The 72,089-nt window shown below is 40.8% G+C and overlaps 1 long non-coding RNA gene across 1 annotated transcript; it reads left to right on the forward strand.

Moving 5' to 3' along the window:
- Positions 1-18,530: 18,530 nt before the first annotated feature.
- On the forward strand, positions 18,531-27,059 carry LOC127536160 (uncharacterized). Its single transcript, XR_007945150.1, has 2 exons — positions 18,531-18,810; positions 26,755-27,059. It is a non-coding gene; the product is annotated as an uncharacterized LOC127536160 (long non-coding RNA).
- Positions 27,060-72,089: the final 45,030 nt, after the last annotated feature.

A 72,089-nucleotide genomic window follows, 5' to 3' on the forward strand; every position in this document is an offset into this window, starting at 1 on the left:
TGATTAGAAATAAAAGCGATTCCTGGGAGCTGACAAATTGACAGATCGACAGTGAGCCCTAAAATTAGGTTTTAAGTGATGGGAGTGAGTAAATCCAGCCGGGCACCTTCGAATCTTTATAGGACAACTTCAAAACAAAACGGGGGCGAGTGCATAGGCGACACACACACACACACACACACACACACACACACACACACACACACACACACACACACACACACACACACACACACACACACACACACACACACACAAAGTTCTACTCTGAAAATCAGCATTCTGAGCAGATTCTTAATAATTGATGTTTGTCAAGGCGAGCACACAGCTACATCCCTCCAGTCCCCCTTCCCCATCCCTCAAGACAATCCAAAAAAAAAACCCAAATGAAAGCCAAAGCCCTCCATCTCCTCTAGACTCTGCAAACAGATGCATCGTCATTCAGCAGAGCACACACTCAGCATCTGCTCTCTTGTATACACACACACATGTGCTGAAACACACGTGCAGGAACAAACATTCAAACAAGCAAACAGACGCGCATGCAGATGTGTGCAGCCAGTCTATTGTATTTACACAGCTAGGTGTGCACACACTCCAGCACAAAGTACCCACTCACTTCTCACAAATGAAGCCGATGTCTGTTCCCTGCCTCTGTCTCTGCTGCACACACACACCCAAACTCACAGCTGTATGAGGGTAGGACCAACATGTCCATTACTGTCTCTCTCTTGACCATTTTATGAGTCACACTGGCATATTTATAATAGAGCCTGGATTCAGTTTTTCGGGGAGGATTTCAGCTTGCTGGATGCACAATAACACCAGCCTGAGGAGAGGACTGCTCAGATCATTCCCTGTGAAGTTCTCCTATTGAACAGGTTTCAAGGATTTTCTTGGATTTCGAGAAAGTGTCAAACAGTTTTTTAAATTAGATCCAACCAAAATAAGCCTTCGGAAATCGGGCGAAATGAACACAGCGTCTTCAAATGCAGAATGCTCTGTGATGTTTGTACTTAATATTGAAAGAAATATTTTTTCCTGAATGAAGGCATAATCAACCATAAGCCCCCAGACTCCGTTGACAAAAGCAGTCATTTTACCTCACAGACAGCAGGAGTTTCTCATCTACAGCTGTGTGATTTTGTGTTTTAGCGCATTATGTAGGGTCCAGACAATAACGCAATTAAACCGACCGAGGCAGCGGTAGATCGTCAATTCTAGTGTTCTAGTGAGGTAATAATACCGGTTTGTCAATGGAGCCAGGTGGCTTTACATAAAATATCCAGTTCCCTTGAAGGAAGGGCTTCTGATAGAAGAGCAAACCAGTGTAGATGTTTGTAATATAGCATACCTACATTGATTTTAATTTTTTTTTTAGTGGCTAAAATCTAAAATTTATTGTTGCCCTAGTTCACAGTAGTTCATTGTTTAGCTTCCATGTTAGTAATCCTAACAGCTTCTCCAAACTGCCTCTAATGCACTGACTATTAACAAGCACCTCATTCAAACCCATGCAAAGAAACTACAGGGTTCCTGTAGGCAATGTGGTGCTGTATGCCTTTGTCCACTGGCTGGTGTCCCTGAAGTCAGGACACATAAGAAATCTCATTAACTAGACTTTTTTGTGCCTCCACACATTAAATATGGCATTGTCATCAGAAGAAAGAGTTGAACTGGTACTTCTCAGTGGACGTGAAGGATGGACATGTCGAAAGATAGCAGATGAATTTAATGCCCGTCATCCAAGGAGAATTCCACTTGGTTTTTCCACCTTGGGGAAGGTGGATAAAAAGTTTAAAGAAAAAAGAAACGGGCAGCGTCATGGACAAACCCCATTCTGGATGACCAAATGTATCAGCCCAAATTAAAGAACTGGCCATGACTAAAGTTCATAGTAGCCCCAAAGAATCACTTCACAAATCATTCATAAAGCCGGGCGTTCCCAAAACAACCATCAGTCGTACCTTCAAACAGCAAAAGTTTCATCCGTACAAGTTACAAATCTTGCATCACTTAATAGAGGATGACCCTGATAAAATTCAGCTGTGAATGGTTTTCCAATAAATTGGATAAAAACATCAGTTTCACCGAAGACTCTGTGCTGTTCTGTGATGAAGCTTTGTTTTGTGTGAATGGTGAAGTTAACAGGCGGAACGTTCGATACTGGTCACAAAGCAATCCCCGTTTTGTGGATTATTCGAAACAGCAAGGAACGCTAAAAAGGATGGTATGGTGTGGTTTGTGTTGAGGCCATTCTTCTCCAATGAACATTTAACTGGTGAGACTTAACTAGCCATGCTGAGAGGTCAGTTAATAGCAATATTCTATAGTGCTGTGATTTCTGCCACAAAGTTTTTCAAGTTGTCAGAAATGATAGAACGACTGAGCAGCCATGGCGGAGTACTGTGCTCTCTGAGTGCTTTTCTTGTTTATGATGTATTTCATTAGTTAGTCTTAGAGGATACATAACCAAGCTGGTTTATGTTTAATCCAGCACCTTTGAGTCTGCTAATATCCTGTAGTTTTCCCTACTTAGTATGCATACATGTAATTTAAAGGTAGTACATGAACATGGGATTTCAAAAAAAGGAAGCAAAAAAATCAATTAGTGACTTTTATGCTAATTTGTCATTATATTTTCTTCTTTCTAACAATGCTGATGTGACTTAATATGTCCATGTGACTGTATGTTCTCTAGATGTGTGCACATGCTCAGCATTGATTTGTGTTCGTGATTCCCCCCCAGTTCATTCACAAGACAAATAATGCCAAACCAGGTTGTCAGCATCCACAGATACGATCTTATATGTAGATACCTGATGTTTGTCATTACAAGACATTTGTTCACAGTGAAAATGATCACAGCTCACTGTATTTGTGACTAATTGCGGTTTGGTTTGTTACAAATGCCTGATATGTATTAATGATATAGAATACTTGAGTAAATTAAAACTCACTGTTTTCATGCAAAAATGATGTCTTTTGTAGACAGAAACAGTAAGATTTACATAATATTTCATTCTAATTTCTTAGGTAATTAGCTTCTAATTATATTTTATTCTCTCTGCATTTTAAAATTGCTTCCATTTCATTATTTATTCATAATTTTGGAGATAACTGAACACTTAATTAGAAAAACAGACCATTACAACACACGCTAAAGTTCCGAGATTACATACATTTTTTGGCAAGCATCATAATGCATTTTTTAATTACATTTCCAGTGAAATGTTTTGCCAATTTACATTTCAGCTCACATTATTCTCTAAAATTATTTATACTGTGAATAACCAGAAACAGAACTCGGGGCTGCATATTTCTACAAGAGAGAGAAACAATACAAATGTTGCTCTAATCTCAAAGGAATGCAATAAAAATCTTTTTTTTCTTTTTTTTTTTGCTGGAGCAGCATCAGGGAGGTGATTGTGTACTGGTTGTTTTTCTGTCATACAGACTCAAGCCTGCAGACAACCAACATCTGCAAACTCATTCCGAGAGATGTTCTCTAATAACTACATAGATTTACATGTTACATTTAGAACTAATTAACACAAGCATTCAAATACAGTAGCTGGTTAATGCATACCATTTTAATGGTAGAAGATATTGCTTTTATATTATAGTTAGCTAAGCCTGCTTTTGTTGGTTGGGTTGATTAATTTTGTGCATGACGGAGAACTGCTTTTTCAAATACTCTCAGCAATCTGTTACCAGCACCTGGACAATCTTTACAATCCAAATGCTGATTTGTAAACATATGAAAAATGTCAAATTTAGTTCTGAAACCTTTTCTGGTGAAAATCAGCTATGCCATTCTGACTATTAGTTTAAAAAAGAAACTGATCTCCAGCAGAAACACCATGCTTGCCTCATCCTTAATATGTCTTCTGTACATTCATGCACAACCAATAATATTTAAAAACAAACTGCTGACCCATAGACTTGCAAGGTGAGGGAATAATTGTCGTGTGTGGATAGATGGAGGACTAATGATTACACCACGCAAATTATATAATTGTGTAGATGTCTCACCCCGTAGTCTGTGGGCCAGTATTGATAATTGCATAATCGGCTCTTCATCCATGGCTTATGTCAATTTCCTAATTATCCTCAGTCCCTGAGGTGAAGCAGCACAAATGTGCAAAATGCTGTAAGGGTCACAACTGTATATAAAGCCAATGAGAAAATACAATTAGCTAAGAATTCTCCTTAGGAAAAGTGAAGCAAACATAAAAATTAAACACAAGTTAAAAATATTTCTGCTTGGTCGAAAAATTCTGCCATTTGTTGGAGCATAAACCCACGCAGTAGTCATAGAGACGGAAACTGAAAAAGAGACAGGAAGAAAATGACAGAAATAACAGAGTTCAGTCAGGGGCAAACACAGATGCACACTACTTTAGAAAGAATCAGTGCTTCCATTGCCACCTAGCTATGTAGTGAATTGGCTTTACAGATTACAGACAAGGTTTTGACTTTTATTCATGTCAGAGGATTGTGCTGACATCTTTCTGGACCTCTGATGTTATGTAACATTCATCCGTTGACTTTTTATATGAAGTTCCACTGCTTTTTATACTGGTAGAATTTAGCCTGAACAAACTGTTTGAAGACATTTGACCTGACCTCTTGTACAAGAACATCAAGTACTCTGTGTGCACAGTATATAATCACCATGTCAGTGGCTATTCCTGCTTTTATGCACCACATTCATCTTCCTTATTTGTAATATTTTTTCTGCATTAATTTGACTTTGCATGTGGGCATAACGGAGGTGCACTGGGAGCCTTTTTCAGATAAACATGATATAGAGAAACAGAAGGAAGGCCTAGACAGATACAGAAATAGAGAAGCAGCTCTGGAACTGATAAAGCAGCCATTTTGGAGGGTGTCCAAGGCTCTCAGCTTCCTCTTTTATATGCAGATAAAGATCTCAAAAGGCATCTGTCTCCTTTTTTTCGTGCAGGCAATAAAAATATAATCTGTCGTCACCTCTGTTGAAACTCGCTCTAACCGGACACCGTCCATCATATCTATGGCCGCCATAATGTCAAACAAATATCTTCAGAAGCATGTTAACGCCTGCCTGAGAGGATGCCGGAGCTTTCTCAAACCGCTCAGAGTCATCTCCTCCAAGGCTCTCTATTGTGCGCGAGGCAAGAAGTGGGTTATGGCTTGCGGATTTAGCATCTCTCATTTTCCACAGCAAAGAAGCCATTCATGTTTGCTCGGCCAAAATCTTCCCTGCAATGGTGAGGGATAAGCTGCTGGTGAAGACTAGTAATAGGCTTTTCACGGCACAATGTTAATAGGGTGCGTGAGGAAGGGGTGGGGGGCTGCTGTTTGCCCCCGCCTCTAACTCTCGCCAAAGATATGCATTCAGTCGGTGCACACGGAGGGCGTTGAATGAATAATCTCTGGGTAATTAACATGCCTGAGCTTTTGCAATTTCAGCCTTGATCAAGGGCATCAGAAGCTCTAGTGAACAGAGGGATATCATATTTAAAGACGCTTGTGATTTAGGATGAATGACATGAGGACCTTCCTCCCCCATGACTCCCAAATCTTTCATTCCCGAGCTTCCCGGCGACTTCTCTCCCCACCTGAATCCCTTTCCGTTTGTGTAATCGCATCTCTTCCACCTTCACCCAGCTGTCATCAGTCGTATCTGCCGCCTCCCTCCCCACCCCTCCACCTCCCCTCGCCTCCCGCCCGCCTGCCACCATCCCTCAACCCTCACCCTCTCCTTTCCCCGCTTCCACTTTCCCTCCTTTTGATTACATTGCAAAATCTAACTCAGAAACCCACAATCTTCCTCTCCCCCGCCTACCTTCTCCTGCACTCCTTAATTTTTTCTTATACCTCAATCAAATACACCCCCCCACCCCCTCCTTGACCTCACTCTCCACATACAAACACCTCACCTCTTCCAATATCCCCCTTCCCTGCTGCTAGCCTGGCCCCATTTTAGTTTTGAAAGCTCACAAAAAAAACTACCATCTCCTCTGTCATCCCAGTGCACCGTAATGAAATTGCTCCTCCAGTGTCATTCCACTCTGACATCCCCCCTGTTGCCGACAACAACCCTTATCCCCCCTTTTCCCTTCATTTTTCCACCATGCCGCAGTCCACATGCCTCCCACAGACTGCTTCTCCTCTTCTCCCATCGTCCCTCTTCATCCATCCACCACACCTCCACCCTCATTTCCTCCCGACTGCCCCCTCCACTCTGCACCTCGGCTCCCATCACTTTAACTATTTCTCCATCCCAATTACCAGGTGACCCCCCGCTGCGATCAGGCCCTTACATTCCTGCCTTGCTCCCTCCCTGACCTGAAAACGCCGCAGCCCCTTCTTCCCTCTCCATCCATCCTTTTTATTAAGCAGAGCCTCATGCCAGCTGAGGGTGCCTGATGTTTGATAGCTTGTTAACTCCCATCTAAAGGAGACTCTGATTAATTCTGGCATTTCAGAGGGAATTATTTTGTATTTGCCTCCATGTCCAGCCCCTGCAACCACCACCGGCTCCTTCTCCTTTGGGCAACACGCAAGGGGGAAAAAAAGTCCTTGATTTTAATATGGGAAAGAGGAGGTTAGCGAGGTTTATATACCAACCTGGGCAATTGGAACGGACAGCCAGAACTTCGGACTAGCAGTTTAGTCGAAGATCAGACAGACTCAAGGATGTCTCTTCTCCTGAGAGGCTGCGGCATTTGAATATTCGAGATAACAAGGCTGGACAAGCGTAGGGAATTAGTGCCGTTTCTGTTGGTGAATGAAGATGGAGGAAAGGCAAAGAGAGGTTCTGGCTTCTGGGATCCGTGTTCAAGTTTTCATTAAAAAGGTAGCTATCCATCTTTTTAAAAATTTTTGCAACCTTCAGTGGCCTTTTGTTAAAACCGATGAAGTATTTTCAGCAGGCTCCTCTTTAACTGTGTGATGCTGAAAAATATGGTTGTTAACACATTATGATTAAGAACAAAAACTGAAATCAAATTGATGTCTTCAATGGAAACAGGCAAAAAAAAATCATATCCAATATTAATAAGCAGTATAACTCATTCTAGTGTCCCTGTTTTCATCACGCTTCTGCTTCTATCTCCAACATCCACCAAGGTTTATTCATCATTGTTTCATCTTTGGTCGACTCCCCGGTTGGTGGGCAGCAGAGGTTCACAGGCCTCGTGGGTAATGTGTGTGCTAAGCTAATTAGCTGCGGCCATGCTGTGAGGAAACACAGGGGCTTTTCAACCACTGATAAAAAGACAAGACATCTCACAAAACTCTTTGGCAAAGCTGCCCTTCTTAAATGGGAGTGAGGAGAGGCGACTGGGCGATCCTTTAAAATCTTGATCTAAGCAGCGCTTGAACTGCTGAAAAGCTCCTCGCTGTTAACTCCACTCTTCTCTCTCAGGCCTCCAACCACCACTTTAAAACGAAAAAAGGAAAAGCAAACTGCCGTATTCTCTGTCATCCTGGCTGGATCCTGGGAACACATCATAAGAGAAGGCTCCAAACTTTTAATGACTGTTGTACCCGTCGGGACTGTCTTTTTTTTTCTACTTTGCTTGTTATGCCTCTGATTATGTACTATTAATGAAACTGTAGATATGATTAAACTGATATAGCTTGGATTCGGACTGGAGGTGTTCTGAGTCTGCCAACTGATAAATGATATATATACTTGGACAGCATAAAGTCCTATTAGTTGGCAGCAGCAGCTCTCTTGCACTCAAAATACCATTATCCCATATGTATGCCTTACTGGGAGAGCTACCATAATCTATTACTCATGACTAAGAAAATATGTAACTTAACAAATTACTCAACAACAGAAATAAGTAGTTACATCACTCCTTCCAACGTTCTCCATTAATCAGCTGAGCTCTGTCACAGGCACTAGCCTGCAACTCCTCACCAACACATAGCATTATTTGTATGTGTAGAAACAGAGGACAAGCTTTCGAGAGCAATATATTGTGGTTTGAGGTATCAGAATACGTTTACTGTGGTACTCCACTCTCAGTTTAATGCCATTGAGTACCTGTACTCCACTATGCAGCATAGTTACTTTGCAGCTCTACATCTTACATGAAAAACTTCATCAGTTCATAAAATTTGATGAATGTTACAAATAACCTATCCTCAATAGTAGCTTCACCAATATATACATCCAATATAACTATGTTCTATCATCCTTTGGTTCCTGTGGATAGCTTAGTGAGGCCTACATGAAACTGTCTTGCTCTGGCACATCCCACAGATTATTGATTGGCTTGGTATCCAGAGAATTTGGAGATTGGGTCAGATCTTGGGCTCTTTGTTGTGTTCCTTGAGCCTTTCCTTTTCTGTCCTGCTGGGGGAGCCTGCTGCCATCAAGAGTTAGCCTTAGGGTGCAACAGTGGACAAAGTGTCAAAGTAAAAAGGTGTCCCAGCAGCACATTGCACCGTAATGACGTCATCAGTGTTATATGCTTCATCTGTCAGTGGTTTTTAATGTTGTAGCTGAGTGGTGTACTTACTTGCAGACTGAGATCTTGCATTAATAAGTGTGGTCAGTTTGGGGTTTTTTGTTGGCACAGGATTGACTTTAGAGGGGTTACAATGCATGACACTAAGGCTGATCTGTACACATAATATAAAGTGCATATAAAGTACAGTGAGTGGGCTCATCTCTTTAAAAGAAATGTGTGTATTTTTCTGATATTTCGAATGATTTGATATACAAAAATGTCTACTATCTTTAAGTAAATGTAAGGAACAAAACTGGTTAAGAAAACTTGAACTGCTATTTTTATTCTCAATTCTTAATTAGCAAAAAAAAATCGTCACTGTGGAAAGCCCTGCATGGTTACAAGATCAGCTTACTCCCAATATTTAAAGTAGGTAACAGTAGCTCAACTTTCAGCAACTTCAACATGAAAAGGCAACATTTATGGCAGCAGTGACAGAGCGTTATAGGCATCAGTAACCGTAATATAATTGCTAAATTTGCTATTGCAATCCTTTTTGCTAATCATCACTGAAAGATGGAATCACATTACAGTAACATGGTGTTAAGCGTTGCATTACACCGCAACTCCGACTGTATCAAATCTTGTCGAGATCTACTGGAAGATTGTCAGTGCTTATCCCCTCAGCATTTCTGCTCTGCTCTGGTATGAGCAGGGATAGAGCATTTACCTCCATTATACAGCAGCAGGTACATTATCTAGCTCTCTCTGAGGCCTCTTGCGTTGCCCTCATTAGTGGCATTAATAAGTAATTCAGCTCTCTAACTTCTATCTCCCCTTTCTCCTTGTTCGAACACTGTACACGCCCTGCCTTTGAATCTGCAGCCTTTTCCGGCCCGCTAATTGCTTTCCTTCCTGCATAATTCCCCGCAGCTCCCAATATTGCCGGACACATTGTCACTGGTGGATATGTTTGACACGCGGCTTGTGAGAAGTTAAATGGGGAGGCTAAATGATGCTTCGTGGCCTGGGTGATGATTCGGATGATAATGACCGCAATGATAAAGGACGCTTCTCCGGTCTAATAGCGTTTGATTTCCCCGTTGGCCGGCGAGAAGAGAGATAGGAGGTATCAGGGTTGCTCATCCAGTGAGAATGACCTTTAATTTCACAACAAGGCCCCGCAGATAGCAAGCGCATCTCTCTCTACAAACCCTCATTAGATCGCAGGGCTGGGAGCAGGAGTGAAACTTTACTTGGCTGCGAGCTGGAGAAGTTTACAAGGTCAACTGCCGTCACTGGGTGTATGAATTTCAGATGATCTCTTTCTCTCTTGAAAACATTATCTCTCTGGAATAGCTGAGTAGAAGTGTATATACTGAGTGAGGACGTGGTCTGAAATCAATATAGGGCCTATATGCCAGTCTGCGGGGAACTGAATCTGAACTAAAATAATCTATAAAATTCGGAACCAAAAACACCCACTTGGTTTTCCTCAGTTTCTTGTCTGCCTTGTGAAATAATCCAACTCATGCTTCATCAAAGGCTTGCACACAGCTCCCTGCCTCAGAGAAGAGGTATAAGGTTACTATTTTCCCTCTGAAATCGTTTCTGGTGTGACTTTAACTGGCAATGACAAGGTATGTCAGCGAACACTAGGAAAATATAATTTCTCCACAGTTTATTCAATTACAGAGCACCTCGGCACAAAAATAAATCTTCTTCCCCAATGTTTTACCCAAAGAAAATGTCTGTTATCATTTCAGAGAGCTGCTCGGAGAATCTGAATCCTGTGAGGTGCCAGCGGAAGCTATATGTGGGTTTACTCTGCTCCACTGCACTGAAGCAGAGAATGAGGGCATAAAGCTTGTCCACATCCTCCATTCGTTCCTCGCCTGTCTTGACAAAACCCAATAACCGCCCAGTGTTCCAACAATAGGCTTCAGATAGGGGGAAAAGAAGAGAGAATAATAACGCTCAAGGGCTATGGAGGGAATCTGTTTTTATCAACCCAGCACTCCAGACGACGGCCTCAACAACATTCCGTGTGTCGATGGGTGTGTGCGCCAACTCAATGGCAATGAAAAATACAATTTTTTATCTGCTTTCCACAGCTGCCCCTCGTGACCCTCACCGCAGCTGAGAAACACCAAAAATACTCACCGATAAGAGAGGCCTACAAGGGGAGAGAGAATTTTAATCACTTACGAACATGTGTTGTGGTGATACTGTCATGTTCCCTAGGCAGAGGTAGTTAGTATAACAGCACAATAGTGGAAGGACTCTGCGGGGATGCCTATATAAATATGGCAGTGTTGTTTATGCATGAGCTCCTCTTGGCAGGGAAGTGAATATCCGACGCTCCTGTTTCAACAACACAGGGAGCTTTTCCAGATATATTTGGACACATGATTTTGGTCTAGGATATGCTGTCAATTATCCAGCTGTATTATTTTCTTGCTTGTCAGCACTGTTTCGTTCACAATGGATGTCTGCACTTGAGCCGTCTCATGCAAAGTCACACCACATTTGAGTAGACAACACAAAAGGTTTTGGGAGATGCTGTCAGAACTCACTGTCATTCTGATTCACCACAGCTTTCTTATTTTTACTTAATTAACCAACAGAAGGCTACCCCTCCAGTTTATCCTCTGCCTCCGTGTATCTGGAATATGCAAATGAAACCATTCAGAAGTGTAGAATGTCTCAATTACGTTAGTGTTCTCAAGAAGTCATCTGCTTCTGTTCATTTGAGGCGGTCAGATCGGGGCCTGAATGCTGACTGAGGAATCGGCGCTCTGTAACACTGACATGATGCTCAGCTCCTCCAAATGCCCTATCACTCACCCCAGAGACAGGGAGCAGATAGAAACGGGAAGAAGACGAAAGTGGAAGACAAATGACAGACAAGCTAGTTGGGTAATCTGACACTGTCTGATTGGACTGTTCTCTCTTCCTGATGCTCATGTCCTGATGGTAGATTCAGCCGCATCAGCTGAGATTCAGTCTACTTGCTTGGCTACCTGTACGTGAAGGCAGTGCTTATTGCTTAATAATGCTGTAATTATTATCTCATATGAATCTATTTGTCCCTCCATTAGGGGGAACTCTCTGAAGACACGGTAAGAAAACAGAAACTGGATAATGAGAGCAGAGACCATTTAAAAAGCTTGAGGCTCCTAACATGATAAATTATACAGAGCATGCAAGACATACTTAAATTCCGCTTGCTGCCTGCTCATCCCCGCCAGTACACTTAGGCTTGTAATGCATGGTTAATGGGGGGATTGGGAGTATCTTGAGAGACAAGAAGTCATTTGAAAGTAGGCACTTCAAAACACGTGTGGCTGGAAATATACGCTTTCAGCGCAGAGAGGTCAGCGCCTGAGGGGTCATTTATCATGTGAAATACATGTCAATTACGCAGCTTTTCTCACTCGCAGAGGAATCAGTGGATGGTTTGGTCAATGTGAGGCTCATATTGTTCAAAGAGTAAGAAACAAATGAAGAAAAATGAGGCTCCGGTGTCAAATATTATCAGGTGCTTTATTGCTGGACAAGGGTTTTAGGAGAAACCCACCAATTGTGGACGGTACAGTATTGGCTGCACCTCAGTGTATCTGAGTCCAATTCAATATCTCATTACTTTTGGTGTGAATAGGTTGAACGGAGACGATGGTCGGTGTGTCTTGACGATACGCCAGGGTACATACAGCAAAAGGCCAGCGCTTCTTTCTGATATTAAGTATTGATTTGGAAAGATTGATCTAAACTGTGGCCGTATTAAAAGAGCACTGAGAGAGAACCAGTCAAGCAGATAGTGTAAAAGAAAAAAGAAAAAAAAAACACCAGCGGAGATATAAAAAAGAAAGAAAAAAATAGGCAAAGCGGTAGATACCTGTGTATGTGTGAGTGCGCCTGGGGCTAAAAGGATGAGAATTAAAGGGGCAGAACAAAGAGAGAAATGGAAGGAGAGCGTGAGCCTTGTAGAGGAATGCTCCAGACTCGAGGAGGTGACACTAATTGGGGTGTTGGCGGTGTAAGCTGGAGATGGATTCTCATCTTTTTTGCTGAGCTGGATTGAGGAAGTGTTCACACGGTTGTGGCAGATGTCAGGAGTGTTTGTTTTAGTGTCAAATCTTCACCGTTCTCATCTAAGAGGGCTGCTCTCGGTGTTAACAAGAACAGCAGAATGGAAGAAATAGGGATGGTAAGGAGAAAAAGCCAGAGGTAGGAGGGTATTTTGTCAATACCACTGTTGTCTCTTGAAGTGTGACTTACCTCTGTGAGCCTTTTGCTGTTTAAATCTCAACATTCACAGTCATTCACACATACATCTACTTATGCTAATAAGTGGAAAAGAAACTTTTATTTATCTGCTAATTTCTTCCTTTTGTTTTGTTTCAAAATTTGTACTAGTCATGGTATACTACAGTCTGGGTCAGTGTTATCATCCTCTGCAGCACCAGTGGTCAATCTAAAACACCAACAAGTGACACCAAAGGCCACAGTTCAAGTCACATCTCCTGCAATCAATGGCAGCTTAAAGATAAAGGCAATCCTTTCCTTATCTTGAAGCTGCACTAATCAATATTTTTATACAGCAGTGGATTGACTTACTGCACCTATTGTGGAAGAGATAATTTGTAGTGACAAAAAATTATCACCCAACTTAACCTCCTGTAGCTCAATATTTTGGTTTTTACAGCCACATGCTTTGCTGTTTCTGTTCACACGCACTTCCTGCTGTTGCCTGCTCTAACACACCCATTGCATGATATCTATCTGGCAAAACATGAAAGACTAACAAGCTAAAAATGGACATATTAGAGCATTTAGCTGCTAAAGAGCTAAATATTTCCATTTGGAGTTGGTGGAGACCAAATTAGGGCTACAATGAGAGTAAATACTGACCTATTGTTCATGAAATTGCTAAACATGAATCCAGCTAAATGCTATTGCTGCGCCTTGTCTTCTGGATATTTAAATGGGAAATTGTTTGCTAATTTGGGCCATTTGTTACTCAGCCAAAGAACGCAATGGAGTTATGTGACCACCGGCGTACGTTTGTCTTTCTGTGCGCAACATTACTCAAAAATGGAAAAACAGGTTTGGAGGAAATTTACAGGAAAGGTCAAAAATGACACAGGGATTAAGTGCTTAGATTTTGGCAGTGATGCAGCTTATAGTCACAGATTTATTAAGGATTTCCATACCATTGCGAGATCAAGGCACAGTGTCACTCTAACTGTGACAACAAGTGAACACTACGTCAGCTGCCTGCTGACGATCACATGATTGCGATCCAATTACAAATCCACCACTGTGGACTTATCAGGACTTATCCATCAGAAATTATACAATGACTGAGTAGCCTTGGCAGAGTACTGAGTGCTTTTCTTGTTTACAACATGTTATGCTGGTAGTCATGAAAGAACAGTTATTGCTACTTTAATCAAGTTTCTGTTGACTAAACCTGAGGCTAATCGTAAAATTAACGTTTTCAAACAGACAAATCTACCAGTTTGGAAGACCAAGACACTTTTTTGTTAGTTATGATGCATAATGCATGATGCTAAGAATCCAAACCACAAAAATGCAGTTGCCTAACCAGCCAATAGGAATGGCTGTTGTGACGACAAAGACCTGATCCCTCACCACCTTCCCATCCACAGGAACTACCAGCACTACAACTTGAACTGCTGCAAAAGTGTTTTGTCATCTGGGCCCCCCAGGTGCGGCTTGATGGTGACTGCTGAGAAGAACATCACTTATTTTTACCTCCCACGTTGTCAGCCAGTCTGCAAACCCAAACCAACAGCTGTCCCGTTGTTCCTATCTGATAGCCAACATAAATAATAGAAAGAGAAAGAAAAGAGAATTACTGAAGACAAGCTGCAATATTTATCGAAAGAGGAATTTGAATTATTGTGAATTGCAAAAACATGCATCCACTTGTGCTTGTTTGTGCGACGTAACATTGTTTTAGCAAACCTTAGTTCCATATAAGCAAGTGGAGTTCATATGTGCACACATACCTAAGGGAATGTATGATATATGATGGAGCTTTTTAGCAGTTTGGTAGTTTCTATCTGTGCTTATGGATGATCCATGGAAGCACTTTGTATGTGTGTGTGAGCAGAGAGGGTGCGTACATGCCGTCCTTGGGGAGTAGACCTAGCTATGCGGGTCAGGGTGGCTGTGATCTGAATGGAGAGCATTAATATTTAAACACAGGCTCCTGAGGGAAAGAGACTGTAAATGATTCATGATTTATACCGTGGGCTCTCAGCAGCAAAGGCTGGAGCTCCGTAAAGATTCACTGATTCCTCCTTGCTTATGCGCCCTGGTCTGTCCTCCTGTTCCTATATGGGATGCCTTTTATCTCGCATTCAGTCTCCAAGGGTAATGTCTTCTTCACTTGCTTTTCTTGATTATTTTATTATTTTTGTCTCACTAACTTCCCACCATGCTTTGTTTGCTGACAACTTTCTGAGCACTTTTGCCCTAAACAAAAAAAAAGAGAAACTAAGCGCTAAGTCGACCAAAGCTACAGGAAAAGAACTTCTGCGATATCGATTTCAACCCTGTAGGCAGTGAAGAGTCATCCATGATGGTTGGTGCAATAAATTAGGCCGAAAAAATGGGCAGTGTTGCATAATAAATGCTACTGATGGCTCATAATAGAGAAAATCTCCTTAAGTGCACTTTAAAATACAAGTCAACTGAAATTTGAATCCTTCTCACTTTTTGTATTGGGAAATAAAAACTATATGACGCTGCAGATATTGTGCACCTTTATTTCATTTCTCAAGAAGGATCAAATCATTTTAAAACATTTTAAGGAATAATCTTTCAAAGCTCCACACTTCTTTGGCAGAGGGTGACTGAAATTTAAAGGCCAGAGTTGCTAAATGTAGATAAGTACCACAAGTACATAAGAGCCCTGTATATAAGATTTCTTTCTTCCAAGCCCACGTATCACTGGTAATGTACTGTTCTAGGTCACCTGTCCCTGTATAACATTGAACATAGGACTGATCTTGCTGTAAAGCTTGTATATCACTTATAAAGTGTAATATTTATTTAGCTAAGCTTGCAAGTATTGTTACTGATTCATGTCACTCATATTTTTGATTTTTGTTGTTTCAATAATGGTTCTGTTTTTGGTAGCTCTTGTATTCTTAGTGTTGTATTTTATTTATTTTTTAACATTTTAAATTGTGTTCTAGTGTGCTCCATATGTTTTTTCATCACTTAGGAGTCCATACTATGCATATTTTCAGTTCTACTAGAATATACTTTATTGTTAACAAAAAACTAAAAACATAACGAATACCCCTCTGTTTGAAAGACTTTTTTCCAGCTCCTTTCTCTTTAAGGCCTTCCTCCAGAAAGCCCCACATGCTGTGATTGGTCAGCTGACCTGACAAAAGTAAGGTTGTGGTTACCACAGATCTGAGTACAGAAATGTGTCACATGGTGACATAAATAAAAGGCTGGAGATGATTGAGGCAAATGAGCAGCAATGTTTTCAGAGGAGAAAAACTCCCTTTGAATTTTGGGCCTTGCAAATCTGCAGATCTTTTACATGAACCCAAAGGCTATAAAACACCAGAGAAAAGAGAAAAATCCCAAAAAGCATAATGTAGGCTATTTAAACACACAACAGAGTGCCAAAGAGAGGCCTAAAATTGACGACTGGAACAAGCAATGGCCAATAACACTGTTGTGGTTGTTAAAATATCAGAAAGCAATAAGCATATTTTCATAATTACTGTGTATCAAATGACAATGTAAGTGTTAAAAGGAGTTGCTCGCGGTGATGAAACTAGAACGAAACAGCAGCTTCGCTCAACAGCACAAAGCGAGTTTCTGTTTCAAATGTCACTGTTTCAGCTGACTGTGATGGCTCTCGTCGTGTGTAAGCAGGGCTATAAGCATAAACGGTTGCAGTAAAATGCCGTGAATGGTGCATGTGTGAATCATGAATAGCCACCAAATAGCCTGAATTGGCTATTACAGCCATTCTACTTATGGACTCAGAGATCAACAACAAATTGAACAAGAAACGAGGCTGTCGAGAGAGCAGACTGCTAAATACTGATTTCATGTTCCTGGCACTTTGTTTAATTTTGTGCTATATGTTTGTTATTGTGATTTATGTGAACTGCTCTAACAGCACTGTAATTTCCCATACCCAGCTCTACTACATTATGAAGGCAGGCATAGGTTGTTATTTTTATTTAAATCCAGTCTTCCTCCAGTTTTCTTTAGCTGAGATCAGCAGTGAACTTGATCCACTCATAGCACATGTCCCCTGACAGATGACAGACCACATATGTCCTACGCTCAGTCATGCAGAACTCACATTAAGCAGCAACTGACATTCTGGCACAATTAGCTACCAGAAGTTATTGGAGCATTTAGAGCCAGATATTTCTTGCACGAGCTGGTAGAGACCAAAAACAGAGCGACAGGAGAATGAAAATGGGAGTAGTATTCTATCAGGAGCCATAAACCTTCAACTAATTTTCTGTACTTGCTGGTATATCAAAAAGAAACATCATGATACAGTACTTGGTTTTTCCCACGTAGATATATTGTATTAATGACTAAATCAAGCTTTGAACAAAATACGAATTGAAGTCATAAAAGATGATATCAAACACTGATTTCACATTCCCAAAAAAAGACTTGTTTTGTTAACAAACTTTTTTCTCTCACAGTGACACATGGGGGAAAAAAGCAAACAATATATCAGCAAGGGGCAGTTCTTGCCTCCCGCTTACAATAAATCAGATATGCGGTTATTTTAATCTCCCTGACATTCAACAGTACTGTCTCCCGCCTCTTTTATTGATAGGTGGCGAGCAAAATGTTTTAATGGTGCTAACTCCAACACCACAGCTCCAACCCCTGCTGGTGTCAGTGTAGTGGCGCCTGCCTGTTTGCCAGGAGAAAGATGGATTGGGAAAGACAGAGGGAACTGTGTGCTGGAAAGAGAGGGGGAGAATAAGAAAGAGATGCATGGACAGACAGGTCTGAAGTGGCAGCAGTCGGCCCTGATGGAGACTGATGGGAGGATGAGGAGATAAAAGCGGAGAAGGTGGAGGAGAGGCTGCATTCGCATTGCCGAAAAGCTGGCAAGATAGATGGAGAGCGGGGATACAGGAAAGTGAATCAGGGCTCGACAGAAATGATGAGCACCGAGCATGCCTCAGTTACAAAATGGAGGCGAGGAAGGAGAAGAGCAGTGGGGGGGAAGAATGTGGCAAAGGGAGATTTATGGAAAGAGGAAATTAGAGAAAGAAAGGAGGGGCGGTGGGGTGAATATGTAATGAAGGAGAGGAGGACGTTCAGTGACTGTGCTGCATTTGTGGAGCGAGGAGAAAGAAACAGGAGATGGGTTAGGTTCCCCTGTGCTTCCACAAGCACTTTACTGATCCACCACAGCCACTTAAGTCTATAGGAGCTTAGAGCCACTCAGTGCTCCGCCGTCCGTTTCATCGTGTCCACAACAATTATCATCCAGCCTTCGCTTACTGCAACAATAATATAGACAGTGCAAAGCCTGGAAGAACAAATGAGAGCAGTGGCACAGAGAGAATAAACAGCACTGCTGCACAGACTCAATTAATTGAAACCTTACTTCTTATCATGATGACAATACTAGTCTCATCCCAGTTCTGTTATATAAATCAGGATGTAGTGAGTGAGCATGACAGAATGACACAGTTTGATGACAGTTGGATGTCTTGAAATATCAGCGCATGACAACCTTAGATATGTCATACCGCTGTCACTCCCACACTGAAGTCACAGGGTTTCATTTTCAGTTAGTAGATTAGCATTGTGAGTCATTGAATATCATTATTTTTGTCTTCAAACAACATTATCTGTGTGCTACTTTAGCACACCACATCTTCTCCAAAATTAGTCCATTCCTGGAAGAGAGATGATGATTTGTCATCATTGTGCTTTTTTTTTTTCTGACATGGTGTTATGTCAAGGCAGCCTATTTATTTGATTCGAGTCTCCTCATTTGCATTTAGGTTTCCTCAATATAAGCTTGTCGGTTGTGTGGAATGGAAACATAGCTATTACTGCTCAGATGAGGCCTTTTTAAACATGCTTCTTGTCATTATTTTCTATGGAGAAGTTTTCTCAGGGGATCAGCTCTTTTCCTCTGTCAAAGCCAGACACCCTGTTTTTTTTCTTCTATGAATGTGTCTCGAGTAAGAGTTCCTCTTTTTCTATGCAGCGATGTAAAGATCGTCCTCAATGAAAAGGAGCATCCAGAATTTAATGCAGTTTACCATCAGGCTCCTCACCACCTAAACGGAGTACTGCTGTGAGTATTTAGGATTAATTCAATTATTTTAATGATACTGTAATGATAATGATGATGCCTATGATTATCTAGCTAATCAGTGTAAACACCTAGCGGTGAGTGTATTCCCCATCTCTCAAGTCGACCACTGCAGGGTCGCTGAAACATTATGGCAGCTCACAGAATGACGGTGAGTAACAGCAGCACATGTCAAGGCCTACAGACAGCGATCCAAGGAGGGGCAAACAATGAACCGGCTGCTGGTAGTTTAGGGGATCATCTAGCACAAGTGTGATGCAGCTCCACCCCTCAGCTTACAGGACTTAAAGGATCAGCTGCTAAGATCCTGATGCCAGATACCACAGGGTACCTTCAGAGGTCTAGTGGAGTTCAGGCCCAGGCAGGTCAGAGCTGTTTTGATGGGAAGCGAAGGACCTAGGTACAACATATTAGACAGGGCTGGCTAAAATGGAGTAGTGGTTCGTGCTATCGGGGCTGCACAGTGACTTGGTGGTTAGTACTTTTGTCTTGCAGCTACAAGATCCCTGGTTCGCGTCCCCTTCTTCCTGTGATCTTTCTGCATGGATTTTGCATGTTCTCTATGTGCTTGTGTGGGTTTTCTCTGAGTATTCCAGCTTCCTGTCACAGTCCAAAAAACATGCTGAGGTTAAATGGCAACACGGTCTCACAGGGATTCGTGAAACTGTTATGTAAATTTTTTGTTTCTTTTTCGTGCGCACCAACACGATTTCGTCATGTTTTTCGTGCCGCTCACCACGAAATGTTTTTCGTGTTGCTCACAACGAAACCCGCTGTGGTAATCACAGCTGAAAGTGGTTTATACCAGCGGATTCATGACGATCTAAGCTGTCCATCGGCGTATACTGCTTGTGTGATCGCGTTTGCGGCCGCCGGCCGCCGGACATTCTTTAAATTCCTATGCAAATTGGTAAGTGTACCACCGGGTTATGGTTAGGTTATGGTTAGGTTATGGTTAGGGTTATGGTTAGGGACGATGTCATGCAAAATATAGCGTTGGATTCGCCATGGTTTTACATTAAAAATATAATACACACATTCGTTTGAAATACGTTCTGGGTGGCACGAAAAGTCCGCCGTTTAAAATACATTGGTGCGCATTTCGTGGTGAGCGGCACGAAAAACATGACGAAATCGTGTTGGTGCGCACGAAACCGAAACAAAAATTTACGTAACAGTTTCACGAATCCTCGTGAGATCGGGCTGTAAATGGTGACTCTAAATTGTCCGTAGGTGTGAACATAAGTGTGATTGTTTGTCTGTATATGTGACCTTGTGATAGATTGGTGATCTGTCCAGAGTGGTCCCCTGCTTTCACCCCAAGTCAGCTGGGATAGACTCCAACCCTCCCACAACCCTAATGAGGATTAAGCGGTGTATAAGGGATGAATGGATGGATGAATGAATATTATCCCCTCACAGCAAGAAGGTTCTCTGCTTCACAGAGTAGTGTTTGGAGAAGGACACAAACACACACACCAGAGGTAGGTTTTTAAAAAAAACAAAAGGCAAGCTTTAATCAAAGTAGTGAATGCAAACTGCAGACCATGACACTGGGTGTAAACCTGATGATTAGTTGGGGCCTTTCTGTATGGAGTTGACTTGTTCTTCCTACAAACTCTTGGTGCTCTGCCTTCCTGCCACAATCCATAGAGACATGCATGATAGGTCAACTGGTGGTTCTAAATTGGTCATAGATGTGAGTGTACATGGTTGTCAGGCTCTTTGTGTCAGTCTTGTAATGGACTTGCTCAGAATAAACCAGCCTCTTGCTCAAAAAGTCAGTTGAGGCTCCAGTCCTACTAAAGTATAAAGTAAAAATAGCTAAAGGGTAGGTGTGATGGGTGGCCATAAGTGTTTGGTTTATCAGTGTATAGCTTATTAGACGAATGTATTTCTAACACTTCACCATAGTTCAAAATGCATCTGGTGTGAGATAAGGATTTGTAGACTCTTTGACTTTCAATTTGGCCATAACCTTGCAGATTAGCTACATTTTTATTCCATATTCAGTGATTACTGACAGATTCTTCCCTTACCCTTTAATATATCCCAGACCATAACATGTACCATTGCTATCAGATAATTGATGCTTCACCAGTAAGTGTTAATTTGGCTAATTTGTGTATTTAGTCTCATTGTCTTCTTGCTAAAACTATTTCTTTCAGTAATACATCCTACAGGCTCAATTAACGGTCATGTAATTGCTATAGTCGATTGAAAATTGCAGTTATTTCGACTAGCTGGTGACCTTTAAAATCAAAAGATGACTTCATGACCACTTTCCACAGGTTATTTAGTTCTTTGTGCTGCGGTTCGTCCAAAAGTATTAAACCAGAGTTGTACATTCAAAGAGTGAAGATTACCGAAAATAGATCTTTGTGCAGCAGAAAGTCCCACATATCCCAGACTGTGAATCATCTAGGCACTGCTCTGATTTATCACAAGAACCTTAGACCTGAGCAGTGTTTCAAATGTCCTGGAAACCTGTAAGCCAACCAGAAACGATGATACTGTAGCTTTATACTCATTGAGATCAACAAGGAGTCAGTATCAGATACCAAACTGCACTCTAAAGGATTCCAACTGAACAACAGGGTACCGATTCATGCTTGATTTTGATACCTGAGAAAGCAAATTATACGGTACAAAGAGGACAGAGAGCGAGACAACAGACCAGTCTGTGAGCATCTTCTTCTCTCTGTGTGCAATCAATCAACACATGCATGCAAGATTGTTGTTGGCTTATCCCTGCAGAGAAAAATCAATCTGGAGTTCATGAATGGATAGTATCATGAACACCCCAGCAGGAATTTGTCCAAAATTGATGCCTTCGAATTTATTGTGAGAAGTCAGCGGATGTTCTTATCACAATGCTATCAGAGACCCAACTCTTCCATGAAGTTATCATCAGGCATGTAAGGAGCTGTTACCTTTCTAGAACTGATGGCCCTGACTGTTTACGGGAAGACCTCTGGTTTCAGACTAAGTGTCTTTACTCTACTCAGGCAAACCAAGTCTGCAGTGATGATGGGAGGCAGATAGAGTCACATCATTGCTTAACCTGGCCTTTATTTCCGTTTCTGAGCCAGCAAATATGGCACACAACATTTGGATTACTGCTCTATTGAAATTTCGACCTATCTGCACAGTTTCTAGTTGATAACAGTAACTTAATTGCATCTCTCGATAAGCTCTTCATGATTCCTGCAGGTACTGACTGGACTCTCAACAACTGAAAAATTTTGATGTCATTTTTACAACTTAAAACACATTTTTGCCAATACAGAGCAGATGAAGTAGTGAAAAAAGTACCGCTGGGTACAGGTGCCTAATTCCAGGTTCAAATTCAGTTCAAAAGTAAATGTTACACAACTCTCCTAGAGTTTGCCAAAAACTACAACACAAATACCCACTCAAATATGACCATATACCCTACAGTTTGTTTGCTCACAGATTGTAATTTCTTGCAAGGCATTTTGTATAGCGCATTTCATAGACATGAGTAGCTCAATGTACTTTACATGGAAAGAAACAAAAAATTCTAGACAATAAGAATGGAGCAAAAAAAGAATAATTTGCATTAAAATTATTAACAGAACAAACAGTGCAGATAAAAGGTTAAAATGTCAGTGATTTAAAAGAGCTCATCGATAACATATGAAAAATGAAAAGTTTATAACCTGGATTTGAAAACATGAATGTTTGAGAAGAAAGTGAGCAGGGCCGGCCCTAGGACTTTGGTGGCCCTAAGCAAGATTTTTTTTGTGGCCCCAAAACATACACAGGGCAACTACCAAATCACGTGCACAGCTTGTAATTGGGTTAAAACACACATGCACACGATTAACAGCAAATATTCAGCCCACTCCTGAACTTCCTTTTTGGAGCCATGATGCCATCTCTAGTGCTACTGCTTTTCCATCTGTGGCTTCTCCAGACCAGTGTAATCGATCAAGTTTGAAATGGTGCCGTGGTGTCACAGTAGCCTAACTTACGCACAAAGCATGGAGTCACCAACTGACTGCTGGTTTATTTTTTCTTTCCTGTATTTTTCCCATATAGTTTTCTAATAAGCCAGTTTAAATTGATATGTTACCATGATGATTTATGTTTTATTGGAATAAAGACAGGCATGGGCATAACCACCATCTCAGAAGTGAGGGGGACAAATTTTTCAGAGCGATTTATCATTCTTTTACATTTAATTGCACCGTCCTTAGTGGCTAAAGAACCACATAATCCCTAACAGCCACAGTACAATACCAGGGGACCAACTAGGCTAGTTATTTAAACTATAAAGTATAAAACTTTAAACTATAAAATCCAAAGTTTTAGTGGCCAAACTCTAGTTGAGTTGACAACAATGTCCCTTGAACATCTACTGGACGAGTAGCCAAAGGTGCCAAACACTGAACATGAAATGATCAGTACTGCCTGGTTTCTCCCTGCAATAGTTATCTTATTTTCAGGAAGTTATAATCTCTCCTTACCTGTAAAGACCCTACATCCTTGTCCCTGCTGCTGGCCTCTGATCCATCTCCTCCCTGACTCTGCTCTTTCTGTTATGGCAATAAACATAAAAAAATGTGGTAAGAAAAATTCTGAAATAGCATTAGGAAGAGTAAAAATTGCAGTAGAATTTAACCTCAAAATCACTTTAACCCATAGATACATATTTTTTTCTCAGCCACTTATATGTTTTTTTTCACCTCTGCAGACCCTGCATGGTCAACATTACTGCTAGCCGCCGCCTCTGGTCCATCTCCTGCCTGACTCTGCTCTTTGTTATGGAAATAATCATTAAAAAAATCTGAAAATCAAAATTCTGAGATAGAATTTGAAAGAGAAGCAGTAAAAATTAATTGTAAATTTATACCATAGATAGCCTATTCTTTTTTTCTCCTCCCTGACTCTCCTCTTTTGGGACCAAAAGACTTAAATACATGGAGAGCAATTGTGAGCACATCTTCTGCCCAGAAATGAAAGAGGACTGGGTTTATTCCAAGAATAAACTAATTAGCAGTAATGTAACAGAGGCAACAACATTTAAATTATTGTTAATTAGCTTAACATATTGATATATTGCCACGTTGTACCTTGTCATCATTTAGCTAACAAGTCTAACATTGTTTGCATCCAACAAGGTCACACAACTTACACAGTTTGTTTGGAAAAAACTGTGTAAAGTTTTTTGCTTCTTGCTGGCTCTGGCTGGTTTGCTAAACATTACTCCAGACGCACGTTCAGCACAGCTCAGCACAGCACCACGTCTCCTCTGGAACACCTGCGTTAGCATGCGCTCATGGTGCATTCAAAGACGGCTCGGGAAAACACGTTACTGGATGCTAATAACGGGTTTAGCCGTTGTAACGGCTGAAAAAAGTGCGGGGGGACAGAGGGCCCCTCTGGCAACCACCGTGGTTGCCAGGTTAGTCTGAAGCAAGTAATGTTAGATGGCAGTCTGTGGGTCAGACCCTATGGTCAGACCATCAGACACAGTCAATTCGGGGGCCCCCTAGTGGCGGCAGGGCCCTAAGCAGCCGCTTAATTCGCGTATAGGGAGAGCCGGCCCTGAAAGTGAGATTACTTGAGACTAATTTACATGAGCAAGCCATGATTTCAAACCTTGTTTTCTTTATAGCATTGAACATCTGCTTGGTCACTCATTTCTATTTACATTCTTTTCGTTTAAATAACTGGTGCCCAGTTTGTTCGCACAGCATTTAGGTGGTTGTTGGAAATTTGGAAATTTATGTTTACAGCTGGAAGTGGCACTAAAATGGCAGAAAGAGATCAATAGCAATTGGATTTTTTACTACTATTTTTGATAATATCCTCTAAAACCAAAAAATGTGCTTGTTAGTCTTTAACTGTGCTTAATAAACCTTTAGTTTGTTTGTTTTTTGTTTTTTTTTTCAAAAAACTTCTGTCTGTGACTTATAGACCAGTAGCCGAACTTTAAAATCTATTCTATGGCTGACTGGCAGCCAGTGTAAAGAAGCTAAATTTAGCAAGTTTGAAAAACAGCCGGATTTAGTACGACATGACCAGTAGCTTAATGTTGGCTAATGTTAAATGGGATGTCTCTAATACATTACTACTTTCTGTGAATCTTCCCCATTTATACTGTTAATATATCTGATATTAACATTGCAATGGTTTAATCAGAAAAGCAAAACAAGAAACAAACCCCTTCATAGCTCGCAGATGTCAGTGAAAGTTACACAGCCTAATTTTAAGCCACTAACTCTTGCTTATAATTGCATTAAATTTGATTGATAGCTGATTTTAATGAGAGGAGATAACGTTGTATTCCCCTCTTTAAAATGAACACTCTATCATAGTGTCTTATCTCTGAATAATTCAACTGTCACGTCTTGTTAGGAGAAAATCATAATTGCATACCTGTATATAGCCTGAAAGGTGAAACTCTGGGCATCCAACATGTGTCACACTCTGCAATACATTATTAGCTCATTACATAAATATTATATCTGCTATCTTAGGTGTTGAGTCTGCACTGAAAATGTGATTGCTCGTTTGAATTTCCTGTCAGCGCCTAGCCTTGTTCTCAGTAACTGTCATGAATTAATATTGAGGAAACTGCTGAGCAACTTGGAAAATGTTAATTTCAAGAAATCCATCTGGACAGGCATTAAAGAGCCCGAGGCACCAAAATGATGCCGAATTCACAATGGTGCTATTTTCTGTCTGTCTAATGGTGTGAATAACACTGTGAGGAATGCTATCATAATGTAACGAGAGGCTGATCGATATACCGTCAGCTGGAAAAACATGCACAGCTGCAGTGTGTTCAGTGTGTGCGTGTGTGTCTAAATGATCGCATCGCCACAAAAACACAACTTATGTGTCGAGCTGTGAGCATCTTAGTGCACATATAATGTTTATGAACTTATTCCAAGAAACACAAACTGTTTTGTTGAAAGGTTAACGCCTACATTTTTTTTTTCAGATACATTCTCCACAGATAAGGAGCTCAGCTTTTAGTTTGAGAGAGGAAAAGTTTGCCGCCTCCATCGTTGCTACAGGCTCTTTGAGGCTGCAGCGAGACACTCTCCTCTGTGATTAATGACTCTCTATGAATAGAACACGTGGCGTTAAAACATTTGATTGATGCTTTGACGATTGCCAAGCGTCCCTGCATACATCATACATCTTTTCATTCTCCTTTTCAGACAGGTCGAACTGGGGAGGAGAGCAGACAGTGAGCAAAAACTACTTAAGGAAAAAACAATGATTTTCTGATGGAAACAAATGCTGACAAATTGCCAGGGTTTTTAAAACTCTTGCCTAGCCTCGACCTCAAATAGGAACAGTTCGTTTTCCTGGATTACATTCATTTAACACATCAAAAATAAGTTTGTTTACTGTTTGACACAATATAAGCCTTAAAGATTTTTACAATCATGATACTTGTCATAGTTTTGTAGATTGATCAAGTGAGTTTCATCTTCCTCCTTTTCAAATGTTTCCCTCTTTACCTTCATATCACTTATGGCATGATTATCTCTCGTCTGACCCCTTACAAAAGTCATTCATCTCAAATATTTATAACAAACTGTTGCATTGTGACAGCTCACCTACTAGTTAAGACTGCCTGGGAGGGTGAGTCGAGTCTTACTTCACACGATAATTGGTGGGATGTCGCCCTTAACAAAATACATACAAGCTCAAACCTGCTCACGGTTATTGAACTCAAGGTGTTATATAGTATTCATTTTTCCAAGGCATGTCTGTTGCAAATCTATCCCACTGGTACTGATAGCTGTGATGAATATCAGACTTCTCTCTGCAACCTGACTAAATATGTTCTGTTCATGTCCAGTGATCTTTTTATTTTGGCAGAAGTACTTCGACATTATTTCCAAAGCCCTTTCAGTCACTGTAAATGCTTCCCCACAGATTGCCATGTTTGGTTGTCCAGAAGATTACAAGAGATACAGCTCTAACCAACTGGATGTTATCGCTTTCACGTCATTACTGGCAAGATGGCACCTTCTCCTTCACTGGAAATCGACAGACTCCGTCTAGTACTCAACGGCTCAGGAGGTTATGTCATCCGTTAGTGCTCATTCTAAAAAACTTAGTCTTGTAATGTTGGAATGTGACAGATTAATGTGGGATTGTTACAGATTCTAAAATATTGTAAATACATAGTTTAAAGGGTCATACAATAAGAAAATAAAGAAATCCAGCTGTTGCTTGTTTCTGTATTTTCATTTTCATTCTTTTAGGAATCTGTTCGGATGATAAAAAAATCGGAAACACGAGAGTTCAAACAGCTGCCCTCCTGACGTGACTCATGAGGTGAATCGTTTCCACCCATCCCGTGCAGCATGAGAGCCTCTTTTAGCACAATATCACACATGTGGCCATCAAGTGCATATTTGGGACCCTTTTAATAGAGTTCTCATTTAAAACAATTCAGATAGAGCCTTCAAAAAGTCAGCTGCAGGCTTCATTTCCAGCCCACTCACAAAACTAGCGCTGGTTTAATTAGCTATCTAGCAGCAGCTGATCAAATCTGCAGGCGACAGATGTGATTTCAGTCAGAAAATCAACATTTAACAACTAAAAGTTGATAAGTCTGCACTTGTATGAACTCAGCATTGCATTAATAACACAGCTTGTAAGCATTATAGTAGTAAGCTGTCTTTGTGCTGTGTGACAAAGCATTAACTAAAGTGGACAAAGATTAATGAACAGTCACTTCCTGGTTTGATGTGTTATCATCCCAAGCTTCCTAAATCGCTCCCCAGATGAGCTGACACTTTTCATTTGTGGCTTTGTTTATTCGAGCATGCTTGTTTGTTTCGTGCCGGTCACCCGACCCAGCCCTTACCTGTGTGTGTGTGTGTGTGTGTGTGTGTGTGTGTGTGTGTGTGTGTGTGTGTGTGTGTGTGTGTGTGTGTGTGTGTGTGTGTGTGTGTGTGTGTGTGTGATACTTTGTGTGTTTGGAGTATCTGCTCTCTGGCACCTGGTTCCATCTATAATTGATGGGCAGGGCCAGAGGACATGTCGCAGCCACTCCACACAGCCAGAGTGTGACAAGGCCACACAGAGTGACAGGGCAACACACCGCTTCCTCACTCCATCTGCATTCGACACACACTTCACACATTCCCGCACGTCTGGGACAGGCAGTCACGCTGGGACACGGAGGTAAAAATGAAGGAGGGGAGCGCGGACGGTGGTAAAAGTTGGGGGAGGGTGGGGGGGAAAATATATTGTCTTTCATATCCCGGTTCCACAATATCATGCATTATCATTATCGTGTGTTATTGTGCATGCATGACTGTGTGTGTTTGTGTGTGCTTAAGGGGTGAAATTCAATAAAAAAAAATAATGGAGCGCTGAGATTGCTTTCATGCCAGATGCACACAAATACCCAAACACACACATACACCGAGCGGCAGATATATAAATGATAAGCCCATCCATGCACACAGTAGCCTGCACACGCTTTTTACACAGTGGCCTCTTACTGCACATGCACACACAGTCGCTCTCATACCATATAATAACTGCACACGCAGACACACACTTTCGCAAAAAAATCTACAGAGTAATCCTGATGATGAGGCTGCTTTCCAGCATCTCCCAGCTGTTATGGGTGTGATAATGAGAACATGGCACCTGTTAGACATTAAGAAGCGCATCACTCTGTCTGGCCTGTCTCCTGTTTACCTTCTCACAGCGATTTGGATGATGCTCCATGATGGAGCCAAAGAAAGCCGTTATTTAAATTCACTGTTGCAGGCTGTTGCCTCACACCCAAAACGTACTTAAGTGCAGTTAAGTATTTAGGGACCTAATGATCTCTAAGGCATGAGGAAACTTTACAAAAGCGATTCTTAATTCAGATTTTTTTTTTTTTTTTAGGGAGCTCTGCTGGGGTTCTGCACAAGGTGAAAAGCAGCAGGTAGCGATGCATTCAAAATCCTGCTTAGGTAAAATTTACATAAAGCAAGCAAGGCATCATAGCTATTACATATTATATCTGTGGATTATTATTACTAATTCCTAAACCACAAGCTGGATGGAGGTACACCTTCTGACTTCAAAACCCAAATATAGTCTTTTGTGGGAAAAATAAATTCTTATTAATTTAAAGTCTAATCAAAACTGTGCAGCTGTGTAGCTTCAGGCACATTCTTTGTGTCATTTTAACTAGATATGATACATGTGAAAGACTACATTAAGACTACGTGGCATCAAATGACACGTGTGATCAGAAGGCGCGTCGTTCAAACCCAGTTTCATGGTACCAGTCATATATAATCAGACCAGTTGCTATCAACTTTCCACTACTGTGTCCAAACAGGCAGTGAGAAAACACCTAAATCCCACGGGTGAAATGACCAAAGATACGGTGCACATGTGTGAGTTGATGAAAATGGGTTTTCAGGGCCTTTAAGGGAGAGGTACTGTGTGTTTTTTGAGCGATGGAGAGGCGCGAGGTTTCCTTTGCAGGGAAAAACTGATGCAATAGAAACACCACCTTGCTGTCATTTACCTTCAAGTTCAGTTTTTATCTTCATTTGCCCTGATGAGCAATTAGTTTTACTGCGAGTACTGAGAGCATCTTCACTCACACAGGAAGCAACAGATAGTTAGCTGCCAATCTGAGGTGTTAACGCTTCATATCTCAGAGGAGGCGAAATGCAAATCGCCACCATTACAAGTATCACAAACAGCAGTTGTTGACATGTTGTCCTGACTGACAACCGATCGCAGCCTTCCCTCTCCATGTGCCAACATTTCATAGGTCCAAAGCAACAGAGGTAAAGAACTCATTTGACCTGTTTTTCTCAGCTGTTGCAAGACCGGCGAGCAGATGGGAGCACATTAAATAGAGAAAGTGAGGAAGGGCAGACTCAGAGAGGATGGCATTTGCTTTGTTTGCCACCTGTTTGCTGTATAGGTCCAAATCACACAGCCTACAGAGCGCAGAGCTGAAAGTTGTGATATAAATACTTGATATATAGCAAATTACAGACTGGAGAATGAACTTATTAAATGGATTTTTTTTTTTCATGATTCCATCATAGTAAAAAATGATCTTAAAATGCAAATATGAGGTAATAACAGTTGTTATTTTATCTCATCTTAGCTTGAGGAAACCCTTTGACATATTCAAAATACTGTGTATTCAGTTTTCTATTCATTTCAAACAGAGCGTTGAAGCTTAGTCAATACTGTTATCTATACTGAACGCATAATGGTTCATATTTACTTGTAACTTGCTACTACGAGTGTGTTTTTAATTTACTCAACGTAGAAGGAAGTGTCAGAGACTCCCGAACCAAAGTGGCATTGAAGGCCTCTGTCCTGCTGCCTTCACTGACCGCTGGTGTAGAGCTGCACTAGCTAATATTGGGAGTAGAGCCAACTGGGAGTGACATTACAGGGGATGTGTCTGAGTGGAAAGAAAGATGCAAACCTTGTCCACATGTACACAGGCATTTTTAAAACTGAGCTTTTTCTATGAGTTTGGTGCCTTTGTCAACTTGCAAACTCCGTTTTAAGGTCCCTTCAAGGTGAAGATTTTCTGTAACTTCATCTGCAGTGCTGATGTGACAACAGGGAAATGTGAGTCAAACCCCTTATCTCATTTCACTAATTGCGCATCCCCAATTCCTTTCTGGCAATTTCAGGCAACAGGTATTTAACAAGATGAGACGTTCTGACCTCGTAGCATCACTTTAAAGAAACGCCAGCTAAATGTGATGATGTGGCACAGCTGTATCACCTGCTCTTCTTTTGTTATCATCTACCACTGTGTTTTAGGATCTCTGTCTGATGAGCGGATCAGTGTTCACGAAAAACTGACAGTATAAATTCACTTAAATTTCATGTCAGCATGCAGTAGAATGTGATGAGAATGTGCAGATGTACAGAGATGTCACCAGTCCATTACAGGGCTGAGCAGTAACTTATCGTTTGTTAACGCCTGACAGTAATACGATTACATTTTCCAGAACAAGTATGTAAGGGACTGCATTTTGAACTTCAGTTATTACATTACAGTTCATAATTCCAGTGACACTTGTTTACTTGCCAGATTTAACAAATCACCTTTCTATTTATTATTTCTCCCCAAAAATGACAAACTGAATTATTCATGAAATATTCATGAACAAAATCCTTCCAGAATTCATTTGGCACTTTGCAAAATTACACAAATTAACAACATGCTCAATTAAACCAGAGAGGTCACATGATTTACAAATGAGGTAATGAAACTAAAAACAGCGAGAGAAATTAAAGTGTCTATGAGTGCAACCTGTTTTCATTGCTGGAGTTTTCTCACAGTTGCTGGCATCTGGAGGGAAACACTCATACTGTTCTTTGGCTTTGGTGTCACTTGCGTCAATATTCAGTACAGATACACATATGAGATTTTGTGCTTTAGATGAAACACATAAGAGAAGTCAGAGAAGAAGACATTTGTTCCAGGACCTTCACCGAGGAGACTGAATGTTTTTCTGACTGTTTTTCCACTTAGCTACACTTGTTTTCTTACTGTTTGGTTACGCTTAGGCACCAGAATTGCAAGGTTAGATTTAGAATATGATCACGGTTTGGGTTAAAACACTCCTCCTCTCAAAGTTAAGCACATGTTAAAGGCAAACTTCCCATTGCTTGAAAAGGAGCAGCAGTGGCAGCACCAGCTGAGAAGATTTGGCTGCACACTCATTGTGCCTACATCTGATGCTGACAATTTTTTTGAACTTGATAAGATTACTGCTGAAAAATTATGCTAAAGCTCACCCAGTGTGTTCAAATGTGGCACCAAAATATCCTTGCAAAGCAGCAATTTCAGAGTAGGAGTAGCCTTCTATGTGTGTGACAAAGAGATTAGGGTGAGGTGTATCTGGACTGAGAGCGAAGCAACCCTGGTCAAGCAAGATGTAATGCTAAGCTAAGAAGACAAAGAAATGCACTTAGAGTGAAAATAAATAGCATATACACTACCATTCAAAACTTTGGGGTCGCCCTGGCAATTTCTTGTTTTCCATGAAAACTCACACTTTCTTCATGTGTTAACGTAATTGCACAAGGGTTTCTAATCATCAGTTAGCCTTTCATCACCATTAGCTAACACAATGTAGCATTAGCACACAGGATTGATGGTTGCTGGAAATGTTCCTCTGTACCTCTATGTAGATATTCCATTAAAAATCAGTCATTTCCAGCTGGAATAGTCATTTACAACATTAACAATGTCTAGACTGGATTTCTGAATAATGTTATCTTTATTGAAAAAAAAACAGCTTTTATTTCAAAAATGTGACCCTAAACTTTTGAACGGTAGTGTTAACAGTAGACACATATTAACAAAACAACAGAGTATGTATGGAGCGGAAAAAAACTGATGAATGCAGATTGACATGTAAAAGGTGAGAAAAACATCCATCCATCCATCCATTCTCTATACACCACCTTATCCTCACTAGGGTCGCAGGGTGCTGGAGCCTATCCCAGCTGACTCGGGCGAAGGCAGGGGACACCCTGGACAGGTCGCCAGTCTGTCACAGGGCTACATATACAGACAAACAATCACACTCACATTCATACCTATGGGCAATTTAGAGTAACCAATTAACCTCAGCGTGTTTTTTGGACTGTGGGAGGAAGCCGGAGTACCCCGAGAAAACCCACACATGCACAGGGAGAACATGCAAACTCCATGCAGAAAGATCCCAGGCCCACCCCAGGATTTGAACCGGGGATCTTCTTGCTGCAAGGCGAAAGTGCTAACCACTAGACCACTGTGCAGCCGAGAGAAAAACAATGTTACTGAAAAAAATTCAGAAATTGTTAAAGCAACCTAGGCTTAACTTAAAATTAAAACATTTTCTCCTACACATTTTTAGAATCAGAGTGAGTAAAGGACCACTCTCGAGTACTGAACAACTTAGAGCTGCGACCTCCTGATGCTCTGAGCGTAGACCAAGGTAGAGAATGGAAGCTCACACAGGTAGGTAGTGGACAAAAGAAAACAACTCTCAATAGTATGGCAGTAGATGGTTGGGTACTCTGATCCAGAAGCCAATCAAAACTAGTTGAGTGGGAGCTCGCTGTAAGTTTCATTATGTGGTCCATACAGATCTCCGTGCATTCCTCTCTCGCTCGCAAAGTGGTCTTTTGTGTTGCACTCCTGATTGCATGAGCCTCGAATCCAGTCATAGTTTTCAGTGTTGGCCATGTGTGGGGAAAAAGCACTCAAAGTTTTCTTTTAATATCTGAAGGTGTTCCTGCTCCTTGGCTGCCTGTGGCGTGTCTGATGCCGGTGGGAACATGTTCGTGGAGCCTCGTGCCCCAGAGTAAGCTTGCCCATAAACCCCAGAGATGAGGGCATGGTTGTATTCCTGCCCTGAAGCCTGCCGTTTAACTCACTGGGATGCCCTAAATATGTCTGCAAGGTAAACCAGCTGGATGCACCACCTCTCATCTTGGAGGTTGGAAATATGTGGGACAGCGTTTTTACTTGAAAATTCAAATATCTTTTCTCAAAGCTCATGAAGACGGGACAAGACTTTCCCTCGTCACAGTGAATGTGTGGAGGATTTGGTGATCAGCTCCCAACTCGGTGTACAGTTGAGAGAAGAAGCTTTAGGGGTTTTGATTTAATGTAAGTCACCATCTGCACAGCCTGATCGAGCACCTCAGCCAACTCCAGTGGCATGGTTTTGGCAACTACTGCCTCCTGATGCAAAATTCAGTGGTTTTTCATAACGTTTGGGTTTCTCTCTCCCCATCATGCACACTGAACCATAAATTTCCCAGGTCAAAGCTTTGTTTTAAAACTCTCTTTAAACTTTTTTTGCCCTGACTATTTCTTCTCCTATCTGGCTTTTCATGTCTTTGTAGAAATGTTTCTATGACAACTGTAGTTTCTCTTAGACATCGAGGATGTGCAGATGTTGAAGAAAATGTCTGTTGACACTGAGTTGCTTAATGATGATAGTAACTTTATTGCAAAGAACACGGCATCTGATCAAGCACCATGCTCTGTGCAATGGAGAATTCAGAGTCAATATGAACCTCTCTGAACAGTATGTGCTCGCTTATATAGCTTTGGTCAAGTAGGTCAAGTAGGAGGTCACAACAAATGGTTCCTATTAAAAGACCAAAGTAGAAAACAGACGGCCCCTTCAACCAACCTCCGAGACAAAGAGGCCCCTAAGAGCCTTATCGATCAACCTCCTCAAGATAGGAACCCCTATTGAAACACAGCATCGAACCATTCTAGACAGTCAAGAGTAGAGGACGCACATTCCATTCTACTAAATATATTAAGTAACACATGTCTCAGGTCAGATGCTGCACAACATATCTAATGAACCCACTGACATAAGTGGCATTACTCAACTTCTGGTAATCATCACAATGTCTTTAATACTTTTTTTGATTATATTGTCCAACGACGGTACTTTTGATAGCACATTTGCAGCAACACTGTGATTGAGTGCCATAGCACTGGTTTTACCTTCACTTTTTTACCCCTTTTTTGTAGTGTTTCTGCCACACATTCTACCCTGATCATGTGTAAACCTGACATTCATACAACCCTTCACTTTCCACCACATCATTCAGGCTCCAGCATAATTTATACTCTTGGCCAGATCTGCCAGAAACCCAACCTCAATTCACAGCATTTGCTTCATTCATATCACCACTAGCACAATCCACCTCAGCCTCCAAGCCCACTCCTCTGCACATTCTTGGGAATTTACGTTCCAATCAACCTATCAAAGAGTTATCTTAGCTCTGGTATGCTTTCTGGGTTCATGTCTGGGTCCACATCTTAAATGAAATACATATATAAAAACTGCATTATTTGCAATTAAAATAACAGAAATCTGAACGCTGGATAAAGCCGGCTTAAAATTCTTGTTTCATTTTTTTTTTTGGCATATTAGACTCGCTGGCTTTTACAGAAGGCATTTTGAAAATGTAATTTTATCACTCCCTCAATCTGAAAATACTGTCAACAACCAGAAAATATCAGTCTTCATCATGTTTTTAGGAATAAAATGTTCAATAAATTTGGCTGTGAGTGATATGCATAAATAAAACCTTTTATTAAAAGCTTCAAAATATGTAATAAAGCAGGAAAATATGATGTAAGCAAGTGCTATTAAAGTGGATATTTGTGGGTCAGAGAATTTTAAAAATAATTAATTTTGAGAAAATGACCTCTAAAGACATGTATTACAACTAAAAGAGACAGACACAGAATGAAATAAACAGCCAAATGTGTATTTTGGATGTTTTCTCTCCATTTGTCTGAAAAATAAATAGACAAATAATTTAAAAATTGACCAGTGAATGAGAAAAAGATTATCTTAAATGTAGTGCCTTGCCTTAATAGTATAATAAAGCGACTATGCATAAAGTATAGTTTAGTAAGGCAGAGCAGTGAACAGTAATGCACTTAAACTTGCAGGCTTGAGAGCTTTTAAAAAGTGTAAACTTATGCAAAGTTGTGGAATAACCATACCAGAGGATTGGCATTTTGCTAATTACGTATTTTTAATAGAACGTACAGTATGTGGAATATAAAAAGACAGCTTCATCAATAGGACTAGGAGTTCAGCACGTCAGTTCTTGGAGCACCAGGAGGTTGGGGGTGATCCGTAGATGACAAGATGAGAAGTTGTCTAGATGCTAATCAGTGTCATCAGGGAGTAGATTTAAGATTACGGCAAATAAATTGTCAGTGAGTGTAAAATAATTTTGTAAGCAGGTATATAAACTTGTGTAGATGTTTTATCAAGTGGTGAAGGTGTGAAGCCACAGAGGTGTAAAGACTGCAGCGTCTGGCAGACTCCCTAAAAACTAGTCTATTCCTATAGCCCCAATGGTCAAATGATTTCCAATGAATTTAAACCGAGCAAAGTACTGGAATGATTTTTGTGCCAGACGTGGGGCCATACTTCGCTTTTCTGATTGGGGATGGAAATCCATGAAACGGTACCGGTTTAAAGTATCATTGTGCCTCAGCACATCTAGGGAAATCAGAAGCATCAGCAGACCTCACACTGTGCCTTGGCCTCAATCTACTGCCTCTGGATAAAGCAGGCGAATTAAATCAGCTGGAGGGGGGAAGAAAACAGGCTTACACAGCAGAACAACTCCCCCCATCGGCTAACAAGAGATATCCCACAACGCAATTTGGAAGTCACACTGGGGAAAACGAAGAAGGTGGGGGCTGTTTCCATGGAGAGAAGATGGAGAAGACGACGATGAGAGGAGGGGGAGCTTACAACTGGGAGACCACATGTTGATGTGTGTCTGCAGAGACAGCGCTAGGAGAGGAAACGTGGCATCTGATAGAGGAAGACGGAGCTGCACCCCATATTGAGCCACCTGTATAAATGTTCACTATAACAAGCTCACAGATGTTGGATGAGCTTAAGGCAGCAAGTGAGAGCAAACACAGGGAACAGGAATTAGTAAGGAGACAGATTTACCTGTACAGACACGCTTCACACAGTGCTTCTTTGTTGGCTCTGTGTGACACAAAATGAAAGAAAAATGCGCACCGCATCACACGTTATGCATTTTAACCCCATACTGAGTGCTACTTACGCAACGAGAGTGCAATGTTATGAAGTCGAGCATGTTTAACACGATTAGCTAAGAGAGGACTGAGGGAAGGTAGCCACAGCCTCACGCTGAGCAGCAAACTCTGAGAACACAATCAGTCAGCGGGGGGCTTAATTACAGGAGTGGAGGCCAGCCATATATCCACTCTCCCCTCACTCTCACTGAGATGTTTTTCCTCTCCATTACTCATATTTGTAGAGCATCGACTGGCTCTGTTGATAGGATCGATATCTTCATGTTATAAAATTTTATAATTTTTGATGTAATTTTGCCTAACTTGGTCTGTCTCATGTCATCACTGACTTACTTTACAAGCCTACTGATCACTGGTTAAGTCGTCTCCTGGTTTGAATCATGTCAGGTACATCATCTGCAGCACAGGTCGGTTATTAATATCTCAGTGTGTCACTGAACACATTCAGTTTCACTTCTGAGGATTTTCATTTATGGAAAAATTTACACATTATATAATTTTCAGTGCTCACTTCAACATGCTTGTTGATCAGATAGTCAGTAATTGCAAAAATAGGCAATCTGTTCCTTTATGTTGCTTGCATTAGACTAAAATGGCAGACAATGAAACAAATTCAAACCAAGTTTTGGTGATTGTGTGTACAGGAAGCAGAAATTCTCAGCTGAATTATGTAATGATCCCCTGACATGTCATTTGCCCTAATAGCTGCTTTCATTATCAAAAATATTGAGATACTGCAACATACTCGCTATTTGTTCTATTATTGATGCAACAATAAGTGCTGTTACCTTAATGAAATGTTCAGAACAGTAATTTAGTTCAGTGTCTGGAGTAAAGGCAACTGTATGAAACATATTAAATGTGCATACTCTGTCAATGATAAAGTCTCAGCTACTTCTTTATTATTATTCGTTGGTTAGCCAACATTTTACAAAAACTTTAACAGCTTATGTTCCGTATCAGTAACGTTAGGCCTATGACACATTTTAAAGCCAGATTGAGAGTTTAATGAATAATGATGTTAGACTGGGATGTAACTCTTGTGCATTTCCCCTTCATTATCTATAGCCAGCAATGGTTAGAGACATTTTTCTCATATTTCATACCTTAGATTTCCATATTCAGATGTTTGGCTGAAGACCAAAGATCCCACGAACCTCATTGATTTTCAAACCCTGGTTTCAACCTTGGTGATCCTTTTGGGATGCTTTTCTAAAACCTTCTGACATACAGTGTGATCAAATGAGACAGCAGTCAGCAGTTTTGTCAATGACAATGAGAGTCAAATCTTAATGAATCTGCCTGCAAACTTTTCTCAGTACAGAGAGGTCTCAACTTATGTCAGAATTCCGTTCCTTCGCTTTAAGTCGGAACTCACATATGTACACAAGTAACTATGACACTCACCTACACTAACACAGTGGTAAAATCATAATCTAGGACATAAAAACTCTCAGAAGAGTCTGATTTATGCTTGTTAGTCATAATGACGGGGAAAAATTTTCAAAAAAATCAACACAAACGAAGGAAAGCAAATGTAGCACAATCCACTTTGGCGTGTAACCAGCGAATGTATAGCGGCATGTGAAGACGTATTCATCCACTCCCAACTAGTTCCCGTGCAAAATTTGCTTTAACATCACAAAGACCACATATTGGAATGATGGAACAAGACTTTCTTAATAAATTTATCTGAGATGGGTAACCACAAAACCACAAAATGTTGTAGGTTGAGGACATCGTAAAACTGAGGTCCTACTGAACTTAGGGTAACCTGAGTAGACTTTTTTTAAGACTTCCTCTGGTGAAAATCAAGTTTGTTACCTTCTAATAGGTCCATAAGGTGTTTTATATATGCAGGAAGACATTGCATGAGCAAGATAAACAGTTAAAGCAATGGTGCCGAATCTCCACCTTGACATTCCAATGAACTGATGACAATCTCAAAAACATACATTCAGACTTTTCTTTTGTTTTCATATGTAACATACCAAAGGAACCAGTTGTGTCATCATGCAGAATAAAGCATTCTGTTTCACTATTCTTCTTCAGAATCAGTTTGCAGTTTGAACACATGTGGCTGTATTATGACAACATTACAACTTGCTATTTTGTAGTGTAGAGCGGTTTTAGCTCATAAGCTTGAGCCACCGTGAATGGAGAGCGATGCAGATCTATGCTTTCTGGAGGAATCAGTGGTGTAGAGTCACATGTAAACCATTTTAAGGCCAAAATGAATCATTTTCATGGAGAAAACTTATAAATATGTAAGTTTGATGCACAGAGATGAGTTTTTAGAGGTTAAATGGGCAACATTTAAGAGTATGATGTGCTTACTGGACACCAATAAGAGACTTTTAAAAAGCAGATACTGCACCCAAAATTAATTATAAATATCTTTTTGTTGCTTTCCCAACAAAACCCAAAAACAGCCCGGCCTCCCTCTCAGACTTTTTCCACCCTGTTACATGATCACAGAGCTCTTATGATATGGACATGGTGCATTTTAAAAGTGTACACTTCGGCTCTCACAACAGCTAAAAAGAGGAAGAGGAATACTCGGGTTTGTTTGGTGCTTTGTAACTTGGCTCCGTTTGGTAAATTCAATCGTTTGGGAAAGTTGAACATTTCAGCTTGTAATGCGGCTCAAGTCTGGCAGCATATGGTCTTACTATCTCTCTCTGGGTGATGGTGCTGCTGCAAATAGGCTTGCGGTCCTCTCTTTGGCTCCACTCACCCCTTTGACTGTCCAGGGGAATTATTTTCCCTTTTCTCTTTCATTCCTTCAAGGCAGATTCACCTTTTATCCTCTGTATTTTCTCTCTCCATCTGTCTCTCTTTGTCTCTTTCGTCTACTTTTTGTCTTGTTTTCCTCCGCTCTGTCCTCCCATTGCACCAGCATAATCTTCCCCCAGAAACCATTCCCGGGCTCCTTTGTAAAAGCAGCACAGTACATGAATTTTACATGGGTTGCACACAGCCTTCTGTCAATACTCCCACTGACCGCGGCAGGTTCACTCTTCCCGTACAGCCCAACACACACACATACGCATTCAGCTGCATACACACAACCCAGCATGACCCTGCAAGTCCATGAGAGCACAAATACAGACTCTCACAATTCAACTCGTAGACGAATATTCAAGCATGCGGCGTATTCAGAACACAGATGAAATGCCTCAGATCAAAGATGTTCTGATGGCTGCCTGATGTTTTATTGATCATAAACCATGTTAAGTATTTTTGAGGGGCGCATATTAGCAGCAAGTCTTATTTATTTCTGGTGGAGTTTGGAATGTTTTTCTTTTTTGCACTCGGCAGCAGCGGGTCTGACAGAGGAGATGATGCTCCTAATGTGACACATTAAAAGGAAAATCTATCCCCGAAGCAGAACTCCTACATGATACTCTTATGATTTTGGACAGTTCGGTCTACAGTTTCGGGGCGTAAACAAGTTTCCATCAAAGGCACAAACCAGAAAGGCAAGACGGTGAAAGACTCATCTTTGAGAAACAAATCTAAGACCCCTTCCTCTCTCTGTGGAAAGCAGACTGCTACCCCACGCAGTGACAGTATCCGGGCTGATTATAGATACGAGCACATTTTCTGGCTCATAACTGCTAACTCTGTAACATAAAGCTGGATTAGACGTAAGGGCTTGGATAAATATTGCATGCTGCATGAAGTCAGGTTTCATTCGAGGCAATTTTCCTGTGTTTGACATCACAGGCTGCAGCCTTGGGTTTCTGGTTTCCGGCTATGTGAGAGAGTTGTTTAGAAGCATTGACTGAAGTGATGAATTACTCATGTATGGCTTGTGCTTTGGCTTGATATTTGCCTTAAAGCACCAAACAAATAAGCTTTGTCCAGCGGGATGGGATGTTTTAAACCTGCTAGATATTGCAGAGGATGAACCAGCCGACCATGTAAATGATATGATATGAGGAAAGGATAGAAATAGACATAGAAATGGAGTCTGAGTTTCCATTCTGGTCCTCACCCTGCTGTTAGAATGTAATTAGCAGCTATACGTACCCCTGCGGACAGCCTGCTGATGGTTTTTTTTCTGAAAGTCTTCTTCTCTACGCTGCCGTCTACTTCAAGTTTCCAATTACGTTACTGTAGAAAAACTGGGATGAAGAAAGTTAGAAAGTTGCTCCTCTTGCTCTTGCTGGGGAGGAAGAAGCGACAACTCAGAAATGGAGGATCTACTGGAGGTTAATGTTGCTGACCTGGAAACTGTAACAGGCGTAGATTTTCTCTAGGCCTGCTAATTTTTTCCCCTTTTCTCTTTTTCTAGCAGACGAATTCAGCGATGTGGCTAAAAATCAAGACAAGCTGTTGGAGAATCGGGGTCTCCAGGGAGGACATGTGGAACGGCAGCGTATCCGGAAAGTGAAGCGCATTACTGAGACAGGGATTCAATAACTAAAATGCCCAGACAGGAAGGTATTTGGGTACATTACATAGCTTAAAATTTGATTAAGGTTTAAGGGAGAGTTTCGCTACTTTGACTGCTCTCCCAGAATCAGTGTAGTCCACGTCTCTTCATGCATTCCACTGTAAAGAGCGGATGACATTTATTTTCAGATAAACAGCTTCAAGTTTCCCAGTGCCCTGTACTGTCTCGTGTGACACACAGCTCCTCACACGGCTTTAGTGCAATTTCACAGAAATTTTGTGACATTTCACCTCAGAGCTATTTTCAGGGTAGTCATAGTTTGCACCCCACAGTTTGCCTGTCTGTGAAGACTGGTGAAACTGGGGGAAACACTACAGGCTCTAACAGAAATGACTCTTAATGTAGCTTTATATTCTATGAAATAAATGTAGAAGAAAACCAGGCCACCATTGGTTTCAATCCGGCCCACAGGAGGACTTTGCAAAGTGTAAAAATTACAGAGTAACTCCGATTTTTCAATTAAAGGAACTGCTGTTTTAAATTTGTCCAATGTACTGCCGCAACTTTTATGTATTTTTTATGCACAAATGCCAGACATTCACAAGGAAGGAGAGGTCAAGATTACTGCAGAGATGTAGAAATTAATGTAAATTTAAAATAATTTCAAGATCTGTGCAAGTTGTTTTAATCATGAAGTAAAATACTGTGTTGTTTAATTCTAGACACCTGAGACTAAATGTTTCATGCCTTTGCAGATACACTGTGATTTGTAAGTTATAACACACATGTAAATGGTAAACTGAGGCATAATTTGATGAAATTGCACTTATCTTTCTTAAGAAATTTGAAAGAATAATGTTTAGTAAAAAGATAGTTCATTAAATATGAACATTTTCAGAATACACTTTTTGCACAAAAACAGGGAAAAATTTGGAGTTGTGGTTATTTATATGCCATTACTCTGACAAGCAGGCGGAGCCTCGGCGACAATCTGCGTATGTTTGTCTCTTTACTTGTATGTCTGTTAGCAACATTACTCAAAAACAGGCCAAAAGATTTGGATAGAACTTTCAGGGAAGGTCATAAATGACACAAGGACCAAGTGTTTGTACACAGGTGACCTGCCCTCGTCTTTTGACCGCAAACTTGAAATAATTGCAATAATTTTTTTCAGAAAACACAGAACCTATTGTCAACTCATTGGACATTAAATAACTGCGACTCTTTTTTCGTTTTTTTTTTTTTCTTTTTAAATGTGTGGTGCTTATGATGCAATAGAGACTTTGGGAGTGGAAAAATGGATGAATTAATAAAGCTATTATTTTGCAGTGGTTGAATCTGTCTCATAGCTTAATTACTTAGGTACAAACACGGTACATGACAGGAATCATTAAAAAACTGATTGTGCTCTTTCTGGTGATTTGATATTAATATTGCATAAATGTGTTAAATTGTGTGGTAATATCTATGCAATGATTGAATTTTGTAGGATGTAACAAATCTAGATATTAACATATCTATGCAGTGAGAAGACTGTGAGTAATTTAATCAAGAGTGATGCGTGTAGAGCAATGTGCAGACTGTTATCATGATTCATTTGATGTAAATTTGTAGATATTTTTCTCACCAACACTGGAAAGGTTAAGTCATTCAGTTTATATGTTCTTTGCTACATCTCACTGCGATACGCACTGCAAGAACAATTCAGCCGAGATGATGAGATGGGAGTTTGGATGCAAGGATTAAAGTGTTTTTTCTCAACATGTGTGGCTCAAACATATCTTCACAGTGCAGGGATTGTGCATGCAATTCTGGCAAGGAGGTACCATTCTCATTTTCTTATTCAGTAGTATCCTTAATGTGCTGCTAAAGTCCTCGTTTACAGATACATTTTATATAAATGTCTCCTTATGCGGATTTGTATATGTTAATGAACATAAGAAGCTTTCCGATACCTCCAGCAGTAAAATAGGAGACAGAGCCTTCAGCTATCATCATCCTCTGCTGTGGAATCAGCTCCTAGTTTGTGCTCACGAGGCAGACACCCTCAAACCTTACTTTTTGCTAAAGCTTGTACCAGTAGTTACGGCTGGACCCTGAACTGTCCTTAGACTGCTGAGGGACCTCCCATTATGAACTCAGCTACCTCTACTCTCATTCACTCTCCATTTATAAGTCACTATTGCATGCCATTACCTTTGTGTTTCTCTCCCTCATAGCTATGTGAGTCCTGTCCTCTTTCTTCCTGTAGCTCTCTGCAGGTATCTCTGACTCCACCGGTGCTTGTTTCTGATCTGCAGCTACTCTGCCCAGTGTTTGTTGTTCCTGAAATGCTCATTTTTTTTCTTTCGCCGCTCTCATCTCACACAAATCAGTCAAGGCATATGGCCACCATCTCTGAGTCGGAGGTTTCTTCCTGTTCTTCCAGTCACCAACTGCTGCCTAATGGGGAATCGTTGGTAGTTACAATATAAAGTGCCTTGAGATGGCTTGTTTTATAAATAAAATTGACTTGAATTTATTTAAAAATAAACTACATTTCTACCAGAAGCGTTTGATGCTGAAATGAAAGTGAATTCCATTTTAATGAGACATCATCACCTACTCACAGCAAAGAAAAAAGGTTGGAAATCATTCTTCTCTCCTCTCTGCCCAAACTCTTGGTATGATAACTGATACAGCCTTCACTATATAGAAACTGCACTGCTGGAGCTACAGTCGAAGAAAGCATCTCTCATCTCACCAGGACTTTGACAAAGCAACTTTCTACTTGTCAATATTTCCACCTCAGTGTGGTTCAAACAGATTTTAAGCGTGACACACCATTCATTAGTTTCAACACATTCTTGAACTGGGTTAAATGTGCACTGGATTATCAATACAGCGTGAATCACCTTGACAGCTAGACTGGAATTTGACAAAGCCCCTTTCTGTCTGCAGCACTCGTACCTCAATTATGTGTGTGAGTCGGAAGAAACCTGTCAATACCAAATACTTATTGGAGTCAAACCGTGGGGTTCCAACTCAGCGTGCGCATCCTTCAATTCCTCTGGTTGTGTGGGAGCCTGTGATATCAACAGAAGATAAACAGGAGCAGAATGCAATGGATTCATAAAAGCAAACAGCTTTCTCTGTTCATTGCTCATTATCTCAGCCTTATTCCTCTCGTTGTCTCTCTGTTTTCCCTCTTTTATTGCTGGCTGTCTCCCTGATTCTTCTCTTCACGAAATCTCACAGTCTTCCCAGACGATAGCATTGATATTTATGAGAATAAATAGCTGTCCAATACCCTATCTGTGCCTTTCGTTGTCTGTCATTTCCTCAGATCGTCCTCCTTCATTTCTAACGCTCCCCCCCTGCGTCGCTGCCTCCCACCCTGTACTCTCTTCTTCTTCCTCTATATTGCACCTGTCTCTCAAATGCTTTAGTTATCTCCGGAGTCCTCTTTATCCTCCACCCACATTCCCCCCACACTGTCTACCGCTATCTTGCCTCAGTCCCTCTTTTTTTTTCTTTTATGCCTGTCTTCTCTTGACAGAGGTGTATCACAGCAGTGGTGGCTCTCAATCTCTGAATAGTCGCTTTATCACGTAGCAGTCTCCAGCTTGTGGCGGAGCTGGTTTTGGCGAGGCCTGGCGTGGCGTCCAGTGCATACATACCGGATCTGTCTGATACATGCAGATGGGACCTCGCTGTCCTCCGTTGATGCCCAGGCCTTCCAGTGTGTAGAAACCCTCCCTGTCTTATCTCACCCCTCCTTCCTCCATCCTCCTAAAGACAGAGTGAGATTGCTGTACACACACAGCCCAGCACTACATCCCAAAGCTATTAGTTCCTGACAGCGTCCTCCATTCAGCCCCGTCTGCCCCCCTCGCCCCTCCCGACGTGCACACACACATACAACTCTCAGGGCTCGCCTCTCTGCACGCCACGCCGCACCCCTTTAATAGCTTTCCACGCTGCAATCTAGCCGCCCGCCCGTCGAGTCAATTGGGTGTATTATATTCGTAATTGGAGGCTATTGATTGACAGACTCCGAATGCGTCGCAGGACAAAAGCGTGGGAGCTTCCAACTATGTGCACAAAAAAAAAGCAAAGCACAAAGGATTTCTTTCTCTCTTTTTTTTTTCTATTTTCCCAAGAATCACAAGCGCACGTTGGCGTTTCTCGCCACTGACACCCACACACACATGCTGACAGTTGCCGAAATGAAGCTTTAAAACTAGCAGAGTCCTCGCTCCAAGGTCATTCCATTAAGAGAGGATCAGAAATTGACTGTGAGACGAGACGGATATATGTTGCGGCAGACGCAACTGTACAGGAAAGGATGGCTTAGCACCTATCAGTATGCTCGGCTTGTAGCCTGTTACAGTATGTGCTGTGTAAAGGAATTTGCGATTGAGCCAGACATACCTGTCTCTGAGTGTGTGTGTGTGTGTGTGTGTGTGTGTGTGTGTGTGTGTGTGTGTGTGTGTGTGTGTGTGTGTGTGTGTGTGTGTGTGTGTGTGTGCGTGCGTGCGTGTGTGCATGTGTGTGTGCGTGTGTGCATGTGTGTATGTTTGCCAATTTTCAAAGCAAGCCTCATAAAAGTGTCATAACTTTACGTTAAATGAGTCTGACGTGTCGTCTTCTGCTCCCCACACTCCCCACTTCTTCCCCACACTTAATCAAGATCCATCGTTCCCAGGAGTCTCGCTGTGTCTGTGGGTGTGTGACAGCATCTGTGCGTGTGCGCGCGCGTGCATATTTGCCAGAATTTCACTTTGAATTAGTGCTTGCCACATCATTAATATGGCATCTTCAAATATATGCTCTCTTTTCATCAACACTTAATGGCGGTTTTTCTGTGATTCCCTCCGCAAGGTCGGGCCTGGCTGGAGGTCATGTAGATAGATGACAGGGTCTGAGAAAGAGGAGGAAATATGGCTGGCTGATTGTGAAATTGCAAGGGAACGGCCTTGGATTCACTGAGCAGACAAAAAAGACTTACTGTAGGTATTTTATTCATACTCAGAATGTGATGTTCTGCAGCTTTACCTTGCACTGTTGACCTGAGAGGCAGACAGCCGACATTAGTCTAAGTGCAGGCAAACTTTAGAAATGGCTTGATTCAAGACAAGTGAATGTGAACAGATTTGAATTTGCATCTAAATGGTGCAAAATGAAGGAAGTGATTTGAGTCTTCCCAACGTTTTGGGGGGAGTTTTACATAAACAAACTAGAAAAGTGCTCAGAGAGCGCAGTACTCCACCAATGCTGTTCATTCCTCCATTTGGCATCGTCAGAAAGGCAGCATTTTTTTTTTAGAAGTGCTGCATTTGTTTGTCAGTGATTGATGATCAAAAATAATGGCACTATAGAACATGGCCATCTAATATAGATGTACCCATAAATAAAATGACCTTGTGCTGAGCACAGGCATGTGTTATGTATGTGTACGTTATGTACAGATACTGAATCCCGTGACCTAAATATGTAGCAGGCGGTGACAATTGATGGGACTCAGAAACACCTCCACAATTTAATCAATTGTTCCTTGTATCATTTCCGACGGATAAGTCCCAATGAGTCTGCAACAGTCGATTTGTAGTAGGCTCGCATTCATGTGATCATCAGCAGGCAGCTAACGTTCACTTGTTGTCATAGCTACAGTGACAGCTATCTCGCAATTATGCAGAAATCTTTGACAAATTCGTGGATCCAGACTGTACGCCGCTTCACTCCCAAAATCTAATCAGTTAGTCCTTGTGTCATTTCTGACCTTCCCTGAAAATTTCATCCAAATCCGTTAGCTCATTTTTGAGTAATGTTGCAAACAGACAAACAGACAGACAAACAGACAAACATATGCTGATCGTCACATAAGTCTGTCATATTCCTTGGCAGAGTAAATAGGGCAAATATGTTGTTTCTCAATAGAACAAACAGGGATTCAAGTTTGCGTGCTACTGAAGTATATTGTAGCCACAACATTAAAACCACCTACCTATTTTATCAATAACACTGTTTAGGTTCCTCTTGTTCTGCAGAAACAGCAAGGCGCTTCCCAGTGATGCTCCACTGGATTTGGAACTGGAGAGTTTGGAGGCCAGGTCAGTGACCTGAGTTCTTGGTCGTGTTCCTTGAACTTTCCCTGAATAATTTTTGCACCGTCCCACCAGGTGAGGCTGCTGACTTTGCCATGGGAAGTATGCCTGATCTGCATTCATGTTCAGGTAGGTGGTATGTTTCAAAGTAACATCTGCATGAATGCCAGGACCCAAGGTTTGTCCACAGAACATTGTATTCTAATGAGATGATCATTGTTATTCATCTGACCTGTGAGGGCTTTTAATGAGGTGCTTCAGTGGTGTATACAATATGTTGTCATAAATGTAAATGTGACTAAATGTGAAATAAAACAGTTGTAGTATAGTTGACATTAAAAACCAATAGATGATGCAAATTGGCTGGACACACTATTATCCAATGGCACTGTGTTTATTGTAGAAGCAAATAGAAAAATACTGTACTTTTTACCTTTTACTTGGAAATGTAATACCATAACTTGCAGGTCTGCATCTGAAAATTTCAAGAATGTTTCAAATTTTGTTTTATTTTGTAAAATCAGTCAAATATTTCTTGAGATGGTTGATATTTAGTGGAATAAAGATACTTACTACATTTAACTGAAAAAACTATGTTTTCGCAATGCTGTTTTTCTTGATCAGTTACATTTTTGTAAAAATGAGATAATGTTTAGTGGTCTTTCTTAAGTATTTTGAAACCAAGAAGCTCTCAATTCAAAAAGACAGACATGACAAAAAACTATTTAGAATCATCATGATAAATTTCAAGCTAACTGAAGAGTATAATATTGGTGTTATAACATGTTTTCCCTTTGGTAAAATGTGATACCGTAAATGTGTGGTCATGTACACTACCGTTCAAAAATTTGAGGTCACCCAGACAATTTTATGTTTTGTATGAAAACTCACACTTTTATTCATGTGTTAACATAATTGCACAAGGGTTTTCTAATCATCAATTAGCCTTTCAACACGATGAAAGGCTAATTCATCTAATACAATGTAGCATTATCTACATTAGCTAACACAATGTAGCATTATCTACATTAGCTAACACAATGTAGCATTAGATCACAGGAGTGATGGTTGCTGGAAATGTTCCTCTGTACCCCTATATAGATATTCCATTAAAAATCAGTCATTTCCAGCTACAATAGTCATTTACCACATTAACAATGTCTAGACTGTATTTCTGATTAATTTAGTTTTATTGTCATTGAAAGAAACTGCTTTTCTAACAGAAATTAGGACATTTCACAGTGACCCCAAACAGTAGTATATAGTAAAGAAATATGTAACACATTGTGTTTATGCTCTGCACTTCTCTATACAGCTTAGAGCTGTTTCAAAGGAATATCGTCACTTCTAAAGAAAAAGCCTTGTTCAATTCCAGCCAACCAGTTCAGTTTTCTTCTTCATCTATATTCAGAAAGCAGCTCGGGGTCACGATCCAACTAGCAACAGAAAGAACGGAAAAAACAGAGGAGAAGAAAAAGCCGTCCAGGTAGATAAGGTGAGAGAAATTGCTGCTAACTGTCAACACAGTAACAGGGTCAGGGGAGGTCAAGGGTGAGGAGCTGGGGCTGCTGGGCGTCTTTAGTGGCGGGGCGAAATTAGCCAGAGGGGCCCTAAGACGTGGCCTGGCCCCCTCTGGCCCCAGTTGATCCCACTCCCACTTGGGCTGACACCTCACCAGAAATTGCTTGTGTTAGCAATTCAGCCTCTGGGAAATAGTTGCTCGTTAGCTGCTCCAGGTGAAAAAAAAAAAACATCAGCAGAGACAAGCAAGTCAACCACTGCTCCTATGAACATAAACGGAAGGAAACAAATCAAGCTCCGTAGTTCCTTATTTGTCATCTCAGAGAATCTCAGCATGTTTCGGAAGAAAGTAAATGCTGTTGAATTTGCTTTTTTTTCCCCATAAAGTGATGAAGCCAGTATAAGCACAGTGCTTTGTCTCAGTGAAGCAAGGCAAAGACAAACCATAAATCTAGAGAATGCTACAATATACTATAGATTTATTTATCTATTTCAGCAGTGTTTTTATAGTAGCATATCTAAAACATGATCATTTCAACTAATAACAATTGTTACAGCGTCTCCACTCTCTTGGGAAAGCAAACATTTTCACTAACAGGCAAATGTTCTACAGGAATACAGCTGCTACGTGTGCATTTTAGCATATATATTTGCATCTGAGCTACACAATTTAATCCAATTTTTTTAGTAGCTTTAGCAAGAAAACAGATTTAAAGTGATATCCTGTGCCCATTTGGTTTAATACTTTGCGTCTGTGAAACCAGACCGGCACAATACTCAGAGATGGTCTCATTTCTCTGCAGCCAACTACACAAGGAAGAATTCCTCTGAGAATGCCATATTGAGACAAATAGTCTACATGTAGGAGCTTTTAGCTGAATAGTTTTTTACAGCCTGGCTTTGTCTTGGCCTTAAAAACACAATTTCTCTCCATCAACTCTGCTAGAATGCATTGTGAATTCAAAACCATGAGAGGGCAAACCTTCGGAGTTCTCCTTTTATTCTTTTTCAATTTTCCTTTGTCGGCTCTCTATTTTCTTTTGTTGTTAAGCTTACAAGCATCTATTTGCGAAGGACTTGTCAACAATGAGTCTTGTGTTTCAAATGTCAAGATATTTTTTTAATAATCATCAAAAGATTTGGCTTCTAAGCCAGCAGCAACATTTGTGTGGCCAGTGAAGTCATTATGTGGTTGAAACTCTTCTGCAAACACTTTCAGACCTTGGTGACATTTCACGAACAGCAGTCAGCTTGTGCTTGTTTGAAGGCAATCATAATGTCTTTCAGTTGTTTCTGCCACTTTGAGAGGGACAATGCTCATGTTACGTAAGTTGGAATATGTGTTTTATGTCATGCCGGTAATAATGGGTCTTCAGCGGCAGTGCTGCAGGGACAGTATTACATGGGAACCAGAAAGCTTGTTTTTATTCCTGTTTTTTCCCCTCTATTGCCATCAGCGAGTTGTAGTTTTCACTTACTGTCTTGCTGCAGATGTAAATTAAGTTCAAACAGTGTAATGCAAGTCCTAATAACACCAATGATCCATTGACTTTTTTAATGCTACCAGCATGTTGACATTTGTGGCTTGGATTGAAATATCTCAACAACTGTTGGATGAGGCCTAAACATTACACATTCAACACATGAAAATGAGCTGTATTTTCTGATCAACATGCTAGCATTGTCATTATGAGAATGCTAACAAGCTGATGGTTCATTTAGCTCAAAGGAATGAGATGCCAATTTCAATGCTACCTACACCCTATCTTCAAGGTACCGGTACCATCACAGTAAAATGCCATGACAATGTTGCAATATGTATTCTAAGTACACCGATTGGGCATGACATTATGGCCACCTGCCTAACACTGTGTAGGTCCCCATTATGTCGTCAAAATTGCTCTGAGCCATTGGGCCAGGAACTATCAGGGTGTCCGATATTGTCTGGCACCAGGACGTTGGCAGTGGATCCTTTGGGTGCTCTGGGTTGTGCTCTGGGAATCAAACTTGTACCACTGCATCCTGTAGATGCTTGATCAGAATGGGGTCTTGGAGGTTTAGGGGTCAAATCAACATCTTGGGTGATTGTTATGTTTCTCAAGATGCTCCTGATTATTTGATGTTTTTTGCGGTGTGGCGGGGTGTATTTTCCTGTGACATTTGGGATTGCCATTTGCATGAGGGAGTGTGCTTGTGCTGGGACAATTTATAATTGGGTGTCTAAGTCTCATCAACATAGATGCCAAAATCCAAGGGTCTCCAGCAGAACATCACATAGTACCAATATGATCAATGTTATTCACGTCACTTGTCAGTGGTCATAATGTTGTGGCTGATTGATTGATTTAGGACTATTTTTTCTAATTACGTAAAATAATGCACCGTAAGTAAGGTAGTTTAACTGTTTTACTGCAACTTCATAGCAGTTGATGTGAATAACACTGATCAGCAATGTTCTACTGGAAAACTTTGGATCCTGACAGTCATGTGAATATTTTTTTTCTCTTGAACCACCATCCTGAACATTGCTGCAGACCAAGCATGCCTTCAGCACTACAACAACTGTTCAACAGCTGTTTGAGGAAAATGAAGAACTCAAAGTGTTCACCAGGCCTCCAAACTCCCCAGATCCCAATCTGACCAAGCGACCATTAGATATGCTGGAACAAGCCGACACACAAAGGAGACCTACACAATATTAGGCAGGTGTCTGTTATAGTGAGAGAGTTGATGACACTGCAGCCTGTACATTTCCATCAAATGCACAACGTGTTTTTTTTTTTTTTGATATTCCAGTCATTACAGAGGTGATCTGAGGAGTGTGTGTCAGGATTCCTTGATGGTAAATACTACATTATTACAATTGGATGTGACTTTTAATCACCATTATTCTCTCCAGGTAATTTAAAAGAACATTTCACTCATAGAAATAAAATTATAATGGGAGGTTTCTCGTTGTTGTGCGTATGCAAAGCCAGTGATTGCTGTCATTTGTGGTGGCAGGGACGATTTCTGAATCCGTAAAATGTAGTTCACAGGCTATATTAATGTAATTGTCCTCTATCCACTGAGTGATGGAAAGACAGGGGGGAAGACAGTCTGTTTCATCAACATTTCTCATGAAAGCTGTGGCTGTAATGAGATGGCGGCTGCTCTTTGAAACCTCCCAGCAGCCGCTCCCGCTTTGATCTGCACCGGGCCGTCTGCAGGAGTGATGTATTTCATCGGTGATTGCTCAACACACACTTCACCCCTTCCTACAAACCCATCTAAAGTGGAAAAGAACCTCAAGATTCTCACCTTTCCTCCTCTACCTATTCACCACTCAGGGACTTAAGGACCACATTGCTCCAGCCACTCAAGTACCCTTGTGAAGATGAGTTTAGCCAACTAATGCACACTGTAAAAGTCTGTTGCTATTACCCTAAACTGGCTTTTGAATGTAAGCGATATGCCAACATGCTTTTTTGTGCAAGTGTGTCTGGGTGGCCCAGGAGTTGAGGAAACACTCAGCTGTAACATTCAGTCAGTAAATGAGCACTTCCGAGGAAATCAAATCCTCCAGCTTCTATTGTGTGTTGTCCATTAAACAAGAAATACTCCAGAGTGCTTCTTGGGCTCTGTGTTGAGCCTCTGGGATGTAAAGTAGCAAAGGGGTTAAGTTAGAAAAAGGTTTTCTGGCACACAAACTTATCCTACATGATCTTTGTCTGTGTCCTTTCGGGTTCATCTGGGATATGCTTCACTCACAATCTCATTGCTATTCTGGATCCAGACTTGACATTTCTCTCATTCGTTCCAAATGTGACCGTATCTGATCCAGCCGGTCTGTTGGAGCCACGGCTATAAAGTCCAAGTCAGGTCTGTCGTTTGCTGAAATAAAATCTCCCTCTTTTCATCGTGAGCATGTGAAAAAGCAATTTTGCACAAAAGCGCATCCATTTATCGAACAAAAAGGCCACATGAATCACTTGATAACATTTAGTTTTCATTAGATCTACATGCAGTCCAAATCAATGTAAACGCAAAGACCAAAAAAAAAAAAGTGGAGCAGTAGTTTTAAAGTTCAAGTTGCCTGTTCTCTGATCTGTGGCATGGATCAGAGGAAGCTTGATACCGGTTTGCATCATGACCTTTCCGTCTTGCTGAAATGACGACTGACACAAAATCGTCCAGATTGTTGTGCATCTGTTGGCATTTTAATAATCAAACAACCACATCATAGACAAGGCGTGCACATCAAAGTGCTGGATGCCAACCTGCTGTACTGAGTACAAATTATACACATTCATTCGGTAACTGGTTCATATTTGCTTATCGCACAATGAGGTAAAGATCTGGTAAATTAATGCACACTGCCTGGCCAAAAACAAGTCGCCACCTGGATTTAACTCGTGCCTTTCAAGTGCCTTTCACTGGATAATTTCTGTCTTAAAACCTGGAAGGACAGTGGTGAACCATCATCTTCGAGGAACAGATGTGGTCGGTCACATTGCGTGATGAGTCCACATTTACCCTGTTCCAAAGTGATGGGGGCATCACAGTAAGAAGAGAGGCAGATGAAGTGATGCACTCATCATGCCCAGTGCCTACAAGCCTGTAGGGGTTAAGGTTATGATCTGGGGTTGGTCACGTTTAGTAACGTAATGTTCCCAAAGAATGAGATCAGCTGACTACCTGAATGACCAGCTCTTTCCATCAATGGAGTTTGGAGTTTTTCCTCATTGATGGCATGGGCATGTTCCAAGATGGTAATCCCAGGATTCATGGGGCTTGCATTGTGAATGAGTGGATCAGGCAGTATGAGGCATCATTTTCACACATGGATTGGCCTCCGCAGACTCCAGACCTCAGCCCCATTGAGAATCTTTGGGATGTTCTGGAGAAGACTTTGTGCAGTGGTCCGACTCTTCCATCATCAAAATTAGATTTTAGTGAAAAACTAATGCATCTCTGGTCAGAAATAAATGCTGTGACATTGCAGAAACTTATCAAAGCGATGTCAGAGCGAATGAGTGTCATACTCAAAGCTGAAGGCAGTCCAACAAAATATAAGAGTGTGCGACAGTGTTTTTTGCCAGGCAGTGTAGTATTTCCAGTATTTTTTCAATCCTTTATTCCAACAAATAGTATTGTAGGCTTCTAATCTTGACACTAAGATCATAATATATATACAGTACCGTTCAAAAGTTTGGGGTCACCCAGACAATTTCATGTTTTCCATGAAAACTCACACTTTTATTCATGTGCTAACATAATTGCACAAGGGTTTTCTTATCATTCATCAGCCTTTCAACACCATTAACTAACACAATGTAGCATTAGAACACAGGAGTGATGGTTGCTGGAAATGTTCCTCTGTACGTCTATGTAGATATTCCATTAAAAATCAGTCATTTCCAGCTAGAATAGTCATTTACCACATTAATAATGTCTAGACTGTAATTCTGATTAATTTAATGTTATCTTCATTGAAAAAAATGCTTTCCTTTCAAAAATAAGGACGTTTCAAAGTGACCCCAAACTTTTAAATGGTACATGTATACATATTGAAAGGTGGCATATAAAATGGTACTCTGTGCATAAAAATGACCATTGGAATGTACAGTGGCTGCATTGTTTTTAGTGTATGTATTTGAATTTGAAATGTTTGGACAAATAAACCCATGTGGGGTGTGCTTGGGTTCTTATATTCAGTGCACCATTCATCCAAACCTAAAAAGGATTTCAAGTAACAAATGATCAATGTTTAGTGCTTTAGAGAGGAATTTAGTTCAGTTTTATTTATATAGCACAAAATCATAACATAAGTCATCTCAAAAGTCTTTACATGTTAAGGTCAAGACCTTTAAATACAGAAAGACGCCCAACAATTCCCTTTGTGAAAGCAGTTAGTGACAGCGGGGAAGAATAAAAACCCATTTAATAGGAAGAAACCTCTGACAGCCGCAAACTGAGGGAGGGCGACTGTCTGCCTCGACTGCATCGGTGTAGATCATTTGCAGGATTTTTTATTACAAGACATGAAGCAGAATATTTTGCCTTTGCTACACGTGAAATTATGCTGAATTATTACTGACAAGAAATGAAAAAAAACAGAAACTGACTAAAAATAAAAGATGTGTCAAAACACAGCAAAGTAACCAACACACCACATCCATCATCTTTGACACAATATCAGAGCAGTGTTTAAGTTCACAGTGCCGCAGATTCAAAAGCTCATAAAACAATGCCCCCCATGACACATATACACCAACGCAAGCACAGAAAATGTGTGCAAAACCTACATTGTCAAAATTTTCGAATCATTTTTGTCTCTTTTGCTCATAGAAGAAAATCTTATGGAACACAAGACTTTTCTAGGATTGTTTTTTTTCTTATGTGGACAGAAGGCATGGCACATTCCTCGGAAAGGTATTGGTTTTGAAAAGGAAATGCATGGACGAGCCGAGTTTAATTTATTTCTCGCTCAGGGCGTGTGATGTGCTTTTGATTGACCATCAGTCTGGACGATTACTGCCAAATCAAGATCAGGGTAAATTGATGTCTCCTTGCAGGGCAAAAGCAGAGTTTGTTTTGTTGTTGTTGTTGCATACACATCAGGGATGCATGCTCATCTCAAACCAGGGAGGGTGACTTTGACAGCACACCAGAGGGCTCTCTGAAGACCGAGAGAATAAACGAGAAAATGTGATCGTGGTAAACGAGAGAAAAGCCCGCAAAGGTGGCAGAGGCCAGGAAAGGCAGGGAAATCTGTGAATAGCAAAAACTGTACGGAGGAGTAAATATAAAGAGCTTTCCTCTGAGGCACTTCATGCAATCGTCCCTGTCATATCCTGCTTTGCTTGCCTGTCACAAAAACAAGGTTAGCTGCTTTCCCGGCGTAGTGGCCCCCTTTCTGTGGCAGATACAAAATGTTTTATTAAAACCTGTCTGTTTGGAAAATGTCACGTCTTGCTGCGAAAAGAGGAACAAAAGATAGATGAAAAATAACACCGGAGGCTGACAAGCCATGAGTGACGAGAAGTTCCAGCGCAGAAATTAATTCTAAACAACAGGTTCCCGCAGAAGTGACCCGCGCTCATGAGACAGATCAGTCACCTTGATATTCTTCACAATGAACGCACCCTGCTGAATTTCCCAGTGAGGTCTTGTTGGGTTTAGATCCAATCTGCCAGTCTGTTTATGAAAGAAAGTGCCCCAGATCCATAGAAAAGCAGCAAAAGATGTCAGAGGGAGCTGTGATCTGATTGTCGATATGGGGAGCGGAAGATGAAACAGGGTTAAAATCTTGTTTGTCAAATGTCTGTGTGCAGAGGCTTTGTACTTTGTGTTGCAGCAGCGGGCTTGTTGGTGTACAAGCAAGACTGACTGCTTACGCACGATTTCCACAGGAAGTTAATGCTTTCGATATATAAATTAGAAGTCTGCAAACACTCTGAATTGACCCAGTTAAGTACCAGAGTATAGATTCGACACCTGATGTCCCAATTTCCAAATGCACCAGATGTTCGGGTGCGTTGCACTCAGGGACATGAGGAACAAGATCAAACTGGGAAGCTGTCAATTACTTCCACACAAGTCCATTTTTTTGAGGAAATAATCCATCTGTCAAGTAATAAAAGTTTGCTTTTGGAATATATAATGTATTTATGTAAGAAAGTATTTAACATTTCAAAGTACCTGTTTCCCTCAGGCTGTAATTCTGTGATAATTGCCACCCAGACCTCCTTGGGGGGCCGAGAACTCACACATGCATATGTATGCGAAGGCCCTTTTTGGTGCTCACACCCACCAGACCATCCACCGACACGCTGGAGAATCTCAAGAGGGAAACAGCAGAGTGCAGCCGAACGCCTACAGAGTCTGCTGCAGCCGAGGCGCTGTCTGTTTAGCCAGACGGAGCAGAAAGCTGAGAGTTCCTCCAGCAGAGAGGCAACCTTGTTATCCAGTGGCCGAAAAAGTAAGATCCACTGCGCAGTAGCAGGCGAGTAACGTCTAGTTATCCCCCTGAGGGCTCACATGCACCACACACAAAAACAACAAAAAAAAGAACCACACAATCCCACCTTCGTCTTATTCACTGGGTCAATATATCGGGGGATTAATATAACCCAAGAAGACAGTCCAGGGAAAGCTGGGGACCAGAGCGAGACACGTGTTCCAGGATTGGCAGTCCTGGTGGGGTTAAAGCAGCTGAACACACACACACACACACACACACACACACTGCTTCACTAGCTGTGGTGGAGAGTGTGATGAGCAGCAGAGACAGAGGGAGCATATTATGAAGCTTTGTGGAGTAATATCAGAAAAGGGTGCCCTCTTCAATCACACAGATCCAGAGGCTAAGTCTGTCATGTAATTAGATGCTCTTTCATTCTCGCTTCCTTCTGTCTCATCTATTTTTTTCCTTCTCACTCTTGCATACTCAATGAAACACACACGCTCCCCGTACAAAGCAGTATTTTCAAATAGAAGGCTGTACATTAATAATAAGAAGCCCACTGCATTTGTATGAGCATTACGCTCACACATTAATGGGACCTCGGTTCGCCTTGCAGTGTGTCGGAGGGCAGTGCCCCCCTCTGTGTAACGTGACAGGCGTGACTGCTGAAATGTCACCCGGATCACAGCAGGGACGAGCGCATACATGGAGGGACGGGAAAAGATTTAGGGAAATTAGACGAGGATTGTGGCAGAGATGGAAAAGATACAGAAGGGTGCCGTGGAGGGGTCATACAGAGCGGAGGGAGGGATGGAAAGAGATGGAAGGGAAGAGGTGTAGGGTCAGACAGCGGGATTATTCAGGGAGGGAGGGGGGGACACGAAGGGGTGAGGCAGTTTCCTGGCAGAGCAGACCAAAGGGGAGAAACAGGGTTGGGAGGTGAGCAGGGTTGTTATAATGATATGACGAAAGAAATGGAAAAATGACAAAGGGTGAAAGCCGGAGAGGAAAAGGTGATGCTTTCTAATCCGTATGCACGGTAATTGGCCAAGTGAGTCAATAAATTCATACTGGCTAATCAAAGCATGTGTCTTTATCTGACTGTGAGAAGCGCCGGGGGTATCTGAGCCATCTAGTTTATCTGTACAAAAAAAAAAGGATGAGCTCGGCTGGGGAGGTAAATGCCAGAAAAAGCTGATTATTCCCCTCTGGGAAATAGCCGGCATTCTGTTACTGGAAGAGGTGAGGAAGAAACTGCGTGTGCTCGCCTGCGCTCATGCATGGAGTCTATTTCTGAGCGTGTCGGTGTGTGTATGTGCGCAACGGGCAGCAGACAGTGTGGCCTGTGCAGTTGTGTGATTTACCGTAGCGAGGCCTTTTAGACTTGGGGCAGCTCCTCCATCCTTCCTACACGGCCCTCCCCTGCAGAAATGGCCGTCTATTTCTGAGAAGACGCTGGGATAATAACAGTGGAGGTTCCGGGGAAATAGCTTTGGGTTATTTTTTTGCTTTTGTCTCAGTGCTCTCCAGCAGGCAGGGTTTCTGGAGGCTAGCAGCCTCGTGCTTCCACTTCGTTGTGTGTCTCCCAGTGGTCTAGTTGGCCCTGCTGCTCAGAGATGTACTGCTACTGCATGTGTGTGAGTGGGTGTGCAGGGATCTGATGGCAGTGTTGGGCACTGGTTGGTTACATAAAAAACATGATCAATTACTCATTACATCTTGCTAATTGAAAAATTAATTAGTAATTGCTCTTCCTCACTGCATTACTTATTCCTCCGTACCCTCGGCATCGACATGTCATATATTCCGTATTTAACACGTGTAAAATACAAAACAAGTCGTCGTAGTTTTGGCAGCAATTAGGAAGTTGTCACTGAAGAACAACAGCTTCCTTCACCTTGACCTTAGAATGTGCCTATCATACATCATCATTACATTCAAGCATCAAAAAGTGATCCTAAAGGTTGTTTGATCTCTTATGCTGCTGATTTTTTTTCATTCAAAGAGATCCCTAAAAGAATGAAAATGAAAATATAGGAGCAAGCAACAGCTACATTTCTTTAACCCTTAGATGCATAAGTGAGTGACAAATCACCTGGTGAGGTCATTTTCTTGTAATATCTTCGTAAAGAAAAGTTTTCAGCATTTCGTATTCCAGCTATACCTCAAAAAACATCTATTTGGTGTCATTCCATTTAAAATGTTAAGCTACATTTTATACTTTTAAAGAAGCTATAATATTTAAACAACTACCCCAAGCTCTTTATCACTGATTATGTCGTGCACGAGGTGATGAAGTGTGTACATTTGGTGGGGCAGAGAGCAGCAACAGTTAAAGGAAAAGAGTGGGAAAATGTCGTCAAAGTGGATGTTGATATTCTTTTGTTGCTGTTCTGTGTAAGATTCTTCTTTTTTAAGCATCAAAATGTTAAAAAAAATCTGTTGTAAAGTGAAAAGTAAACATATTTTAAACATGAAATCATTCTTGTGTGGACAAAAATAGAATACAAACAATAATACAAATGATTATTCTACCCCAAAATGACAAAAATGACATAAAAACACATTGATTCTTATGCAGGTCATTTTTGACCCACTTATGGAAGCGTGTAGGGTCCAGTCAGGACTGTTATTTACAAAGAAAACTTGCCTGTCTGTGTGGATGAAAAAGGATTTTTTTTACAAGATTAAAAAAAGATTATTTAAGGTATTCCAAACCACAAACAAACAAGGCAGCCAGAAATTGCCCCTCTCTTTAGTCACTTTATATGAATTAAATGAATGGCCAATGCAGTTGTATTGATAAATATTGATTTGGTTACTTTTTGTTTCATTTCTGCCCAATTTTCCCAGCTCAAATTTTTTAAACAAAATGCAATTTTGGTATACCAGTATTGAGAAATATAGCTGCAGCTTCACAAACAAAAATGTTTATTTCTTGCCTGGCCTTCTGACCTACTGTGCTGAAGTTTGGAGGAAATGCCTTTAAGACAAACATCCAGTCAATTTTCATTTTACAGAAAAGAGCCATAAGAATAATCAGTCAAAAAAAGTATAGAGAGGCAACAAACCCTTTATTCATGAGTTAAAATGGTTGAATTTTCATGACATAGTTGATAATAGTATTCTGCAAAGTGTGTGTAAAGCTCACACAGAAACTTTACCAGTCAATGTCCAGAAAAGATTTGCAAAAAGAAAAAGTAACAGAGATCTTCATAAAACCAAGATTTAGGACCAAATTAATGGAAAGTTGCATCTCTGTGAATTTATGGAACAATCCAGACTTATCTTAATCACAGGTAAGAACAAAACAATGTAATTAAAACCTGCATATTATTAAAATACAAAGAAATGAATTGAGAATATCATAGTGTTTGTTATGAGAGAAAAATCTGATAGGAATGAGAGTGGATGTGCAGGCCTCTCAGACATTATAGTCATTTTATTTTATTATTTGTTTGTAATGCTCATTGTAAACTGATTGTTATAAAGGGGCATATTACAAAAGTTTATTCTTCTTTCTGCTCCCTTTCATTCAGAAGTTGGAGGCTTTTTTCATGTACTGTACGGAATTGCTTTTTTTTTGCTGTCATTGAATGAGATAAATTCAACTAATTAACCTTTGCCAAGTATTTTTCCTTCTCCAGTCAATAGTAACCTATAACATCCTTATCTGCATCCGTCTGCAAACGAATCGGCTACAACAGTGCAAACTGTAGAGTTTTACCCAGATAAGGAGCCAGGTTTTCTGACAGTCTCTCCAGGGAGGCATTGATTGTGTTGGATTGGGTCGTTTACATGAGAACTGCTAAAAATATTTGCGTGTCAAAGAAAGAGATATATAATGAGAAATACAATGCCTGGTTTTGCTCCCAACTGTGTACAACTGATCAATCACAGAAAAAAGATGGTGTGAAAGTTTGATCCACTCTTTCAGTAAATTACATATAATGGGCATACTGTCAATCCCTTATCGGTTAAAGCTGGGATAGACAGTAATTTTTTGGTATTATTCTGCAAAAACTTCATTCTGATCTTTTAGCACATTGTAATTTAAGTGATTTGAGAGAAAGTTAGACTTGTGCACCTCTTTTAGATTTAATTTCCAGCCGAAACTCTATCCTGGGATGGGGCATTTCAGCCAATCACAAATGCCTTTGCCCAGAGCGGATAAGATAAAATAAAGGGCCAAAAAGTCCACAGTTAGAGCCACAGTGGTGGTGCATTGGATTAGATGGACTTTCACTGAGGAGAGCAGAATTTCAATCCTGAGTTCATTAACAAATGAATGGTGACTTTTAGCTTGATTAGTTGTGCACATTTGAAGTCTGTGTTTGTGTAGTGGGAAGGGCTTAGCACAGAGAGAGAAGAGCTGCAGAAGGAGGGGTGTGTTTTAAAATTCTCTTTTTTTGTGTTAATTTTTTGCCGTTTGATTATTTCTGCCCACTGCAGCTTTAAAAATAAGAACTATCACTAGAATTCATCTGGCTTGACTGTTACTACTCCTTCCTTTTAGCATTAACTAAAAGTGACTCTCTTGCTGCAACTAGTTACTCTGCCAAGGAAGCAGAGCCTCAACGGAGATAATCGTCTGTCTGTCTGTCTGTTAACAACATTACTCAAAAACGGATGAACAGATTTAGATGAAATTTTCAGGGAAGGTCAGAAATGACACAAGGACCACCTCGTTAGATTTTGGCAGTGATGCGGCTCATATTCTGGATCCATGGATTTGTTGAGGATTTCCTTTTCATTGCAAAATAGCGGCATGGCGTCACTGCAACTATGACAACTAGTGAACACTACAGCAGCTGCCTGCTGACAATCACATGATTGCGATCCTACTACAAATTGACCGTTGCTGACTTATTGGGACTTATCCATTGGAAATGATGCAAGGCAAAAAAAACTGATTAAATTATGGGGGTGTCCCACTGCCTGCTACATGTTTAGTTCACGGAATTCGGTATCTGTACATCACATACACATGCACAACACACGCCTGTGCTCAGCACAAAGTCCTTTTGTTTATGGGTACATCTATTCTGCAGTGCCATGATTTATCCCTCATATTTTTTCAAGATTTCAACAGTCGGAAATGATACGAATGAGCAGCCTTGGCAGAGTACTGCGCTCTCTGAGTGCTTTTCTTCTTCAAAATGCAACAACTTGGCTTCTTTAATCTCTACTGTACTCCAGTGTAGACACACAGAGAAAGCGATGCTTGTGTACAGACACACAGTAGGTCATATCTACATATTTCATGGATACACACCTCTGCTAAGCATGCACACTATTGACCTGTTGCAATAAACATTTTTTTTACTGTACATGAATGTGTGTGGAGGCATCACTAGTGTACTTTGGAAGATGAAAAATGAATGTCATACGGACCCCAGCACATAGAAAGTACAAGAGCCCCAATGATTTTAGCAGATGACATCACATCACTGTAATCCTGGCTTCTCTCCACCAGCTCCCTTCATGTTTTTATCATTTGAGATTTTATTGATCACTTTTAAAGCACATCTGCCCCCAAGCTAAACAGCAGAGATGGTGGCCCCATATGCACCAGTTTACAGCCTTAGATCCTCAGGTGGAGCCCTTTAAAGTCAAGGCTTAAATCTAAAGGTGACTGTGCTTTGGCCATCAGGACCCCTCAGCTTTGGACAGACCTGCCTGAGGACATAAGGCTCATAAAATCAGTGAGTTGTTTCGTCTTAAAACCTATAATTCATAGATGTTTTCTGTGATCGTCTGCCAGGGCTGCACAGTGTGGTACAGTTCCTGCACAGCAAAAGACAGACAGGATCTGTCCCGGGTGGTAAAGGTGGCACAGAGGATCATGGGAACTGAGCTCCTGGACCTGGACTCTGTGTACAGTAAGCTCATGAAGAGAATGCACGGACCATCTGCATGGACGTCAGCCACCCAGGACACCCCTGTTGGTCACCCTGCTATCAGGAAGGAGGTTCTGGGCCATCAGAACACTACCTGAGGAACAGCTTCTTCCCCAGAGCTGTTGCCTCCATTACACCACAACATCTCCTCCCTCCCCCACCCCCCTGCTCTCAAACAGAGACTCACTGATGGACAATAATCATTTTAATGTGCAATAACCATTCATGCCGAGCATTTTACTTGCATCGGACACTTTAAAGCAGACGTTGCACCTCATTGCACTGTTACACTTTTATACTTTTAAAATACTTGTTCTACTTACTTGTATATATATATATAGATATAGATATATATATAGATATAGATATATATAATACTTCTGTAAAGCTGTTTGTTGTTTTGTTATACTATGTTGTTTTTGTTTTTGTTTTTGGAAGTGCCAACAAAGTTTCATTGCAGAAATGCATTGACAGTAAATACCCTTGAATCCTTGAATGTTGCATTTTATTGCTTGTTATGAAGTTATGTGAGTCATTATATTGAAATTTTGTGTTTGGTACTTTCATACCTTTAGTCTCCTTTTTTTGTCTTGATTTGCCTGGCCTTGCTGTCTGGCTTCCTGTTGCCTTTTGTTTATCCTGCTTTTGATTTGTCCTTCAAATCACATTGTAAACCCTTGTTTTTCAATGTGCTGTATAAAGCTATTATCCTCATCATAATTATTATCTGACATCTGTAAATTGTGACTCAGTGAATGGGTGGAAGGTTTTGATGCTATCTACGCAGCCGGCATGAAGTTTGAACAGAGCATAAATCCAGCTTAACTCCTTATCAAGTAATGCAAAAGCACTGCGTGGCACTGTCTGCGCTGGTGTATGTATGTGCACATACTCTGTGTGTGAGCGTGTTCTTTCATCTCTTCTACACATCATTTTTAATTTATTTTCTTCACAGGTGTGATTTTCCTGTACATTACTAACATGTACGTGTGTGTGTGCAAGAACAGGAACTACCAGTGGTTCTGAGGGATTGTGGTGTTGCACAGAGTGTGAAGCAGCAGCAGCAGTTGTTCTCTGTCACCTGGCTGCTAGACTCTGTCCTGCTGAGACTAACTAGAGGTGAGACCTCTTGGTGCACTGGTTTATCCAGGCCACAACTATGCAGCCTGGGTCTGACAATCTCACTAATACCGGCACAGCACTGCCGGGGAACCAGAGAGGGCACAGGAACAAACACATCTACGGCACATGCACGCACACATGCACACACCTAAACAAAAGCACTGGCGGTAAAAAAGTTTATCTCAACTTCCCTTGTTAAGGATTAGGATGATTCTGTCTCTCATCCCTCTTCTTTCTCTCTTTGGCTCTCAGAGGGGGGAGCAGCGTAGCTCTGAGGCAGCACCGCAGATAGTAAATTTAGTTTAAGTCTCTGCAGAGTGAAGAGACAGAGTATTTTTCTAATACCTCGCTACCTTTCTCTGTGCTCGAAAACATACCAAGTCAGCAGTTTTATAAATGCACTAGGGCAGGCCTTGACGACGCTCGTCTGGAATAAGAACACTCCTGTGCTGAGGGATAAACACAGACCTTGAGTATTTTAAGGCAGCATTCGCACAGCGATAAGGGAACGGATTGCCTTGGAATGAAGTGTTGCTTTTGTGACACTTTACAACAATTTACAACATGTTTATTGGGATTTTTACAAAGCAGGTGGTTTAAAATCTGTCTCAAGCAACAGAAACCAAATTGTTAACCACAGAGCCTTCTGTGAGCCGTGCATTGCAAGCATGCTGTGTTGCATTGAACTTTTTTTGTTCAATTCTACGCAAAAGTATTTAAAAAAATAATCCTACACAGATTTTTTTTAAAAAAAAAAGATGATTGGAAAATGGATCACAAGACAGTTCCAAACTGAACTGAGTGTGGCAGCAAATAGAAAGCTGTATGCATTTTAAAGCATACATGAGATCATTGAAGCACAGGGACAAACAGACAGAAAATACATTGTGCAAAGTGGGACAAAAATTACCTATCAATACTGAAGGAAAACTGAGGAGGCACACTGAGACCATCTGAACTCAATTGGTTTAAAGAGAACACAGTGAACCGTATGATCCACACAGTTCACTTGAAACTGATTGTGGCAGTTTGTGACTTTGTCATTTCATTCTTTCTGCTCAATCATGTCTCCACTTTGATACTTCTTTTCCTACTTCTTAAAGCTTTGGCTCAATGGAATAACAAGCTATATAAACAACTAACATGGATAAAATGGATAAAGATGTAAAGGCATTATGGAGGATGTTTTTTTGTTTAATTTGCCTGATTCACATAAAATGAATATACTGACCTTTAGTGGACTTGCATGTATGGTCTCTAAAAGAATAAAAAATTAAAAAAAATAACTGTGGACATGGCAGGACCTGAAAAACATCAGCCAATCAATGCGCTCAGACCGAGGCGTTTGGTTTGCTCCCTTTCCTGTCAATCAAAAATCTTCCGGCTCAGGCCTAGTTACGTAGATTACGTACGCCTTGGACTTACGTGTTTTCTGTATGTGTTGCTTTGGTATAGCTTCGTAGTTAGCTGGCGACTTGTTTTGCTCATCTTTTTTAACATAATGGCAGATAAAGATCCAGGGGGACCCAGCCGTAAAAGACAACTTCACGAGTGCTACTTAAGTTTCTGGAGGGGGGCGTTTCTTCGTAAATGTTAAGAGGGGGGAGGTTAGAGGGGGGTGAGGGAGAGGTTGTATGTGCGCATGCGCATGCTACGTTCAAAGTCGTAGGAAATTAAATCTCCTCTAATGCCTTTAAAGGAAAAATCTAATTAAAGGAATGGACATACATGGCAAATACAGATACTTCCACTATGTTGCACTGCATAGTACAGGGTGTCCCTTAATTCTAGACACATAGGAAATCTCATTAACTATGTATTTTTTGTCTGCACAGATTAAATACAGTTATTATATTAAACATATGTTTGATTAATTGTCAAATATATACTGAATTCAATATACTAAAAAATAATTTATCAAATAAAATGTTGTTAAAAATGTAACTCTTTGAAAATACGTATTATTACTCCGGCAAGGAACGGCTGAGTTTTGTGACGATCAGTGTCTGTCCATCTGTCTGTGTGCACCATTACTCAAAAACAGACTAACAGATTTGGATGAAATTTTCAGGGAAGATCAGAAATGACACAAGGACCACCTGATTAGATTTTGACAGTGATGCGGCTTATAGTCTGGATCCATGAATTTGTAAAGATTTCTGTATCATTGCAAGACAGCAGCACGGTGTCATGTCTGCTGCCTGCTGACAATCACATGAGTGTGATCCTACTAAATATCAACTACTGCAGACTCATCGGGACTGCGCTGTTAGAAATAGCACAAGGAACAAATGGTTAAATTGTGGGGGTGTTTCCCATCAATTCCTGCTGCCCACTACATATTTAGGTCAAGCGATTTATAACATAATGTACACATGCACAATACACTCCTGTGCTCACCGCAAGATAATTTTGTTTGTGGATAGATCTATGTTAAATGGCCACACTCTATGGTGCCGTGATTTCTGCTTTAACTTATTTCAAGAATTCAGCTGTCGGAAATGATACAACAACTGAGCAGCCTTCCTAGGTGTCCAAACTTCAGGGACACCTTGTACAACTGAGCAAACAATATCCAGTCATGCTCTGAGGCAGTTATGAAAATGATAAACTGACTGAGAAGATAATGATTTCATATCAAGATGGCAAGAGGAAAAGATCTGTATGACTTTTAAAGAGGGTTCATTGTTGGGGTACAAAAGGTCAGAGCTAACTAAAGTGACATCTGCGTTTAGATCTATGGGACAAACATCAGTAAATATGGTTGAAAACTGCGGTTTGCTCCTTCATTTTGTGATTTAACAGAAGCAACTAAAGAGCAACTTTTTCTCAGGTGACTCAGAATGTCAGTGCAGGATGTGATCAGACCGTCAGTATGGACTGTTGACAGTTACATAAAGAGGAATATTAGGGTTGTACCGCTTAAACCCTTTATTACAAAGATGAAGACATTTGGTATGGTTTGAGTCCACCTGTCGCCTCAGAAGGAAAGGTCACAACAAATCAATACAAAGCTGTTCTGAGGGATCCTTTAATCCTTAGATGAAACAGTTCTAGATGGGAGTGGTCGTCACTGTTCCATCCAAAGGGCATGAGGGGTCACTGAATGGTTTGATGAAAATGATATGACATGACCTCCACAGTCACCAGATCTCAACCCATTTGAAGACTGATGACAGATGTTGGAATCAAGTGTTAGACATCACTTTCCATCACCATCATTAAGTCACCCAGTGAGGGAATATGTTTTCGTAAAAATGGTGTCTGTCCCTCGAGCAAAGTTGGAGATAATTGGCGAATCAAGACCAAGATGCATTGAGTCTATTCTGGCAGCACGCTTTGACCCAACACATTATTGTTTTTTCTTTTAGTATTCCACCTGTATGTATAGCTGACGTGTGTTAATAATGTTAAATTGGAATTCAATCATTGTCTATTCCCTGATGAAATAAGTGGCTTCATTTAACTGTGGCTGTTTTTTCAAAGTCAGGCAGAGCACTTGAGTTAAAAGGAAATTCCACCAGTTTTACACATCAGGCTTAGTTTATGGAATATTTCACCACTGACAGGAGGATTGACAGCACTGTCATGTGAGGTCAGTTAAGATTGGATGACAGGTGAGGAAAGTGGTTCGTTAACATAACATAAACACCGAAAGAAAGTCTTAAAATAGGGACAGCTCTCAGCTTGCAGCTTCATAATGTGGCTCTGACTTGTCTTCAAGTCTGAGAAACTAACGATGATGATGCCATGGCGACGTCACTAAGGTTATTTTGGTCGGGAGATAAAAAGCAAATTATAGCAGAGCTCTTGCCTTGCAAACTACAGTAGGGGGCTGCTGTTCGAAAGACTATAGGCAGAAACAATGGAATGAAAAGGTGCCAAAGATGTCTGAAGCTTTTTCATTTTATGGAAGTGCAGTACGAGACTGGTATGGTATTGTTTTATGTAAAATCATTATACCTTAAAAAAAATTTGAACTTACAAGAAAAATGTACTCAGCATGAGGAAAAAAAACTTCCTTAGAATGACAGTAATTGCTGTTTGGTGCTTCCATCTTAGCTGACAGTGAATGTGTAAACACTTATTGTGTCTCCTTCCCAGAAAAGACGAGAAAGCAAAAATATATTTACTTTAATTTCATCTCACCAACACCTCCTGAAAAAGAGACAATCTAAAGTCAACATCTGTTGAGTTATTTCTGTGTTTTGACAGTGACATACAAAGATAGGCAGTCATTTTCTAAGAAATGTTTGAAAGGGATTTCTAAAGAGTGCATATTTTAAGCTGATCTTTATTTTTATGCTTGTACCATGTCTTTACTTTGACTGTCAAAAATGGCTTTCATACAACTATTATTTTTGCAGTAATTTTATCTTGACAAGTCATTTATTTTTCTGTTGAGTCTTTTTTCAATTGGGGATAAATCGAGTATGGAACACAGCGAGAATAATTTAGCTTATTTCCAAAGCATGAGAACAGTTTTGGGAAATCATATCTCATTTCTTTGTTGTTTTTACATTGTTAAAAGTTACCAACAGTTCCAGAAGTAAATAAGTCAAAGGCAGCTTCACAGAGAGACTTTCTGAGACAGATACAAAGCTTCTTCCATTTCTTTCCAATCAGGTTCAGGAGGAAAAGGACAATAGATCTTGCTGTTTCTTTGTTTTTCACTGAATGTCCTGACAACATGCTACAACAGTACATGCCATTAGATGGAAAACTCTTGCACTGTGTCAGTTAAAGTCATTTGGAACAGCAAAAGTGATTAAAAATACTGCAGCGTGGTTGTGGTGGTTACAATGCACAACCCACAGCTGAATTAATCAAGTGGTGCTACTGTTTTTCCAAACTGATAACAGGTACAATGAAGAGTGAATCTTGAATTATAATTTTAACAGATATATCTCGGTGTTCATCAACAAAAGCACCTCTTTATAATCCCCCTGTTATACTGTTGACTCATCTGTTCCTTTAAGCAAACTCCCATCTGGATTGTTCCAGTGTTTTCTTCTCCTCGCTCCTTAGAAGGCTGCTATATATAGATGGAGACTGCAGTAAAGGTAGAGAAAGGAAACTTTTTAATAAAGTCAGTGAAGTGCTCCAATGAGGATATAATTACAACCAATGCTGTTGTTCAGTGACAATGCAGGATACAGTATTTACCTCCTGTCACAAAATTCCAATTATTGTTTGCATCTTTACTAACTGTTACCTTGCTGCTTCCTAGCCTGAACCAAAATGACATTTGAAAAAAAAAAAAAAAAAGGTTGGCAGCAAACTGTGCAGTCCAGAGTTTTGTAGAGTCACTCATTTGAATTTCTTGCCTGGCAGGAGTGCTTGGCAGACTTGGCAGTATTTGTTTTACTGTCATTGGGCAACAATTATTTTATAACCTTTCAGAATGTTGTAATTCAAATGGTCTGAGTGGAAGCTAGACTTCTTCACCTCAGGTCTTCAGAGTGTGGACGTTGTTCCTGTTTTCTGCAGATGCACAAGCACGTCTCCTCAGGTGGTGGACAGCCTAGTTCAATTGCTGAAAATTTTGCAGGAAAAGTTTCTATTCCGGTGTTTGCAGCAGCACTGCAAAGCAACTAAAGAAAAGAACAATGGAAAAAAGAAAACCTAAAAGAGACTCAGCGATGCTTGAACAGCATTTACTAGATTCTGAGCTACTAATTTAATTTTCCTCTAATATCTAAATCTGTTGTTGTGGTTGATGGTTGAAGTTGTGCAGGTTAAATGTTGCTCACAGTTTCCGCCATCCATAGCCAAAAAACTGACAACTGCGGCTGCGACAAATTCAGTTTCAACAGACACAGTTTTTCTTTCTATACACTTTTCAGTGGCACATTCCATGTTTAAAGAAAATAAAATTAAATATCCCTCCCATTTTACAACTCTTAGTTGTGTAGTTCCAGGCAGGTGGCTGGGGTGGATGATGGGCACACAAAGTGGAAGATTTATAAGACAAGCTTTTTTTTATCCTTCACCAGAGAAATTAAAAAAAAAAAAAGCATTTTCCAGTGAGGATGGGTTCAAACCCACACATGCCGAGCACAGTGGATTAGCAGCCCATCACCTTAGCCACTCGGCCACCTCATCTGAGTATTTGTGTCTTGTACTTCAAGTCACAACATGACTTTTCATGTTAACATAAAACATAAATCTAGAATATTGCAATGACTTCAAGATAATACTGTATTGGTGGATATTTGGTGAAAAACAGACTAAATATGTATTATAAAATATGTATTAATATTTTGCCAATGTGGGGTAGTGGTTAGCACTTTTGCTTTGCTGCAAGAAGATCCCCGGTTCAAATCCCGGGGTGGGCCTGGGATCTTTCTGCATGGAGTTTGCATGTTCTCCCTGTGCATGCGTGGGTTTTCTCCGGGTACTCTGGCTTCCTCCCACAGTCCAAAAATAGGCTGAGGTTAATTGGTTACTCTAAATTGCCCGTAGGTGTGAATGTGAGTGTGATTGTTTGTCTGTATATGTAGCCCTGCGACAGACTGGCGACCTGTCCAGGGTGTCCCCACTCTAAGTCAGCTGGGATAGGCTCCGGCCCACCTACGACCCTAATGAGGATTAAGCAGAGTATTGATAATGCATAGGTAGTGTGTAGATTATGGAAGGATGGGCAGTTAATCCAAATGACAAATATTCATTTTAAACTAAATTACTCTCATAGTTGTATATACTTTGCATTCATTCCCACAGACAATTTCTGTATTCCTATGTCAGCAGCCTCTGCAGTTCCCATCTCTATCTGTGTCTGTGGGTCCAGACAGACTGTCCACCCTTTACTCACGGATTCAGGCCTTGGTTACAGCTGCTCTGCGTAACAGGGCAAAACAATCTGTGTGGTCTCACCCAACTTTACTCGACGACTTTTCATCACCAAGGTCACATCATTTATGACTTTCTCAGTATAATAATTCCACTCATTTCCAGCTAAGTTCATTTTGCAAATATTTTAGGAAACCACCTTGGAGTCACACCTCCGTCCTGACTCTTTTGAATGAATTTGTATCGAGGGATGTATGTCATTTGAATTAGTTTTGCATTATTTGACCTTGCAGACATCATCGGTGCACACATATACACACATTGTGTTGGTCCGTGCCATATGGCTGTGAATGATCAAAGATCCTATATTTGACTTTGAGATTCCTCCAGAGGAAGGCAGCACTGCGTTTAGAGGAATTCACATTAAAATGTCTCCAGCTGAATCTAATTGCTCCCCAGCTCCCCTCATTTCTTTAAGATGGAGCTCCTGCCATGCTGTTCGTGTGTGGGTATGTGAGTGTGAGGGGGGAAAAGGGGAATCTGGAGAGAGGAAAGAGAGAGAGAGAGGCCCTGAGGAATATTGGCCCTATGGTATGGCGGATATTACATCTCTTAATAAAAGGCTGGGACACAAGGGCTGGGCAGACAAAAATGGAAAGTGAGGAAACAGAAGGAGACAGGAAAATATTCTTCACTTTTAAGATGACTTTGTCTGCTATCATTTGGAAGATAGAAAAGGCCTGTCTAATAAATTAATTAAATATAGTCTGGCAACAACATCAAACACCAAACTGAAGTAAAATGATTAATTAATTGATTACGGAATAAACTGGTGCGCGGATAAGGCAGAGAGTTTCTAATGAAAAGAACTGCTGTTATTTATCACACCAAGGGGCATCTAAAAGATTATTTTCATCTTCAATATCAAAACAGGAGCTGACACATTGAAATGATTAATTCAATAATCTTGCAAATTAATAAATGCCATCACCTCCTTAATGTAAACTTTGGACCAAGTAGCTGTGGGGTTTTTTTCCACTGCCACAACTATTTTTCGAAACCAGGTCACAGGAACATCTGAGGCAAACTGTTTTCATCTGGCAATGAGATCTGATTTTAGAGGAACTCGTAACCTCTCCAGGGTGCAGGTAGATGGTATTGCAGGAGTTTGATCAGTTCAAATCGAATGACTTGCATTTGTATTTGTCTTTTAATTTAAAAAAACAAGAGTCTTTGCAGGTCTTCATAAAAGTGTCCTGCTGAGCTGGAAAATTACAGGAGCGCTGAAAGAAAGTTGCATATATATCATGAACCTCTGGGAATAATATGATGTTTAATCATCTTACATAGCAGTGATTGAGACACATGCTCTTGAATTTGTGCTTCTTGCAGAGACAGTCATTGCACAACCTAAATCAATATTTCCATTGACTCATATGCTACAATTACATCTTCATCCCATTACCTCCATTCATCATGCTGATGATACACCCGGCTGACTGTTGAGGTTCAATAGGACGCAGATACAAAAACATTCACCTGAACGTCATTAAACTATGATGCTGAACATGTCTGCATGCTAGCATGGTAACATTAGCATTTAGCTGTTCGTAAAGATAGCATCTCTGCTGCTAGCTTTTGCATGTGTTCATATTGGAATTAGCACCGAAAGTCCTTCCACAGAAGCCAGAAAAACAACACAATCTGAGGAATATGATTTTGCATTTCAAGCTCACTCAGATCCCAAAACACTGAAAAGCTATTTATAGCCCTATAAGACAACATTTTACGACTCGGCGGCAGTTATATTTATCTTCAATCCAGACTGTCTCCATGTAAGCAGAAAAATGTCATCTACAATACAACTCAGTGC

The sequence above is a fragment of the Acanthochromis polyacanthus genome, chromosome 11, assembly GCF_021347895.1.
Source record: "Acanthochromis polyacanthus isolate Apoly-LR-REF ecotype Palm Island chromosome 11, KAUST_Apoly_ChrSc, whole genome shotgun sequence".
NCBI lineage: Eukaryota > Metazoa > Chordata > Actinopteri > Pomacentridae > Acanthochromis > Acanthochromis polyacanthus.